The sequence below is a fragment of the Prunus avium genome, chromosome 3 (genome assembly GCF_965620075.1).
Source record: "Prunus avium chromosome 3, drPruAviu1.hap1.1, whole genome shotgun sequence".
Lineage (NCBI taxonomy): Eukaryota > Viridiplantae > Streptophyta > Magnoliopsida > Rosales > Rosaceae > Prunus > Prunus avium.
Window position 1 is genome coordinate 27,526,761 of NC_142286.1, and position 72,089 is coordinate 27,598,849.

At 37.0% G+C, this 72,089-nt stretch overlaps 5 protein-coding genes and 1 pseudogene across 7 annotated transcripts in view; 3 read left to right on the top strand and 3 right to left on the bottom strand.

Annotated features, from left to right (window-relative positions):
- Positions 1-3,713, bottom strand: part of LOC110768330 (Peptidyl-tRNA hydrolase family protein) — a 5,674-nt gene extending 1,961 nt beyond the window's left edge. The window contains exons 1-6 of the mRNA XM_021972050.2: positions 3,432-3,713; positions 2,045-2,261; positions 1,876-1,960; positions 1,709-1,776; positions 910-960; positions 731-804 (exon numbers count right to left, since the gene is read on the bottom strand). Of these exons, the coding sequence (XP_021827742.1) occupies positions 731-804; positions 910-960; positions 1,709-1,776; positions 1,876-1,960; positions 2,045-2,257 (491 nt within the window). The 5' untranslated portion in view covers positions 2,258-2,261; positions 3,432-3,713. The remainder of the gene's footprint in view (positions 1-730; positions 805-909; positions 961-1,708; positions 1,777-1,875; positions 1,961-2,044; positions 2,262-3,431) is intronic.
- Positions 3,714-14,393: 10,680 nt separating this feature from the next.
- ZFP6 (zinc finger protein 6) lies at positions 14,394-15,559 on the bottom strand. Its single transcript, XM_021972066.2, has one exon. The coding sequence runs from the start codon at positions 15,505-15,507 to the stop codon at positions 14,860-14,862; it is 648 nt and encodes a 215-aa protein (XP_021827758.1). The 5' UTR covers positions 15,508-15,559; the 3' UTR covers positions 14,394-14,859.
- Positions 15,560-18,443: 2,884 nt separating this feature from the next.
- LOC110768318 (thaumatin-like protein 1) lies at positions 18,444-19,551 on the top strand. The gene is made up of 2 exons (XM_088249742.1): positions 18,444-18,580; positions 18,698-19,551. Exons 1-2 carry the CDS (start codon positions 18,514-18,516, stop codon positions 19,375-19,377), a joined length of 747 nt encoding a protein of 248 aa, XP_088105868.1. The 5' UTR covers positions 18,444-18,513; the 3' UTR covers positions 19,378-19,551.
- Positions 19,552-30,817: 11,266 nt separating this feature from the next.
- LOC110770639 (thaumatin-like protein 1) lies at positions 30,818-31,921 on the top strand. The gene is made up of 2 exons (XM_021974830.2): positions 30,818-30,975; positions 31,081-31,921. The coding sequence occupies exons 1-2, from the start codon at positions 30,909-30,911 to the stop codon at positions 31,758-31,760; spliced, it is 747 nt and encodes a 248-aa protein (XP_021830522.2). The 5' UTR covers positions 30,818-30,908; the 3' UTR covers positions 31,761-31,921.
- An 11,869-nt stretch (positions 31,922-43,790) lies between these two features.
- On the bottom strand, positions 43,791-44,960 carry LOC110745637 (tryptophan synthase alpha chain pseudogene; annotated as a pseudogene).
- Positions 44,961-58,404: 13,444 nt separating this feature from the next.
- PGLCT (plastidic GLC translocator) lies at positions 58,405-65,157 on the top strand. Of its 3 annotated transcripts, none has more exons than XM_021945759.2 (14): positions 58,405-58,747; positions 59,048-59,318; positions 59,945-60,059; positions 60,285-60,352; positions 60,705-60,837; positions 60,913-61,012; positions 61,104-61,216; positions 62,236-62,329; positions 62,472-62,625; positions 62,706-62,852; positions 62,948-63,021; positions 63,888-63,976; positions 64,088-64,202; positions 64,718-65,157. In XM_021945759.2, the coding sequence occupies exons 2-14, from the start codon at positions 59,054-59,056 to the stop codon at positions 64,898-64,900; spliced, it is 1,650 nt and encodes a 549-aa protein (XP_021801451.1). In that variant the 5' UTR covers positions 58,405-58,747; positions 59,048-59,053; the 3' UTR covers positions 64,901-65,157. The 3 variants fall into 3 exon arrangements, with proteins under 3 accessions (XP_021801451.1, XP_021801450.1, XP_021801452.1); XM_021945758.2 differs by having other exon boundaries at positions 58,405-58,699; XM_021945760.2 differs by lacking the exon at positions 58,405-58,747 and adding an exon at positions 58,774-58,918.
- Positions 65,158-72,089: the final 6,932 nt, after the last annotated feature.

The window sequence follows — 72,089 nt, forward strand, 5'->3', positions numbered from 1 at the left end:
ATTTTCAAACCTCACCTATTTGGTAGACAAATTTTAAGAGAAACAGATCTTTTATCTTATTTTCTTCTCTTTTCCACTCTTATTGTTAAACCATGTACTGGAAAGTAATAGAATTCAACCATTTTCTTTTCTTTTCCTTTCTTCCTGGGTAAACCAAACACTGAGAATCAGGGAAAGAAAACATAATTCAAATTTTCCATTCAAGAATCAGTTGTTTCTTTAATTTCTAGTTCACAATCTTTAGATAAGAAAATAAATATATGAAAAGTAGTTTCTTCTCTGATTCATTCTCTACTCAGCCAACAGTAAGAAGAACCCCAAACCCCTTGATTTACTTCTACTCATGACATCACCACTTATACAACTCTAATTGAAAGCATAGAACCAGAGGGCTACACAGAAAGGATCACACATGTAAATGTGTCTTCAAGGGTGCAGATTGCAAAAAATAAAAAAAGAGAAACAATATGCCTTTTAAGACTTTAGGAAGGAAAACATGCAGTTAATTTAGCAGCCCTTGACATACATCAATTAGAACATACTGTGGAAAATAAACTTGCTAAAGAAGCCACCTCATTTGGTATATTGTTAGGTTTAGAATGCTCAAATCTAAGTCAGAGATTAGTCAGATAAAGAAGATTAGTATTAAAACATATTTCTTCAAGAACATAGGAAAGTGATTAATAAATGTTCACATGAATTCTGTTCAATAGTAATATTCAAAACATACCCATTGTGATATCCATGTCCTCCTTTTGGCTGAATCCTCAGAACACCATTTGGTAAGCTCATCTCATCATAAACCTACAAAAAAGTTCATGTCTCTGATAAATGTAATGTGACATAGAACTTGATGGTTATTTTGAAGAAAGGTTTGTAAAGCCTACATCAAGAAACAAAAATACATACCAGTAAAATATGACGTAGGGGTACTTGATAATATGCTGCAAGTGGTCCAACCTTAAGAATAACAAAAGGAGAATAAGTGACAGAAAATTCCGTCTCAAGGTAGCAAAATCACATTCACACCCTTTATTCAACTAAAGGAAAGGAGAGGCATACGATAATGCTCATGGATTATGTAAGAGCATCCATTAACAAAAAAATAAAGCAGAGTATTGATGGAAATTGGCAAATCACGTTGTCCCATTATTCCACTTTGCCAACTATCAATTAATCAAAATGTTCACTCATACGTAAGGTTTATTCAGCCAAAAAATTCAATCAATCATCTGACTATGCACCACAAGTTGTCCAGAACTAAAGATATGATTTGAAAATTTCAAACATGGAAAGATTTGTAATTGTTGCCATAAAATGGGCACTGCTTAGTTCTAGCCAGGTTAAACTCTGTGAGCAGATGCTAACAATTGTAATAATTTTCAGAATAGAACACTATGGAGCTAATTAGACATTATTACTTTTACACATCCCTGGGAATTAAATGGTATTTCTTGAGTATACGGCTCTTCCATTAAAGACCTATTATGGCTTTGAGGAAAATAGGAATAATAATACTAATTGAGGGATCATTTTCAAGTTTGCTTGAACGCTTTCATCAAGTGTAACAGAAATTCAAATAATAGATTCTCACTCTAATGGTATGCCACGTAATCACTAACAGAAAATTATAATAGTTATTATGTAGAGAACATTTATGCGAGCCTAAATTGACACAAAAAAGCAAACAGATATAATGAGAACAAACCGATTCCCCACTGTAATTCATGTAGGCTTGAGGCTTCGCCAACAAAATCGGTACCTCTCCAATGGAACCTGTACTGATCACACAAGTCTGAATGAACACCAAAACTCATGAGAATATGGAAATAGAAAACAAGGATGCATGCAATTAAAATACAACTGAAGACCCACCTATTCCAACCAAGGCCTTTGACTGAATGGTATTCATCACAATGCCTTGCGTTTTAGCAATACTGTCAATCATCTCAAAACCAATCTGGTATGAAAAGAAAACTCACATGAAAAATAGGCATTGAAAAAAAATTCAACCGAAAGAATTAACTTAGTGCAATAATATTACATTGTGCCTAGTGCCATGGTACTTATTGCCAGGGTTACCCAATCCAACAATCAGCCAAGGAGTGTACTCCACTTTAGCACCATTGCCATTCTCCGGCAAGGAAGCTTGCACACGAAAACTAGTTGGAACTGAACACTTTCTCAGAAAACGAGGGCTACAAGGTCTTCTTGGATATGATATGCAACAGTTTGGGGCAGAGACAGCATACCACATTGACCTACATGAACAAAACACAAATTGATATATCAGATAAGAATGAACAACCATTTGGGTCTTCATTAACTGGCCAAGTTTCCACCTTTCTAGTATTTCAGTTGTCTAAATTCTGAGTTCATCTGTTTTTGTTCCCTCTAATTAATTGTTGTATCTTTCATGACAAACTGATATAATTTTAAGGGAAAAAGAAGGACCCAAAAAACAAAAGATAAGCTGGGCTAGAATAAACTGACATATCTCTGTGTATCATGATAAACTATAATTGACAACTTAAAAAGAATATCTTGAAATTCTTGGCGGAGCCAGGAATCGTACCACAAGGGGTCTTAGTGTAAAAGCCCCAATAAAAATTTAGGATGGAAAAAAATATTGAAAATGAAATCATAGTACTTTCATTCATAATTCATAACGGAAACAACTTGTTCAAAATTGGTTTTAAAGCTTCACTACCCACTTGTTCAAAATTGGTTTTAAAGAGATAGCAATAGAGACAAAATGCCGCATCTTTAGATATACAATACTCCAACCAATCAAACTCATCAAACCATTGGGGAATGAAGCGTCGATTTATTCATGACATATTAGTTATTGGAAAATTATGACCTCTAGGTTGACAAGGTCCTTTTTGTAGATATGATCTTCGGACCTCATCTCTCATATTAGCATCATAATCTATCATTCAAGTTCTTAATCCAGGGTCCGCTTGAAGATTACCCAAAACACCATCTAACTGACTTTGTCTTGAACTTGGAGTTCTTGAACTACCAACATTATTTGAACTATCAACATTATCCGAACTACCCGAACCCGATGATGACTTTCTCTTAAAAACCCGTTCCATAATAATTCTACATATACAAAATAATCAAAATAAATACTCACAATATAAACAAACCATCAACATAACCATCAACATAATCAAAATAATTACGAATTGGATTTCAATTAAATTAAATTAAATATATTCTACATATACAAAATAATGAAAATAAAAACTCACAATATAAACAAAATAGCAATATAATCAGAATTGGATTTCAATTAAATTAAATATATTCTACATATACAAAATAATGAAAATAAAAACTCACAATATAATCAAAATAAATATGAATTTGGTTTCAATTAAATTAAATATATCAAACATAATAACATAGGGTTGAGAACTTACTTGAATTGTGAAATTTCCCAATAACAATGAGCAAAAACAAAGAGAGTAGCTGACGGCACCACCACACGGCGACGACGACGGCAGCACAGAGGCACCCCACTGGCGGCAGCAAGGGAGGAGATGGAGTTGAGGGTTTGAGGGAGGGGGGGATTGAGTTGGGAACTTAGGGTTGGAGGAGAAAACAAAAAAATTTGGAGGTTTTAGAATGGAGGAATCGGGTCTGTGAAGCAGTGGCTAGCTAGAGAAGGATACGCTGGCCCTTGTTTAATTTTTTATTTATTTCAGACCTGGACCAAAACGACGTAGTTTTGCCCAGGTCATTTAAAAAAAATCCCTGGGCCAAAACGACGTCGTTTTGCCCAGGTAGTTTTAAAAAATAAAAAGAGTCCCGCGTGCAGCCTTCTTCTTCAGGTTGCAAGCCCTCGTTCTTTCAGTCATTTCGTCGACCACTTGGTGTGCAGCTCCAAGAGGTCGCACCAGCAGCTCCAATGGACCTCTAGGCTTATTTCCATGGCTTCCAAGAGGTCGTGCGACCTCACTGACCCCACTGTGGCTCCGCCAGCCACCAAACAGCCTTTAATGGGGGAAACAAACTTCAACAGATAGAAGAAGGAACGAGAAAATAATAAATGCAACAAAAAAGAAAAAAACAATAATGAAATTACGAAAAGATAGATAACGAAGAGCTAAGCGAACCTGGCTGCAAATTTTTGAGCTAGAATTTGAATATGAGAAAGTTGCAGGCTGAGAGAGCTTGGAAGTTGCTTATGTTTTCCCTTGCACACAGCAAGAGCTTCAAAAAGACAAGTCTAAAATCTTGGGATTTATCCGATTTTAGCAGCATAAAAGCTAATAAATGTACAGTCCCCAAAGACCTTCCTTTATATAACCTGTATCTCTTCATATTGACATCAAATCCGCTGTAGCAATACTCACAAATGGATAATTGTAATCCGGGTTCGAATCCCGGCAGTGGAATGCTGTTTTATATTTCATTTTTTGAGTTGGGTTGTTTACTTGGGCCATAATATAAATGGGCTTGATAACTCACACTAAAAACTAAAAAGAATTCCAAATTTTCTATTATAAAAATAAAATAAAAAAGTGAAATGATTTTTGGTTCATGTGTTTTGCCTTAATTTCAATTTTGATCACTCTCTTTTTGTTGTTTTATTTATTTATTATTTTGCCAAAGTTAGGAAGGACACACACACTGTCAATGTGTCATGAGGGTTTGAACCTGAAATTACTCGTCTACAAGCAGTGGCGGATCCATGATTGTCGCCTCATGGGGTTCAAATTTTCTTTTCACCATATATAGAGATTGTGTTGTGTATAAATTTGAGCTCTGAAAGTTTACATACCAGATGGGTAATTTCCTTTAAAATCTCCTTTGGGAGAAGAGCTATAGTTTAAGTACGGAAAAATGGTGTTGTCAAATAGTAATAAAACAGGATGACATTGAGATTTTAATTTAACAATTAATAACAAGAATAAGAGGTATACAATTAATAACAAGAATAGGGTTTTTTAGTTGTTCTTAGTTAAAACTGATAGTCTTATGTTACCTTACATTTGGATATGGGTTAAAAGTGTTTTATTATTACACTTGAAACCAAAAATAGTCTGCCCATCTTGAAACCAAACCTTAATAAATAAATAAAGTCTGTTATAAAAACCAAACCAATCTTGAAACCAAACCAATCATTATAGAAAAAAGTGGATATTATCTTCTTCGCTAGTGATTGGTTTTCCACCTGGTGTTGCTGTCGAAAGCTCTTCAAATAGAAGCAGCCAAGAACAAAATGGAGTAACTTACGGCGTGGAGGTGCTGTAGGTGCTACGGCATGGAGGTGCTGTGGCATGGAGGTGCTGCAAGGCTGCGATAGCGTGGAGTGGAGTGGAGTGGATGAAGGTGGTGGAGGAGGCAGGTTGGAGATTAGTTACGGTTTGAGAGAGGAGAGGGAAATTGGGTTTTGTTTTGTCTTTGGAGGTTGCTATTGTAGGAGGAATAGGGTAAGCTGCTAGGTTCTTTTTTCTTTTTTTTTCTTTTTTTAATTTTTAAAACTTGGCTCAAAACGACGCCGTTTTGAAGCCATGTTTAAAATATAAAAAAATGTAAAGCGCTTGGACCAAAATTGTGTCATTTTGAAAAAAAATTGAAGCCTCGCATATGTGCAGTGAAAGGGAGCTATAGTGCAAGGCTTCTGCGGCATTTCATCGAACAGGTGGTGTGCGCCATAGGGTCGCACACCAGTAATCCATGAGGTCGCCTTAGACCTCCACAACCATTTTTTCTAGCTTCCATGGGGTCACCTGACCCCATTTGTCCCACTGTGCGTCCGCCTCTGCAAGTCAAGGCCCTTTTTCACTAAGTTAGACCTCATTGACATCTTTTTGTTTTGCTATATTTGATAAAAAAAATTTATCACTGTTCTTTATTATTAAAGTTTTTATTGAGCTAAAAAACAAGACTCAAAATAAAATCCCTTGAACACATTTAAGTATACAATTACATATATATATATATATATATAATACAATTTTAACTATAGAATTTCAAGTATGTCAAAAATTAATGGAGTAGTCACCCCAAGGAAAGGGAGTCCAATATATAATACAATTTTAGTTTAACTATAGAATTTTAAACATGTCAAAAATTAATGGAGTAGTCACCCCAAGGAAAGGGAGCCCAATTTTGTCGAAGTAGTTAAATGCGGGGTAAGTTATGCGGGTTGTGTGTGTGTGTGTGGGGGGGGGGGGGGGGGGGGGGGGGCTTTCTAAGAGCCATCCAATTAAATCAGATGGTTAGTTTTCAAAACATGGTGCATTATTAGAACCGGATTGAAATTACTCGTTGGATGCGTTAGAACCTAACTTCAGTTCAGGATATTTCCCTCTCTCTAAAAAACTCAAAACCTCACTCCTCTCTCTTCCAACCTAACATAAACCCACAATTACAAAGATCCAAAAACCCTAGACTCGCTCCATTCTCATCAGCCCCTCACTGTGTTCCTCGATTGTGGTGGAGATTGAGTCCCCGCAATCAAAGAGTCTTCGTTTTCAAAACAGGGTGCATTGTTGAAACCAGGTTGAAATTACTCGTTGGATGCATTAGAACCCGACTTCATTTGTGTAATCGGAATTCAACAAGTTGGGCTTTGCATCTTTTCTGTCAATTTGGCTAAAGTTTTGTGTAATTGGAATGCACTGATATGCACTAATGTTTGCAATGCAGTAATGTTTGATTAATGAACTAATGTTTGCTATGCAATAATATAGAAGCAGTTCAATAATATATATATATATATATATGGGTCAAATGTCTGGGGGCTCAGAGGAGAGTGATGGTTTTGTAATAGCTAATGTGACGATTTAAATACTTGAAGTAATAAATGAGGATATAGTAGCAGTTGGGATGGAGTTCAACTCGCTTGACCTCGTTTATGATTTCTACAATAGATATACATTTTTTGCTGGCTTTGGTGTTCGACATCATTCCATCTTTAGGGAAAAAGCAATAAAGAGATTATGAGGAAAGAATTTGTATGTTGCAAACAAGGTGAACATAGGAAAGATAAAACTTGGCTGAGAAAAAGAAAACGAGGGATAAGTAGATATGATTGCAAGGCTAAGGTTGTGGTTGTGAAGACAAATGGGCGCAAGAAGTATATCATCTCTCTTGTTGTAAAGGGACACATTCATACGATGACACCCTCAGAAAGAGTGCATTTTTTGAGATCACACCATCGTATTTCAAATGCTACAAAAGTACTCACAAAATAATTCGGTTCAGTTAATATCCCCACTCATAAGAAGGTAAGTTTTCGAAGTGCAATCCGGAGGAATGGATAAAATCAGTTTTACCAAAAAGCATATTTATAATCTTGAATATAGTGTGAGTGGGAAGTTGAGGAACCATGATGTCGAACTAGTGACTGAGTATTTTATAGCTGAACAAAAAAAGAGTTACTTGCTGATCACATCAATGCATTTGAAATGCCTCAATGTACTCTACCGATACTAATGAACAAACAAATGGCTACCTTATACACAAGGGCAATGTTCCAAAAGTTTGAGTAAAAATTAATACAAAGTACAACATGTTTCCTAGAGCTCAAAACAGAGGATGCTTCCAAGGTATTTGCACAATCATATTAGTATTTGCACTTACTACCAGGTATTTGCACAATCATATTACGACTAGGTATTTTACATATACTCAAACAAAAACTAAAATGCAAGTGAACCGCAAACACAAAATGCCAAATCCAACACCATTGACTGTAAAAATAGGGGAAAACTGTTACCCTAACCCTAAACTGAAATCCCACTAAATTACTTAACAAATGATGGTTCTACTTGAACAATCACGGCTTTGCTCTAGAAATGGAACCTATCACTTCCAAAATGGAAGAATTGCAGCTTTGCTCCAAGGAATACGGCTCCGCTCCTTCCACGACTTCAACCCTTCCACTTAAAGTAACTAATTTTTCAGGGTTTAAAGAACGGAGTTGCCTTCAACCATCGTTAAGCCTTCTTCCGAACCAGTTTAGCAATGGGTTTCTTAGAGCTATGGGTTTTTGTGTTTAAACTTCAACCTTTGGGTGTCCAACATCTTCAAACTTTGCTAGGTATTAATTTCAGGTTTGAGTTCTTCACCTACCTGGTGGTAAAATTTGATCTCAACTATCCATAGCCCCTTGATTGATCTGATGGCTATAAAGTGAACCCCGCAAAACTTACCCCCCATAACTTTCCCCGCATTATAGCCTCGTTGAAGCTTCACACCTCAGACTTGGTTGATAATGATGGTCCTATTATTTTCCTTTTTTTGGTTTCACATGGTTTATAAAATAATAATAATAATAATTACTGACATGCCAAAACGACGTCGTTTGGCTTGGTGACTTTTAAAACAAAGAAAGCAACGTGCACCCCTGCTTCTGCAGCTATTCTTTCTTCCTCTTTGGAGCGATATATCAAACTCATTGTGGGCATCAACCAAGAATTTGCAGGGGTAAAGTATTTTTCCTCTGGGTTGTGGTTTCTTGCTTGCGACACTCACTTGACTGCGTCGCCCCCCTTAAAATCGGCACTTGCACCTTCGCTCCTATCACAACTACAGCTCGTCCTAGGAATTTGGAGTCTTGGATTGATTTGTTTAATGGAAAACTCTTTTGGATTAAAAATGACTGCCTTTAATTGCTATGGTGATTGAATTGAGACAAGTGTCTGTTGACTCTGTTAATTGCAAAATGTTTCGTTTTAGGTTTGGCTTGACAGATTTTCACACACTCTCAATCTGTTAATTGCAAAATCTTTCGTTTAAATTATGCTCTATTAAACTACTAGGCTTATATATCAAATGATTCTTTTTAGTTTTATTGGCTTTAACACAGATCATTATAAATTTATATAGATCATCTTTGTTTCAATAGTTGATATATTTTTATTGGCTTGTTCAGTTTCAAGTGTTATTGGTTTGTTTGGTGTTGTTTTCCATTCTGAGGACTCAGTTTAGTGTTTGGTGTATGTTATTTGATTGTTTATTTCATGTTCTCATGATTGTAAGTTTCACATCATAGTTGGTTGTCTCCTCTAATTTGCTTTTGTTGGTACTCTGTGAGTGTGTGTTTGAATCCATACTTCAAATTATAAACCTTTGTTGACCCATAGTTAACAAATTGGATTGGCAGCTCCCTTTGCATATCTCATACTAATGGCGGTGACAGGAAGAACCATAGAAATTTTACAGTACAACAAGCATCGAAGGGCTACTGAGCTTGAAGTACTATTCGATTTCTATGGCAAGATCAGTGTGTGCACCATGACACCAAATAACACTACCTACATCACTTACGCCAAAGCTAAAAGTGCACTTCTTTCACTTGCAATGAATGACAGGGAGTTCGAAAACAAACATTTGAAAGGTATGACGGTTGTCACATCACGGGATCAGCTCCGCCGTAGCACGATATTGTCCGCTTTGGGCCCCCCCTCTCTGGCTCTCACGGTTTTGTTTCTGGGAGCTCACGACCAACTTCCCAGTGGGTCACCCATCCTGGGATTGCTCTAGCCCCCAACTCGCTTAACTTCGGAGTTCCTAAGAATCCGAAGCCAGTGAGCTCCCAAAAGGCCTCATGCTAGATTGATGCGGGCATGTACATATAAGGCACATCAACCCCCTCTCCTTTGGTCAAAGTGGGATCTTACAATCCACCCCCCTTAAGGGCCCGACGTCCTCGTCGACACACTTGCACCACACGGCAGAGTGGCTCTGATACCAAATTCTCACATCCCGGGATCAGCTCCGCCGTAGCACGATATTGTCCGCTTTGGGCCCCCCATCTCTGGCCCTCACGGTTTTGTTTCTGGGAGCTCACGACCAACTTCCCAGTGGGTCACCCATCCTGGGATTGCTCTAGCCCCCAACTCGCTTAACTTCGGAGTTCCTAAGAATCCGAAGCCAGTGAGCTCCCAAAAGGCCTCGTGCTAGATTGATGCGGGCATGTACATATAAGGCACATCAACCCCCTCTCCGTTGGTCAAAGTGGGATCTTACAACGGTAGTGATACTTCATAACTAGTAAGTTGCAAATGTTTACCATCTTTGCTTGATTTTTTGCAAATATGTTTGAGGGAATTCTAAAAATTAGACAATTCGGATCATTGAAAAACAATATGTGGTGGCCCTACAAGGAATATATATTTATAATTTTGAAAAACTAAACACAATTTAAAACCATGCTTAATACAATAAGTTTTTTTTTTTAAATGAAAAGAACTAAGCACAATTGAAATCGTGCTCAATACAATAAGTTCTTTTAAAAAAAATAATAAAAAGAGAAAACATATTAACCTGTTTCCAACCAATTTACTTTTCCCAATTTTAGTTTTTTTTAAAAAAAAATAAGCTTTTCCTAATTTCAGTTCTTGTACATGTGTGCTTACTGTGCAACATTAGAACCATTGTAACTACTATTTTATTGGATTTTAATAAAAATCAATAATTTTGGCAAAAATAAAAATAAAAATAAATAATTTTTTTTTATTAAAAACAAATAATTTAATTAGAAGGAAAAAATATGTCATATTTTGAACATTTCCAAATCCTATACACTTAGTGTTTTACCCAACCATCGCACATATTAGCCCTTAAGCACTTTATAAATGTAGCAATATAAAGTCTTTGGATACCATAAAACCATATGAACTTGGGTTTGTACATAAAAGACAATAAACTATTATCACTTTAACAATGTCCAATTGCAGCGAAATGAAAATTATAAACATCCCAACACAGATTAACATTATAGTTTGCAAGGGCATAAGTATAACGTAAAAATTCATTAGTTTGCAGCATTATAGTTGGATACATCTACATAATGAGGATCCTACACATGCTACCAAAAACATCTGCTTCAATGTACATCTTCATCTTCTAAACCTGGTCTAAAATCTAAACGCAATTCACAACACTTGCCTAATATCATGTACATCTTGGTCATCAAAAGGCTTCAACTAGTGGTCAAAATAGCAACCCAAAAATTGAAGACATAGTCTCCAACCAAGTAAGAAAAACAATCATCTAACTTATGCTTCAAGTTCCACAAAATTTTATCCAACCCCCAGCACAAAACAACCATCGAACTTATGCTTCAAAATATTATCCAACCCCCAACAGTCATCTAACTTATCCAACCCCCAACACATAATACTATCACAACCAAATAGAAAATATACATCAAGTCTGAAACTAACTAGAATTTGCACTATGACAATCTGTAGCATCATGAGTTGCATCTGATCATGGAGAATTTGTTACACACTGCATTCCAAGACGTGCCTTATACCCTTGTGTTATCATCTGAGCTTGAGAACTTCCACACTATTGCTGCGCCATTGAAGTAAATTATCCACTTACCATGGCATTAACATCTACTGATATTCCCACATTCGCCAACATTGATTTAAACTGTTCAGCCATTTGAATCTTCATGAGCCACATGTTGATAAAACCAACTAGGCAACACCCACCTATGAGTCTTAGGTGCCACATCTTGAACTGGTGGAGAGTATTTGTGCGATGACTATCATTACCGGCTATTAGCTATTCATGTGTACGTATGTTTCCACCAGGTGACCGCGAAGCATTAATACGAGGGCTCATAGGTAGAGCATAATGGTTTGTTGAAGAAATTTGTGTTGAAACAGTTGAGGTGGTTGAGTTATGTGATGACTCACTAGGAGCTGGAGATTGAGTTCCTATTCTTACAGGACGGGTACGACGATCTCCCATTTTGTGTGAAGGATAGAAACACTATGTCAGAACATAAACAAATTTATTTGAAATTGAAATGGTGTACGTGTGAACATTTTATATATAAAAGACATAAATTTGGATTCATGCATGTAATACAAATTGTATAGGCACGAATGATACAAACGTGACCTATATATATTCAACTTTTTCAACGGATGGGACGTGCTATACCAGGCATATGAGGGATGATTTATGGAAACGTGAGTCAGAGAGACACAACGTTTCCTATTCGTGCTCTATAGGCAACCTAAACACACGATTTCAGTATGTGTGCTCTATTAGGCAAGCTAAACAGACACATTTTCAGTACATTTGTTCTTTATAGGTTAACATACTTTGGAAATTGTGTAGTACAAAGGCACGAAAAATCAATATTTGTGCTCTATATATATAAGTCACAAGACTTTGAAATGCGTGTCTAATATTGAGCCACAAAAATCCAATATTCGTGTTCTCTATAGGCCACAAACATCTAGTATCCGTGCTCTCTATAGGCCACAAAAATCTAATATTTGTGTTTTCTCTAGGCCACAAAAATTCAATTTTCGTGCTCTCTATAGGCCACAAAAATGTCAAATGTATCCAATACAGTGATTGTTTCATGATGAAGCACATATTTTTTTTATGGATAATGGTAAAGAACATTGTGGTTTTCAAAAACAAAATGGTGAACAATGGTTTGAAGTAGAATTTTATATAATGAAAAAAACTCATTGCTTATATAATTTTTTTTAATAAAGTAATTTGTCATACATAATTTATTTAAAACCAAATACTAAGTATATGAAAATATCATTACATGAAGAATTAAAGATAATCTGACGAAAAACAAGAGTTAAACATTACATAAATACAAGTCCATGTTAGCTAGAGGGGACTTGGTGGTTATACATGGTTTTATCCGGGTTTGTAATATCCGGAAGATTGTTCCAGCTGAAGTTGGCTTTTGTACTCCTCATACCAATTATTCCATGCACCAACTTTGTTGGAACTGTGCTAATATCTGACTCTGTTGCATCTAAGATTGTCAAAAGAACTTCAATATCACTTGACAAGCATATGATATTTGCCCTGCATATTTGTCTTGCTTCCCCTGCAAAGTTGGTGGCACCGGCCTTGAAGATAGGTGTTTGGCTTTTCTAGGTGGTGAGTTTTCAATGATGATAACTTCAGTTTTTTGTGGAGAATAATTAACTGGACTTGTACCAACAGAAGAACTTTGCTTGGGACCCTTGCTTCCAAACAAATTTTTCGAAACTTTTTTTCTAGAATCCATTGCTATGTTCAGTTTTTTGTGGAGAATAATTAACTGGACTTGTACCAACAGAAGAACTTTGCTTGGGACCCTTGTTTCCAAACAAATTTTATTGATAACTAAAAGGCACAAATAAGGTTTTGTGGTTATAATTTTTTATTAATATTTAAGCAAAAGGACACAAAAATATCTATATGACGGCTCACAAGACTTTTTTCAGAAATGTCAGCTAGTTGGGCACAAATATCTATGCCTTATTAAATCACATGATAAAAGTGTACTGACAACGAAGTGACAAGTATGTGAATTTGGCACAAAAGTTGTGCCTAAATTCACTTAAGCACAATTATTTCCTTCTTCTATTCAATTTGGACACAAAACTATTGTGCCTTTTCTACATATGACACAAATATTATATATCTATGTCCAATGTGATTCAAAAGGGCACAACCCTCTTTTTTGTGGCCTTTAGATCGTGCTTTCTGCCCAGTTTTTTAGTAGTGGAATGAGAGAGAGAGAGAGAAAGAGAGAGAGTAACAAAAGTGAAAACAACTTCAAATATATTTCAATTTTTAGTTTTTGTTTTTACTTTTGTTACTCCTCCCTCGCATGCTCCCCTCTCATCTTCTCTCTCATTCTCACTTCCATTATTCTCCATCTTTTTCCTCTATACTCTAGCAAAAAAAATGAAAACTAAAAACTAAAATTGAAATTAATGGTTATCAAACGGGCCCTTAATTTGGCCATTTGAGTCTATAATGATAAAACCAGCATCAACTGTCCCATCTTAATGAACTGAAATTTTCGCTTCATCTTATATTGTCTTCCAAGACCTATTGATTTGCCAAGAGTCATAAAGAAAATGCTTAACAATATAAATGGTAGATTCCTTGCCAGTGCGAGGGGCTTGTAGCTCAAGTGGTTAAGAGCATTACCCCTGCACTCGAGGTCCAAGGTTCGATTCCCCCTCTCCCCTAGTCTCGCTTGTATTTAAAAAAAAAGAAAAAAAAGAATCCTTGCGAGAGCAGAAGCATCCTTTTTTTTTTTGGCAACAATTATTGGATTAGAACAATAAATTTTTTGTAATTTAGTGTCACCAGCTCAATTATTAGAAAGGCATTTTATGTAATGTCAACGCCTTTTCCAGTTTATAAATATGTTGGAGCACACAATTTGTAAGCAAGTTGAGAAGAATATCAGTGCATCAAACGCAAGTAAAATATCCTTCAGTTTATTTAAGCACACAACTTGTCTTTCTTTTGAATTTTTATTTGTTAATTTATATAATTTGTCAAGCTGCGGTAGGCAAAAATGGTGGTCCAAAGTCGTGTCGTGTTATTGATCAACATAGGATTTGAAAGTTATATTAACGGATGTATGAAAGTGGTTTGTAAAAGCTGAAACTAATAGGTCAAACACTTGAAGAAGTCTAATAGATTGAGACATTGAATAATCAATTGGAAATCATACCAAGGCACGCATGTGATAGAACAATCTTCGAATTGACTGCTTCTTTTTAAGTTTGTTTCTATAGCAGCTAGCTTCTTCTTTAACTTGAGTAGAATCCAACTTGCGGCTATTGTCATTGGAAGATGCAAGACAGTGTTGCACATTGGAAGATGGAAACTTTGGTGCTTAAAACATATTTTGGACTTCTCCACCTATTGTGAATTGGTTTTACATTGGATGCTAACGTTCTAATAGTCGCTGAGATTCCTATTTGATTTGATCATGAAATATTTTTTTTCATGGACCGTGAAATTTAGAAAACAATTTAAAAAGTCTAAAAAGAAAAAGAAAAATAGGAAATTTACCCAAAGCAAGCTGGTCCTAGAATGAAGCCCAAATCATTGCGAAGCAGGCCCAAGGCTGAGATGCAAATTCAATCCCAAACCTTTATCAAGCTTAATCCCACCCTCATCTTCCTGCGAAAAACTAGCATGATTTCCAACCCCTTCTTGAGACGAAGCCCTCATCATCAAACATTCCCCTATCCCGGCCTTGCGGTAGACATGCCTCCCTAATGGCGAGAGGCCAGTCCCGGAGAGATATGCGTCGCGGTCCGATATGTTTACAGGTGCATGTGCCATGTAAAGACATGACGGGGATTGTGGGGGCGCCGCTGTCGGAACCATCATAGAGGCGAAGAGGTGTGACGGTGAAATGAATGCCGATATGACCGGGTTTTGGACGTGTGAAGTAGCCAAGTTTCGGCTGCTAGCATGCACTTGTGCACGCTTTAGGATTTGCCTTTCTTTCTTGTGAGCATTCTGGTGGCCTCCCAAGGCCTGGGAATTGCTGAACTCACGGCAGCAGTACAGACACTCATATTTACGGAGGCCGGATTCTTGCGACGCAGATGAAGATTTGGTTATATCTGAGTTGTAGTGATCTTCTGATATGTTGAAGCCAAAGAGCTTAAGAGGTGTGGAAGCGGAAGTTACTGTGGAAATTGTATTTAGCTTTGTATCATAATCAATAATATCATCAGCCATCAAAGGTTGGTTTTGGAGATGAGATGAGAGAGATTAGGAGGATACAAATGGAATTAATGGGTGACCTTATAATTAGTGGCAATAACTTGCATGTGTGAGCTATTTAAAAGCTGCGGATCGATGAAGTAATAGATAGGTAATGACTTGAGAGTCAAAAGAAGTAGAGCAACAAAGGAAAGAGAGAGGTAGTAGTTATGAAAATTCCCATGACAAAGATAGAGTTAGAAGCAACAACATGGAGCAAGAAAACCAGAACTTTAGATTATACTTGTACCATTTTCTTGTGGTGGTGGTTTTTTTTCCTTTCTTTTTTGGATACAATTCTCAAACTGCAAAGTTATCTGCATGTAGATTATTTAGGTGCTAACTGAGGCATTTGTTCTTGGTACACTTAAAATCTAGCAGAGTGTTTTAGTTAGCCTACAATTGACCATGACCACACGGGTCGAAGCTGAGGGTGGTTCAGAATAATTGCACCTAACTTGGCTTATTTACATGAAGAAGAAAATAACTTTTTTATCTGAAGCTGAGGAGGGTCCAGACGTGAGACCATGAGGTATATTTGGAAATCATTTGAAGCTCTTCTTTCTTAGAATCTTGCAATCATTTCAAGCACGATTTGGGAAACAGCATACATTAAATCAAAATGTGGCTGTACTATTATACATACATCCAGTTTTGTAACACAAATGCTTTTGTTTGAAGTGTGTGTAGTCCAAATTAAAAACTTGGCGTATAAAGAGACACTATAGGGACAACAAAGAGGCACTGTATCTAGCAAAGGCTATTATAGAATAAAAGTTGTGAAAAATGGCTATTTTAGCACAAACCCACTTACAAGAGACGGGCCATATGTAACATATTGACAATACAAGTAAATTTAGTGAAAAAGTGGTGAACATGAATAACTTCCTTAATGATGCAACTAAAGCCAATTGTAGTCGATGTGCTAAACTATAAACATAATGAGTACATGAACAATCATTCAGAATCAAAACTTGTAAATAAATAAATAAATAACAATAACCCGTTATTTTTTTATTTCCTATTTTCTTAAAGATATTTGTGAAAAAAAAGATTTGATTAGCTGTTTCTTTTAATTTTTATTAATTATGTTGGTGGGATGCAGGAGTAACTTAGCCATTGGAGGGATAAAATCCCTTATTCTCTTTATTGTTGGGGGCCACAAGCATTATTTTAATATATATAGTATTTTAAAGCCCCCGGGAGATTTCTGTCCATTCTAGGAGAAACTAAGGCACGTAGAGAGATGTTCAAAAGATGTGGTGAATAAAAACCGAACGACTGCATGCACAAAGTACAATCAGGGCCACCACTTGATTTTTTCATTTCTGCAATTTCCCCTGCTGCTGATAGGGCCACCACTTGAAGACCCACCTCCAATTCTAACTCCACCATTCCCAGTAGCTTTGATCTGGTGCTGCTTAAAAGTTGGTCTGATCAGAAGTGCTTGGGTTCCAAAAGTCCCTGTAGTAAAATGGGGGTGTCCTTTGGTAACTATTGGCAGTAGCTGGTTTGGACTCCCCTGCTGTTAAGCCTGTACTTCTGGAAAACACATAGACTAAATATTTCCCATCAGCACCATATCACCATCAAGTCTAGCATATTACTCATATAATTAGTCCTTAAATGATCAGTATGAGAACACAAATTAGATGTGACCATTTTTATATAAGGGTAATGTATTTTAACCAATTTTTCAGTCTTTTTTATTTTATTTTGTTCAATACGCGCACCCTGATTCAGGAATATTCTTTATTTCCGGATATGGGCGTGACAGTAAGTTTAGGGCATATGATCCAGTTAACATCATGAACATATATATATTAGAGAAGTGTGACATATTCTTGGTTCAAAAATATCCATCCCAAACAAGGAAAATTTAAAACTAAACTTATAAGAAATTATACCTCTATTCGGGTCAGCAGATATGTCCAAACAAATTTTAATCCAAACTGATAGTAAGAACCAAGCTCAGACAATGTACAGTGAAGCTCAGCACACTAAAGCACAAACTCAAGTCAGCAATTCTAGAAGCACAGCTAATACGTCCAAATGATCTTGTGAAAAAGGTTGATGAGCTCCTAAATTATCTCAGATTGTTACACCTCACCATGATCATAACAGAATTGTATTCTAGAATAACCTATTCAGATTGTACAAATGTGTACAGTATTGATTCCTTCATTCAATGAGAAGCAGAAAAAATTACCTCTTTCATTCATTTCTTCATGGTATCCAGAGCCACCCTTGCCTAACCATAATAACCAAGTAAACGAATTAAACAAATATAACTCTGGTAGTCATCGATGCGATGTTTTCGAACCCTAGATTCTACTCCACCGTCATGATCCTCTTCATCTTGGGCTTTAGAAGCCTCAGAAATCCTCACCGTTCGTTCTGTGGGATCTAGGCAAAACCCTAACGAATGATTAGATGATGAGATGACCAAGTACCCCTTCAGTTCTCTTATAGATGTGGTGTGGACGAGGGTTCTAGAATAGTGGTTTGGCGATTCAATATGACTGGATGGGATGAGGAAAATTGAAGCTGACAATAAAAGGTTACTTGGGATGTATCCAAAGAAAAAAATGAAGGGAAATACCACTTTTCCTTCCTTGTTTTACTTTTCTCTCCGTGCATCTCCTTCATGGCAGCCTGGTGGTCCATCAATCACGCTATGAACATGGTTACGTGGCTGTTTCTCAAAATCACACTGTTTTTAACCAACGTTTTAATTTGATAAGGTTGGCATTTCTCCAATTCTCTCCCTCCTAGTCTTTGTTAGTTTCCTTAGTGTCCTGCTTACGTGTTACCATGGCAGCTTAGAACCGTAATCAAAGTAGCAAGAAAAAGATCAAAAGTTAGGCACGCTACAAGCCCTATATAAAGCACCCCTTGGCACCCAAGTTTATCATCATCCTCCTCACCAAATTACAAGTTAATTAAGTTTATCAGCAACAGCAAGCCAATTAAGACATTTCCATGATGATGATGAAGAGCCAAGCAGCTCTCCTCGGCCTCACCACCTTGGCCATCCTCTTCTTCTCAGGTATAATATTATACAAACTTTGTTAGGTGATCAGATATCGATCAAAAGTTTATTTTTACAGTTGTCTCTGTAATCTTTATTCTTATGATCATGGTTTTATGTACATTGAATATGCAGGTGCACATGCCGCTAAAATCACTTTCACAAACAAATGTTCCTACACTGTCTGGCCAGGAACCCTAACCGGTGACCAAAAACCTCAATTATCACTTACCGGGTTCAAGTTAGCAACCGGAATTAGCCGGTCTGTGGATGCTCCGTCCCCATGGTCCGGTCGCTTCTTTGGCCGAACCAGGTGCTCCACGGACGCCTCAGGAAAGTTCACTTGTGCCACCGCAGATTGTGGCTCTGGCCAAGTCTCATGCAACGGTAACGGCGCAGCTCCGCCCGCTACATTAGTAGAAATCACTATTGCTGCGAACGGGGGTCAAGATTTCTACGACGTTAGTCTTGTTGATGGCTTCAACTTGCCCATGGCCGTGGCTCCACAAGGCGGCACCGGCGAGTGTAAGGCCTCAACTTGCCCTGCCGATGTTAACAAGGTGTGCCCGGCTGAGTTACAAGTGAAGGGATCTGATGGAAGCGTAATTGCATGCAAGAGCGCTTGCTTAGCGTTCAACAAGCCAAAATACTGTTGCACTCCACCTAACGACAAGCCGGAGACATGCCCTCCCACTGACTACTCTCGGCTCTTTAAGACCCAGTGCCCTCAAGCTTATAGCTATGCTTATGATGACAAGAGCAGCACCTTTACATGCAGTGCTAGACCTGACTACCTCATCACATTCTGCCCATAAGAATATATATATATATATATATATAATGGGATCTTATATGTTATGATATTATACATATAGTTCCCAATAATAGAGAAGAATAAATAAATTTCCTGGATCTTGACACATTGTTGATGTCAAGAATTTGTAATGCAGACGATCAAATAAAGGAATAAATGTTTGGATTTTATTTTCGTTCATGGCTTTCAAATTTTTGTTCCCTTCATTTCTTTATATGATGCATTATTTCCACCAAAAAAGCATGAGCATAATATAAAGAGAGTTAGCTGCAATTGAAATGGTTATCAAACGGGAGTTTAAATACGGATTGTATTTTTCTGTCATAGCTGGTAAGGAATAAGCATGGCCATTTACGAAACTACAGTATGAACAACACTGAGAAACACAAGTATGGCCATTTCAAACAGACTACATATAACTTCATATTCCAACAATGAATCAACAGCACCCATGGCCATTTACATTTGCAGCATCTGAAGGTAGATCATCTAATTAATGTTAGAAGGATAATAATTTCTAAAGTTCTTTATTTAAAAAATCAATAGACAACCACCAGAGACTGTTTTGGTGAATTAGAGACAAATTTTGTTTTGGAGAAGATGATTACTTCTCAATGCTTGACGGCTGCATATTGTTAAAAGATGAATATGGTTTGAATACTTTAAGTTAGTTGTATTCTTCTCCATAAAGAAATATATAGGAGTTTATAAGGGTGCTTTACAAGGAAATAGATACAGTAAATCACCATGGTATACAAGGTGGCTTAGAGACAAAAATTACAGGTACCATTGCAAGAATGGTTCCATAGTCAATAATGCCAAGACTTGCAAGGTTGTAAAAGTCTCCTCTTCAAAATAGGAAAGCATGGTTTTCCAAAGTGAACATTGTAGAAAATTGATATGAAAATTGCGACATGCCATATGTCGATTGATATCTCTTAAGTGGGTTTCGTCAGCCTTTTCCACTGAAAATGGAAACACCATATATATGCATGTTTTTCTTCTACTACAATAATTAGGATTTGTGTACAACTATGACTTTTCCCAGCCCAGAGCAATTGAGGGACCGACTTGACTTTCACCATGCGGCTTCAGGAAGTGAAAATGAACCCTGCACAAGACTTTTGGACTTGTTAAAACATGAAAGGTTTTGTGTTGATTTTTCTCAATCATACAATCCGTTAATATACAAATTTATATACACGGAGACTACTAAAGAATGTAAGACTTTAAGATCATACAAACTACAAGCACTTGTCGAGAGTATTTAGTCCATGTGTTTTTTTTATCCAGACATTCATTTTGTATTTTATTTTCACTTCATGTTTTTTTATCGTTTATCGAACTCATATAAATATGATATATAAAGCAAAAGATAGAGAGAGAATAGTAAAACATTCAAAAAACCAAAAATTATCCTTACTTCGTGTTTTTTTTTCTTGTTGAAATGAATTTATTACGCACATTGAAACTTTAAATAAGCGTACTTCTCTCTTCTTCTTTTTTTGGTTGGATTCTCTTTCGTAATTCTTAAATTCAAAAAATGAAAATAAAAAACCAATTGGCACCAAGGTAGTATATATGAAACATCGTCGGAAATTTAATTGTTTTTTGTTGAAATGTTGATAAAAATAAACTAACAAAATATATACATACATTAACAAAAAAAAAGTAAGTTTCAAAATAAATGCACAGTGCCCAAGGAAACTCCTCATATAACTTATGTCTCTTCAAAATTGTCAATAAGTCTGTTGTAGCAATACTCACAAATGGATAATTGTAATTCGAGTTCGAATCCCGGCAGTGGAATGCTTTTTTATTTTTTATTTTTTTTCTGTTGGGTTGTTTACGTGGGCCTTAATATAATAAATGAGCTTGATAGCTCACACAAAAACTAAAAAGAATTCTGAATTTTCTGTTAACACCCTAAAATTTACCAATCAAAAGTAAAAAACCAGCCATTGCAGGAATAAGGTCATAGTAAAACCTACAAAGAGTTTTGAATTTTCTATTAACACCCTTAAATTTACCAATCAAAGAAATAGAAAATGATAGAAAGAAAAAAGAACCAGCCATTGCAGGAATATTTTCTTTTAAGTTAGTATATCCTAGAGAAGTGAAAAGTTGACATTCTTTTAGGTGTTGCGGGTACTAATCAAATTGAGATTTTCTATTTAAACCCCATACTTCTCTTAGTTCACTCCATGTTCTAAGTTCACCCCAACTTTTAATTTAAATTTTCACAATTTCTAAGAAAACCCCACTATCTTCCCAAACTACCCTTAAATACACCCCAAGCTGAAAAAATAAGAAATAAAAGAGATTTTCAATTTAAATCCCACAATTTTCTTTGTTCACCTCAATACTTAAATCATTAAACAATATTTGTAGTATACATGAGATTTTGTTTGAGGTGAAAGTTTGAAGCAAAAGTACGTGCTAGGCATCAGTTTAAGAATAGAAGGGGACAAGTGACGACTGATCTTTCTCTTCAAGCCTTGGAAAGAATCTTCTACAGTTGTGGAGCCTAATTGTCTAGCAGCACACGGTGCTTCAATGCATCGGATCTCAAGGATATCAAGTGTATACTTTCTACTGTGAGTTTCTGATGATAACAGTTTTCTATAATTGTTTGTTTCTGGTGTATGAAATTGCTCCTTATTTCCCCTTTGCTTCTATTACACAACATCTTCTATTATTTTTTACCCAACGGAAAAGTAACATTTAGCCTACTGAGAAGCGTAATTTGGCAATACGATGTAGAGGAGTTTGTATTTTTCTAAAACTTAATATGAATAGTGGTGGGGGTGTGTGTATAGATGTACTAGGGTTAAGTATTAAGTTGGATAACCTTTTTTGTCTTTTTACACAATAATAAAATTTACAGCTTAATAATTTAAGTATTGGGGTGAACAAAGAGAAGTGCGGGGTTTAAATAGAAAATCTCATCAAATTATATGGGGGCATTTAGAAACTCTATTATAAAAATAAAAAATAAAAAAGATGAAATGATTTTTGGTTCATGTGTTTTCCCTCGATTTCAATTTGTATCACTTTTTTTTTTTTTTGCCAAGGTTTTCTCACACACATTATCAAGGTGTCATGGGGTTCGAAACTGAAACAACTGATCTGCAAGTCAATGTTTTTTTTCCACTACGCTAGACCTCCTTGACATCTTTTTGTTTTTTTTTTTTTTTTCGCGATTTGATCATTTTGATCACTCTTCTTTATTATTAAAGTTTTTATTGAGCTAAAACAAAAAGGTCCCAAAATAAAATCCCTTGAACGCGCATATAAGTATATAATAGAGAGGGTAATGACTTGAGAGTCAAAAGAAGTAGAGCAACAAAGGAAAGAGAGAGGTAGTATTTGTGAAAATTCCCATGACGAAGATAGAGTTAGAAGCAAGCAACAATAAGTTAGATGTAAATGTGATCCATTTGATATCAGTTATAATAGTTGTCGTGATGAGCTTCTTTTTAAGTCTCTGTTTATATAGCAATTGTTGACGTAAGTCTCCTAATTAATCAAGGAGATTTATTTCCTTGATTAATTAAGAGATTTACTTTCCTATTCTATATAGTTAACAAATCATTGTATAATTAGGAGATACTATCCTAATTGATTACTGTATCTATTTCCTTGTAAAGCATTCATGTAAACTCCTATATATACCTCCTTATGGAGAAGAATAAAATATCAACCCAAATGACAGGACCCGCCCCGGATTTCCTCGGAACCCGGGACGGATCCCGTCTATGATCCAACATCCTACAGATGCCGGGCCCACTTACTAAAAACCGAGACTTTCTACCAAAATTTTGGCAGAGTCTCCCCGGTAAACAGGACAAATCCCAAATTTACAAACCTGTCAAAACACAGTTAAATACAACCCAACAGCCAGCATGCATTACACAAAGCATAGTGTTTACAAACCATGGCCTCCGGCCTCAAAATACCAAATCCTAACAGGGCAATAACAGAGCATCTAACAGAATTCAAAAATTTACAAGTAGGAAGGAAGTTTAACGAATTTACATAGCACAGAGGCTCTGAGAAGGCTCAAGTACTGAAGCTCGTGAAAACAGGAGCACAAAACACGGCACTGCGGCTCGTTCCAGTCAACTACTGGCTGTGGGGCGCAAAACAGAAAATTGTGAGTGGACAAAACAAAGTTTAGTTCAATTTAAACCAAAGTAGTATAACCCCACCGTTAGAAAACCATGCATAAAACCAATGCATTAAATCCATCATATTCATATATATATAATGTTTGCTCAAACCCGAGCTAAATCCGAAATCCAGTGAAACTTATAAATCAACCCATCCAAACCTTTCTTTATAAATCTCAAATCAAACTCTCGAAACACGTGCCCACTGGCACGATGAGCGGGGAAGTATCCTCGCTCAAAAACCAGAACAAATGCATAGCTATATAAATACATAGATATAGACATAAAGTATAAGAGATATAATATAATTATACAACACACCTAATCGTACCGGGGAAACAATCCAACAGGGGATTGTTGACTAGCTCACAAGTATCCGGCCTCAAGCGCCCATGTGGCTAGGGATGAGTCGTCCAACTGGGGGACTAACACTCTAACCCAGCACATACGGATGAAGAATCAAGACCTGTACGCCTGGAACCGTCCTACGTGCGCAGACTACCCAATTAAGGGTCTACAGCGACACCCTGTTAAGGTATGCCCCGGGTTCCGATATTTCCAAGTATCTCACATTTCCATAATCCATGTACAAATCCAGGGGGAGGTACACGGGGTAGTGCTTATAGCACTTCAAACCGACAATCTATGCTCACATCTTTCCACATCTCATAACAACAACCCCGTACTTCCCACTCACAACCCAAAAAGATAGGTAGTAATTTCTCAAATATCATTTGTATATACTCAAGATACTTAAAATGTCAAAACCCAAAAATATCTCAAATACTTTACGAAAATAATAGTTTCACTATAAAGTACAAGTGACTTTCAATAAATCCTTAAATTTTTATGCATGCAAATTCCAAGATAAAACCATGCTATTTATTTGAAAACAAAGTCCACTCACAAGTAGTCCCAAGCTGCGTGACCCTGAGAAGGTCCTGCCTGCTGTGAAGGTGGAGTCGGATTACCTATTTCAGAATACGAACACGATATCAAAATCCAACGCTTCAAAAGAAGACTTTAAAGTAAAATCCTAATTTCCCGGGTTTCCCTTAAATACGATTAACGAGACGTCCCTAATGCCCAACTAAAGGTTTCAAGCCCTGGAAAAGTCATCGGAAGACACTCGGTCAACCGGACGGTGAAACTTTAAGTTGATGAATCGGAACATCCGGGGCTCCGATTCACGATCCGCGAGTTTCTATACAATCCTAGGAATACAGGGAACAACATACGTGAAATTGGGTTTGATCCAACTGTCCAAACACATCAAACCTGAAAATCACACAATATGTCAAATTCGTTCAAGGCCAAAACGATATCCAAATTGAGATCCGTAAACTCCTACGCGCTCGTGACAACACAAGGATCATTTTAGGATAAAATGTGACCCCTAATGGACTGCCCACGCGCCGCCCCACGCTCCGGCAGCGCGTGGGTGGCTTGATCACTGTTCAGGTGACCGGAAAAACTTAGAATCTTGGCTCCAAACTCCCACCCTAGGTAAAACACCTAATTTGGAGTCACTTTTGTTCTTGGACATACCCCAAATTCTCGACGAAAATGGTCGGAATTTCAAATTGAAAACCGGCAGATTTTAGGGTTCGAAATCAATCTACAAACTCTCAAAATTCCTGGAAACCTATCCAACAGCGAGCTAGAACACGTAAAGTAGATGAAATTCCATACCTCACTTACCGGAAACGATGGCCGGACGGCGGAGATCGACGGACTGAAAAATCGCGACAGTTCCGGCGAGCACAGTGGACGGGGATGGCTGAGGCTGGTCGGGAACTGACGGGGGAGGGAAGACGCGTCGAACCGGTCCGGTCTCGTGGCCGGTGGTGCAGCGTGGCGGCTGAAGAAAAAGTCGGGGGAGGGGGTGTCGCACGAGAGAGAGAGAGAGAGAGAGAGAGAGAGAGAGAGAGAGAGAGAGAGAGAGAAATAGAAAATGAAAAAGGAATTTCTGATTTTAATCAAATTAAATTTTGAAATAATTTCAATTATGCCCTCGATGAATTTTCCATTCGTAACTTTTTCGTTTCAAGTCCGAATCGAGCCTACCGCGTGTCTACTTACTTGGCTCAGTACAACCTTCCTAAAAATATCACCCGTTGCTCCAAACTCTTCTCGGATAAAATGACCCCTTTTTGCCCCCACTTCAAGGGCAAAATTGGAAATTCCGTTTTTAATTTAATTAATTAGTGAATAGTCTAAAATTTTGGGTCGGGATGTTACACCAAAGTAGTCAAACCATATTCATATTTTAGCATGGTATCAGAGCAATCGATCCTAGGTTGTCTCTAAATCCTTATCTCAAATTTCTCATATTCAAATCCAAAACCCTAAATCAAATTCCTCATATTTTTCCCCAAATTCAAATCTCTCAAATCTAAAGTCTTCAAATCCTCTTATCAAAATCCCTAAACACATATCCTCAAATCTTATACACATACCTCTCAAATCCAATTCCTACATCAAATTCCACAAATCAAATTCCTACAATCAAAATTCCTCACATTCTTATATCACATTTTACTTCCGCTACGATGTCAGGAACCCCTACGATTTTCCCCCTTATTGCAGACTCACAGAAGCATGCAGTCAATGCTGCTAACTCAGCTACCCGGACTCGTGCTTCTATCACCACCACCAAAGATTCTACTTTTCATACTTCCTCTCAATAATCTGCATGAATTATCGACTCGGGTACTACGGATCACATGACATTTGATCTTGGCCAACTTATTAGTCGCAAATCATCCACTCAATCAGTGGTGTCTAATGCTACTGGTACCCCTCCCCCGTGGTTGGGGAGGGCTCTCTATCCCTCTCTACTTCCTTACATCTGGATTCTATATTACTTGTTTCATCTTTGAACCATAACTTGTTATCTGTTGCACAACTTACTACTACTTTGGGGTGTATTGTAACATTTTGGCCGACTCATTGTGTTTTTCAGGATATCCTCACAGGAAAGACGATTGGTTATGGTACTCGGCGGGGCAAACTCTACTACTTGGACTGGGCACCGGATTGTGAGATCAAAGTTGGTCAAGTTTTCACAACTAGTGAAACTTGTTCTGAGGGGGAGAGAGACAAAACTTGGTTATGGCATAAACGTCTTGGGCATGCCTCGTTCGGTTATCTTAAGAAGTTGTTACCATCATTATTTTCCAGTCTTGATGTTTCCAGCTTCCAGTGTGATACGTGTGAATTAGCTAAGAGCCATCGTGTCCCGTTCCCATTAAATTCAAATAAGAGTTTGGTTCCATTTTCTCTTGTTCATTCTGATGTTTGGGGACCTGCTAAAATTGTCACTCTGGCAGGGGTTTGATGGTTTGTCACGTTTATAGATGATTGCATTAATACACTTCTGTGATAAATTCATATATTTACAAACTTTAAAGTAAATATAATTTATCATTATAATAATAAAATAAATAAAATTAACAATCGATTTCTCATCTCAAAATAAGGATAATATTTTGGGTTATTCAAAATTTCAGAAGGTATTTCCCCTCGACTTTGTGACCTTATAATGCGTGGTGCTAATGCACATAAAGCTCCCAAAACACACTTAAATTGTCTATGAATTGTGTCTTTAGATTGTTGGAAACACTCAATAGCCACTCACATGCAGATATTATGAGACATTATAAATAAGAAAATTGGCATTGCCTTCTGAGTATCCACATGTCTATTATTATGTGGCAAATTTAAACTCTCAAGTGCTTAACGCAACCTTTGGAATACATGTTTGTCCATGAGAAACGAGTCATAAATCCTATATGGATGCCCATTCAATGACTCTTGAATATGCCCGAATAAAACAGAATTATGACATGTAATGATTGCCAATATTCATAAATATGCATACAAATTATCATATGATGCGCCATTTCTTCAAGATCTGAATCATTATCGGAGTGATTGTCTTCATTCTTTGTAGACATGTCTAGTACCTTCAAATATTCAAATTCAATAAAGTAATATGCATACAAATTAAAGTCACAAAAATCTAAAATATGCATACAAATTGCTCAGTCAATTTTTTTTTTGTAAATATGCATACAAATTAAAGTCACAAACATCAAACAGAATAAGAAGAACAATATTCATAAATATTCTCTCAACAATAAACATAAGTAGCAATCCCAAAGACTAGCCAACCAAGCTCTCTTCCTTGCTTCTGGCATTGTAACAAAGATTTTCCTCCATTCAACAAGCACTATTTTTTCTAGCATCTTGTTGAATGTATTGTTATCAATGTCTCAACAATTCCAATGCATTCTTCAATCGAATACATCTCCTTAGAGGTGCTAGATGCCTCAAGCAACGACCACCGCCACAAGCAACGGCAGCAGCAGCCGCGTTGCCATCATCTGCCGCTCCCATCCGTCCAGCTGTCATTTCGTGACGACAACCCGCATCCTGCGCCAGTTGGTCCTTGCCGCAAGCAAAAAAAAAAACGAAGAAGGTCCCGGCAGTTGTTGCCACCATCGATGCCAATCATGACAACAACCAATCGGGCCCACCCAGTTGGTCCTCGCAGTGAAGAAGAAAAGAAGAAGAAAAAAAAAATCAAATTTGGGAGAACACATAAAAAAAGAATTTCCATATGTTTCTTGGTATGAATTGTTTCCTATTGGTTTATTGAAATATATATTCTATATTCTATATTCATTAATTAAAATTTTTTGGCTAGATAAAAACTCCTTCCCAGCCCCGTTTCTTTCTTTCTTCCCCTCCTTTCTCTTTTCTTCTTCCTTCCCTTTTTTTTCACTATCTCTTCATGCCGCAGCACCCACTCCTTCCTTCCATGGCATGAATCCCATCAACCCACCTCTCTGTCTCTCTATCTCTGTCTCTGTCTCTGTCTATCTGTCTGTCTGTCTCTCTCTCTCTCTCTCTCTCTCTCTCTCTCTCTCTCTCTCTCTCCCCCTCCTGATCAGGTGGTGACAGCGGTAATGGTGCTTTGATTGGGCATAGGTGGTGGAGGTGCTGGGGTCGATTGCTTTTTACTAGGTGGCGATGATGTGTATTGGGTTCGAGTGGGTGTTTGGTGGTGATTCCATTGGGATGGTGGTGGTGTTGGTGTCGACTGGGTTTGATGGTGGTGGTGATGTGGGGACTGGGTCTGTGAGGTTTGGTAGTAGTGGCCGTGGTGGGTTTGATTATCGTTTCTGTTTTGCTGGGTAGAAAATGAAAACATAAATTGAAAACGATAATTTGGCATGAGTTTGAATCTGTTTTCTGAAAGTTGTTTTTCATGTTTTCAAACTCTTGCCACCGAACGCATATTTCGACTGTTTTCGGAGAATGAAAACATAGAATATGCTGAAAACACTCTACCGAACAGGCCCTTAGTGATTTAATCCCAATCAAATTCTTAATTGACTCAATCTCTCCATTTAGGGGGAAAAATATTTTCCTTCCAAATAAGAAGATATTCTTTGAAAAACTCTACATGGCTAGAGTCCTATAAATACATAGCCACATTCAACACATGAGGTAATTATGAAACCTAGTAAGAATTCCCCAAAACCTCTCTCTCTCTCTCTCTCTCTCTCTCTCTCTCCCACACGACCAAGTGCCACCACACACGGCTCCGGCCACCCAACTGTTCCCGTGAGAGAAAGCTTCGTACTCTTTTTAGCTATTGCCGCATTTTTTCTCAAAAATCCAATCAAACTAACTTAGGCATCATAGAGCTTTTGGCTAACACCCCCTAGGTGTGGTCTTTTACTCCTGTTTGTTTCTCAGGAACTGAGGAAGAGAGAGAAAGGTGCTCAAAAGGTGAAGGATCTACACGCGAATATTCTTCCATGATAAATTTGCATAAACAGAAGAAGTGTGACATATTCTTGGTTCAAAAATATCCATCCGAAACAAGGAAAAAATTGTAAAACTAAACTTAAAAAATTATACCTCTATTCTGGTCAGCATGAATGGATATGTCCAAACAAATTTTAATCCAAACAAGAAAAATCAGAGGAGAAGGTTTAGGGTTTCACAAACAGATCTACCAAGTACAATGAATTAACATATGATATGGGCAAAATAAAGAAATGAAGCTGACAATAAAGGTTACTTGGGATGTATCCTATGAATGGATGGGACGAGGAAAATTGAAGCTGACAATAAAGGTTACTTGGGATGTGCCAGTGGGTTCTACCACAGTGGTGGTGACTTCCCCCTCCCCCCCACGGCATCCCAGTTCGAAACCCCATGTGTGCACATTGGTGCTTGAGCCCCCTCCCCTTAGAGTAGCCTATCGTTGCGTTTCAAAAAAAAAGGTTACTTGGGATGTATCCAAAGAAAAAAAAAATGAAGGGAAATACTACGTTTCCTTCCTTGTTTTACTTTTCTCCCTCATTAATTGTACTTAGCTTTAGCTTCATGCATCTCCTCCTCCTTCACGGCAGCCTGGCCCATCAATCACGCTATGAAAATGGTTACGTGGCGCTCGCCTAGTTGTGCATAGACTGTTTCTCAAAATCACCAGTGTTCTTAATCAACGTTTTAATTTGATAGGTTGGCATTTTTCCAATTCTCCTTCACGGCTACTTTGACATTTCTTGGCCTTCATTATCTAAATTAATATCTACTTTTTTTTGTGTGGCAAGTAATATATACTCGTGCTAATATTCAAAGTACCTATGTAAAAAGGGACTAAGCGTTGATGGCCCGTTTCCTAGTATCGATGACCTATCATCTAATGTTTGGTTGTAATCCAAATCTCTCTAGAAGTTTTTGTTTTTTTCTCTATGAGTGTTCAAATGTGACACCACTCATCTACAAGTAAATGTCATTTTCTACTGAGCTAGAGACCCTATTGGCCTCTAAAAGATCTTTTAATTACTTCTTTATTAATATGCATACGTGACAACTAGAAACCATCTAATAATTATCACGCTTCCCGTTTACATATGAGTCTATGACTAAGTTAACAATTGTAACTATATATATTTATCCAATTCACTTTTTCTACACTTATCTACTAGCCTATATGATGACTTTAATTTTTCTGGATTGAATTTGAATTTTCTGTAATATATATATTTTGGGATAATGTAAACAGGGGACTTCATTGCAGGTCAATGACGATATCTAGGAGCAATCCAACAGTAGGACCAAATATTATGAGTCACTTGTTAGTTTCCTTTGGGTCCTGTTTACGTGTTACCATGGCAGCTTAGACCCGTAATCAAAGTAGCAAGAAAAGATCAAAAGTTAGGCACGCTACAAGCCCTATATAAAGCACCCCTTGGCACCCAAGTTTATCATCATCCTCCTCACCAAATTACAAGTTAATTAAGTTTATCAGCAACAGCTAGCCAATTAAGACATTTCCATGATGATGATGAAGAGCCAAGCAGCTCTCCTCGGCCTCACCACCTTGGCCATCCTCTTCTTCTCAGGTATAATATTATACAAACTTTGTTAGTCGATCAGATATCGATCAAAAGTTTATTTTCACAATTGTCTTTGTAATCTGTATTCTTATGATCACGTTGAATATGCAGGTGCACATGCGGCTAAAATCACTTTCACAAACAAATGTTCCTACACTGTCTGGCCAGGAACTCTAACCGGTGACCAAAAACCTCAATTATCACTCACCGGGTTCGAGTTAGCAACCGGAATTAGCCGGTCTGTGGACGCTCCGTCCCCATGGTCCGGTCGCTTCTTCGGCCGAACCAGGTGCTCCACAGACGCGTCAGGAAAGTTCACTTGTGCCACCGCAGATTGTGGCTCTGGCCAAGTCTCATGCAACGGTAACGGCGCAGCTCCACCCGCTACATTAGTAGAAATCACTATTGCTGCGAACGGGGGTCAAGATTTCTACGACGTTAGTCTTGTTGACGGCTTCAACTTGCCAATGTCCGTGGCTCCACAAGGCGGCACCGGCGAGTGTAAGGCCTCAACTTGCCCTGCCGATGTTAACAAGGTGTGCCCAGCTGAGTTACAAGTGAAAGGATCTGATGGAAGCGTAATTGCATGCAAGAGTGCTTGCTTAGCGTTCAACGAGCCAAAATACTGTTGCACTCCACCTAACGACAAGCCGGAGACATGCCCTCCCACTGACTACTCTAAGCTCTTTAAGGACCAGTGCCCTCTAGCTTATAGCTATGCTTATGATGACAAGAGCAGCACCTTTACATGCAATGCTAGCCCTGACTACCTCATCACATTCTGCCCATAAGCATATATATATGGGATCTTATATGTTATGATATTATACATATAGTTCCCAAATAATAGAAAAGAACAAATAAATTTCCTGGATCTTGACACATTGTTGATGTCAAGAATTTGTAATGCAGACGATCAAATAAAGGAATAAATGTTTGGATTTTATTTTCATTCATGGCTTTCAAATTTTTGTTTCGTTCATTTATTTATATGATGCATTATTTCCACCGACAAAGCATAAGCATAATATAAAGAGAGTTAGCTGCAATTGAAATGGTTATCAAACGGGAGTTTAGATACAGATTGTATTTCTCTATCATAGCTAGTGAGGAATAAGCATGGCCATTTACGAAACTATAGTATGAACATTAACACTGAGAAACACAAGTATGGCCATTTCATCATGGTTTATTTTTTTTTTTTGGTCGAAATGCAAATTCATTGAAAACCCACAAAAGGGCAAGGAACACAACAAAAGGGCCAAGTAGGAGCACCCGCAAAGGACTAACGCAACAGCACCCAAACAGGACCAGATCTAACTAAAACCCCGGTATAGGCATAGCATGAAGATCATGATCCCGTCCGAAAGAAAATTAAACAGGCATAAAGCCAGCAGTAAAACAAAATCCACACCTAACATGTGGTAGTAACACCAAATTGAAACAATAAAAATTACAGATAATACAGACCCACATCACAGATCTAACCCAAAATCCAGTAACTCTCAGAGCAGTCCAAAGGCACAAGAGTAGTAACCAAGTAACAGGAAGGAGGTGGTGCAGGCACCAGAGTCGGAACGTTGTCGCGGCTCGACACACCTTCCGAGGGGTACGCGAAAGCTCGCGGTTTGGGTTGACCGTAGTCTCCAAGTGATGAAGTCGGTTAGAAAGGGAAGTGGGGGGATCTGGGTTTTGACCAGCAACAACCCAAGAAATCGCATCTTCACCGGAATCGTAGACACCGACGCACCAAGGGGAAACCAGCAACCGAAGAGACGACGGCCACAGGACAGCTCTGAGGAGGATGGAACGGTGGATATATGAGGGATCTAAATAGATAAGAGGCATGAAGCCTACGATACAAGCAGGGTATGCTCGAACGACGTCACCCGCTCTCATCCAAGGAGAGAGCGAAGGGACCAGCAAAATGGGGACACCAGATGCTAAGAGAAGAACTCGGTAGACCAGCAAAACACAACAGGGGGGTGTAGGGGGAGGGGAAAGACCCGAAACTGCAAATAGCACTAAAATCAACACCGAAACTGCAAACAAAAACACGAAATCAAGCAGCAACCAAAGTCGGCGATCTGCAAAGTAACCAACAAAGGCAGCAAAGTGGTCCCAAAGCAACTCAAAAATTGACAACTCCGGATCTGCAAAAAAGAAAACCGAAAAACCAAAAGAGCCAGTCACACAATCCCAGCCCAAAACTGCGAGGAAGGGAAGGAGCAAAAGGAAAGGAGGGACAAGGAGGAAGGGCGGGTGAGAAGCAGAGGGGACGGGTATAAGGGAGGGAGGAGAGGGGAGAAAGATGGGGAGAAGAAGAGAGGAAAGGAAAAGGGAAGAGCTGGGAAAGGAGTAGGGGAGGGGATGAGGGGACGGTGGTAGAGGAGAAGGGATCGGGGGAGGAGGGGGAGCCAGCCACCTACCCCCAAAGGGGGCGGCGGCTGCTGTAGGTTCCTAGGGTTTTTCTCTCTTCAAACTAGAGGATGAACAAATTGAGATATTGTCCATGCCTCCTTGTGTTTGAATCTCTATATTAGATTACTCTAAAGTTGTTCAGGCTACATAAAGAAGAGAGAGAGAGAGAGAGAGAGAGAGAGAGAAGAAGTGTCTCTTTAGCCGGATCAGACAGGCTCAGAGTCATCATGGTTTATTTTTATTAGAAGAATTTTCAAAGAAAACACGGTCATGCTTGTGGGCATCTCACCTATTCTAGTCATAATTATAAGAAAGTTGTACTTTCCGCTGTGTTGCAAAGAGGAAAACAAATACACGTGTTTAATTTCATGGGCCTGTTTTTCTTCTACTACAATAATAAGGATTTGTTTACAACTATGACTTTTCCCAGAGCAATTGAGGGACCGACTTGACTTTCACCATGCGGCTTCAGGAAGTGAAAATGAACCCTGCACAAGACTTTTAAAACATGAAAGGTTTTGTGTTGATTTTTCTCAATCATACAATCCGTTAATATACAAATTTGTATACTCTCTCAAAGAAAAACTCCACAAAATGCAGGGCGGAGCCACATATAAAAAAAATATAGAGTCTAGCTTCTCCATTGACAAAGGAAGAAGCTGCTCCTTCTCTCCTTCCACTCCCTCTCATATTTGAATTTTAAAATAATTCAATTAATTAATTAATTAACTTGGAATTAATTAATGAACTAAGTTTAATTTAAATGAGAGAGCCCAATCCCATCTTTTGATTAATTAAATATTTTTTTATTATTATATATAAGCCATTAATTAATCATTGACCGGACTAATTACGAATTGATCCAAAAGGCCAAACCCATTTACCACTCATTTGGGCCACTAGCATAGCCCAACCCAAACTAATCTACTTGTAAGAGTACGTCTTAGAGCACTTCCACTCATTGTTATGGCAACCCAAGGGCATCCACTATTCACATGAGATATGAGGAGAGGAATTTGTATAGATTTTAGGATGGGAAGTGAAGAAGATGGCTAGGTATTTATAGAAAAAAAATTTCTGAATTTTTTGGCATTGAAATTGGCTGCAACATGACGTCAGATTGCTCAGGCAAGTCTTGCCTTTGGACTTACCCAGTTTCATAGGGCCCACTTCTTGCCATGTCAATTTTTCTTTAGTGGGAGTTGTTTTTGAAGCCTAGACCCCCTTTTGCCATGGCAAAGGGCAAGGGTAAGTACGGGCGGTTACTATTCGTGTGAATAGTATATGCCCTAGCAATATTTTTGTTGCTTTTCCACCCATTGCCATGGCAACTTAAGGGCAATTATTATGTACATGGGATTAATTTTATTTATATGTATGAGATTAATAATAAATAAAAAATTGCTAGGTATGTATAAAAAAATATTATGTATTTTTGGTAATTTTTCAACAACAAAAAATTGATTTTTTTGAAATTATTTTCATCGTTGACGTCATTGCCCTCAGACAACAGCTTGGGTTGTTCTTGCCTTCAGGCCTGCCATATCTTGATGAAGCCCACCATCTGCCCGCGCTGGATGTGATCGATGGAGTGGGTTACTTTGGCCTGGAGGTCGTTTTGCCCTGGTGGACTTGCTCTAAAGAGCGCCAAGGAGCTCTAGCTGGATTAGAGGAGGGGAACCTGGAGAAGTAGATAACAGAAGGATGTTATGAAATGTCACATCTTGATGAGCAATCTTTTCACCACATATTATGTTTCAACATCATTTTTTAAAGATCCTTTTCTGATTTTAATTCGCCACTAACTGAACAAAATATTTGGAGTATGCACTATGGTAAAGAATTTCAGTCTTGGTTCATATTTTAAATCAATGTGTTGCTACCATATATATCTTTCTTTTCAATAGTTGTCTCAGACATCCTAAAAATTGCAACAAGAACTTAGAGAAGACTCTTGGATATAGTAAAGAGAGATACATATAGGAAACCACATGTTGTGCATGCTAACTCAAAATATATCTTAATTTTTGGGGAATCCCCATCCCCGTCCCTGTCGGGAGACTATCTCTCAAAACCAGCCTCAAATTCCCGAATATTATTATTCTTTTCAGATTTTGCTTTCAGAACTAAATTATTTTTGTTGATGTTCCTTGCAAATTTTAAGCTTGAGGTCAACTGAAACCATTTTCCACAAAATCAAATCAAACCCACCCAACGTTCATAGCTACACGCAACCAAGAAATACACAAACAAAGGAAAACCCATTTAGCAAAACCATTATAAAAAATATAAATAAAAAAAGAAGCAAGAAAGTGACAAATTTCCCAAGCATGCGAAGCAGATTGAGCTTTTGAGTTTGGTTCTGAAACAAAGCATGTGAAGAAGATTGAGAGACCAGAGAGCAGAAGGGGGTGAGTTTGTTGTGTTAGAGCGCGCTAGGATAACAGCGTATGAGATTATACGTTTATTATAATTATATATTATATATTTATTAATTTAAACCTAAGTATATAATATTTTCGGGTTGGGTTCGGAGGACGGGGACGCCATTACCATCTCTGGTACGAGTACCCGATTTCTCAATTAAGCTTGTTTTTAATTGCAAAAAAAAACCTTAAATAGGTCTATTAGTACACATGCAAAAAATAAATAAAACGTGTGTACGGGATTTAGAGAGTAAGGATGAACTTGACGAAGTGAAGTGGATAGAGATTGTTGAGAAAAGTGGGTTAAGTGGGAATGAGCGGCTAAACTTTGGTTCAACATGGGGGCCCGTTCCTGGGCTATATGTGAATCATGTTTTCTTAACGAACGGCATGCGTATTATGACAGTTCTATCTCTCACTCTCAGAATTCCCAAATCATGTGGTCGTTCAAGCCAAGATGCCCACAAAATTTAGAGACCCAATCCAATTGAAGCAGCAACGAAATCATAGAAGACAAAACAATATCTCAAGTAGGTAGCACGCTCAATCACAATAATGCTAAGAAGATCAAATTTGTGGAGTTTCGGATAACTTAATACGTAAGGTCATAAATATTTAGTTAATCAATGCTCACAAAATCATGTGGTCATCCAAGATGCCCACAAAATTTAGAGACACCAATCCAATTGAAGCAACAACAAAAAATCATAGAAGACAAAAAAATATCTCAAGTAGGTAGAATGGCCAATCACAATAATGCTAAGTGACACCAAACTTGTGCACTAAATTTACATTAATTTAGAAGGTTCCTAATTAATTTACATTAATATGATGTTGTAGCTTAGTAATTATATTAATTTAATAATATTAATATTCACTTTTCATTTGTCTTTCAATACAAAATAAGGAAAATTGGGCCTCATAATAAATATTAATTTGTTAATGTGAGGATTGGTATCCAATTACTTTGGCTTCTCCTATATTAATAGGACAACATTAAGAGACCTCCAACATACAACTTTGTATGCAAATTTTTTTCCAGCCGCATGTATCTTATTATTTTTAATTTTTGCAATCTTCAGCCTTCAACCACTCAACTCTCTCTCTCTCTCTCTCAAATTCTCAGATTTTGTTTTTCCTATATTTTGTATTTTTTTTTTCTTGATTATTGATAATTAGTAATTTGATGATAACAAGATTTTGATTATATAGTTTGATTATTTTTTTTATAATTTTTTGTTGAAGATTTTATTTTAGGAGGCTTTCTTCTTGTTTTAGCACAAGACCCCTAAAATCTCAGAGCCGGCTTTAGCCTAGTGCAGAGTTTCACTTTAGGCTTAAATGTATAAAGAAATGCAGTATAATTAAATATTAGCCTACTACCTCATAGCAACACATAGTACATTTTTTTTCCTCAGCCAACGGAAATGTACAAGATCAGACAAACATAACTTACAAAAAGATTGAAAAAAGGAAAAGTAAAACCTTAGAACATTAAAATAACACAACTTACACTTTTTTTTTCCTGCCCCCTTATTGTTTGTTGTTGGTCAAACTTAAATACAACATTAATATATTAGAACATCATTAAATCAATGGTTGATCTTTATTCCCCAATCTGCATGCAATCTAAGATAGTACATCACCATTATTTCTCAAGTTTTTGATCTTTATTCATTGGTTGTTTGTTTGCTAATTAATTGGCTCCAATTTTTTTTTTTTTTTTGGTCTGAACCATGAGGTGGTCCTGGATATGCCCCAACTATGGGTGGCACCTTTAAGCCTTAACCACAACCCAGACTAATCCCCACTCACACCGGGTCGGCCCGTAAGGGGTAAAGTGTTGGCCAAAGTGGTGACTCCGTACGAGAGCAAGGATCGAACCCCTGACCTCTCTTAAGGAATGAGAGTGCCGAACCACTCACACCAACCACCTTGGTTAATTGGCTCCAATTTTTAGTTTTACTGATTAGCGGTTTTTTTTTTTTGGGTTTGGTTGTACTTATTTGTGTTAGTGTTTGGAAAATGAATTTCTAAATTTAACTAGACTATAGGCCTCGTTTGAGTTTAGTTATGCTGTTTTCGGGCTTTAGCCTCCCTACCAAAAAAATTTGAATCATTATATATTATATTATAGAAGAAGCCAAGAAAAAAAAAATTTAGCTAGACCCTAAATAAATTCCTAGTTCTGCCATTGGCCCCTGTTTGTATCTGTAATAATTTTTACAATATAGAAAAGTGAAAGCCAGGGATTTGATGGAGTTTCTGATCATGGTGAAGGATCATTGACTGGCGGAGAAACACCATTATTGATTATTGAAAGGAAGGGAAAAGAAGGAAAGGGGATTTATAGGGTATCTGATTCTCTTTCTAATTGTTCTTGCTGCCCTGAGGAGAATATCTGTGGTTGTTATAGTGTTGTCTTGTTTTCCTTCAAATATAGGGTTCTTGAAGTCTAGCTAGTCTCAATTCAAATTGTAGTTTGAATTTGAAAGCTCAGTATATATCTAGAAATTCCAACCTTTTGGTTGGCAACCCAGCTGAGGTGTTGTACTCTAAACTGTAAAATTGTTACAAATACAAATGAATAGTACAAAGTTTTTGTTTGTATTTATTTCGGTTATTTGCGATAGTGGGAACGATAGTACGAATACAAGTTGGGTTTTGATTAATTAAAGGGAGCTGATTTTTCCACTCCCCCTTTCTCCACTTACACTTTCTTTTGCTTTTTAATACTTTTTAATCAATTTTGTTATTTTTTGTTCTTTCTTTTTCCTATTCTACCATTATCCTAAACTCTCAGGAAATCTCTCATGCCCCATATCTCTCTTCGAATTACCCAAAGAAACAAATTAATAACCATGCACAACAAGAGCAATCATTCAATGATGTTGATACAAGTGATCACATAGCCAAGGCAGAAGAAGTTGAAAGCCTAAGCAAGCCCAGTGATATTGAAAATTCAATTAAGTTAAAATCATCAACCTCAAATGTTGAGAATTTCCCCCTTCTCCCCCTATTTTCTTCTCTCCCACTAATGTATTCATGAAGGTTATATAATAACCCAGAAAACCAGAAAACATATTATTCAATCTTGTGGACTCCGACGATATTAGAACCTAGAAAACCCACAACCCCATGGACTATCAGAAGGCGAGATTGGATGCTGGGTGATTAGGTTTTTGATCTCGTGGATGTATTTGTAGGAGAAGGGGTGGAGTGAAACAATGTCGCATTCGAAGTGCGACATTTTCTTGTTTTGTCGTCGGATTTGGGAAATCGACAAAACAACCCACCAGTCGTGGAGGAGAGCCTAGGGTTCGGGAAATCGAAGCCGCCTTTGGCCCATGGTGCTGGCGGCACCAAAGGTGGTAATTTCGAGAACTATGAGGGTTGGGACAATGGTTTGAAATTGTCGAACGATTTGAGGAGGAACCGGTGACTTTAGAGGCGGAGGTGGGTGGTGCTGGATGGAGGAGGCATGTCGGCCAAGCTCCACATATTCAATTATGACGGAGAATGGGGCTCTTGGCTCACTATCGAAATAGAGAGAGTGGGGAAGAGAGAGAAATAGAGAATAGGGTAAGGGTAGAATAGGAAAAAGGAAGAACAAAAAAGAACAAAATTGATTAAAAATTATTTAAAAGCAAAAAGGGGAGTGGGAAAATCAGCTCCCTAATTAAAATTTAAGTTTTATCATAATCCAAGTTGAAATTGATTAATTAAATGTTTATGTCATGACATGTGCACTCATATCAATTGAGACTATAAAATTGTTGAAGAATACACAGAGTCCCACATCAGAAACTTAACAAAATAGAAAGTCTTATATAATAAATGGTTCTACTCCTAATAACATCGAGGCCTTTTGTATAAAACCTCATATGGTTAAGTGGGGGATAATATCGATGTTACTAGTGGTGGGCCAAGAGTCCGTTACTCTGAAATCTTAACATGGTATCAGAGCCAAATTTGGTGCATCAATTTGGCGTGGCTAGCATTACTAGAATTCAATAACACAAATTTCTTTTCTTATGAAATTAACACAAAATAATATCACAACTAAATCCAAACATATTTGGTACGTAGTACAGTCGAATGCTCTAATTAAGCACGCATGTTACGGCATAACACAAATTTAGTTACTACACTATACCCTAATTTGTTTTTGGCACTGAGACTAATGGTGATGGTGCGGCACCACATGCTGTAATATCTCCATCAAGAGGTTGGGAGACAATAACAAGCCCTGGATGATCCGAGGATTGCAAGAAGTAAGGATCAGTATGATCCATGGTTTCTGTTGGAGGAATTTTGGCTTCTGTTTGGGAGGTGTTGCTAGCGTCACCCATGAAGAGTTAGACGCAGTGGCGGATCTACAGAGGCGCAAGGAGGTGCAGCTGCATCTCCCCTCGCCGGAAAATCACTTTGAGAAGCTGGAAATGCCCCTCTGCTACTGCCCACCAGCTGTTCCATTATTTGCTCCAAAGAAGCTCCAGGCAGCAGCTCCTTTGCGCAGGCTGCAGCGCCCAGGGCTGCTTGGCTTCTTTTTTTTAAGTGATATGTCCAAAACGCATAGTTTTGGTCCAAGTGAAAAAAATAAAAATAAAAAAATAAAAAGAAAGGGCCACCACTACCCACACCGGCCAACTCCCCAACCACATTCCTTTTTTCTCAATCCTCCTCTGCCTCCATCATCCATTAGCTTCTCTTTGTGCTTTTTTCATTATCATTGACTATCTCTCACTCTCTCAAATTGGTACAACTAAATTCCATTACATTCATTCAGCAACGAAACCCTGAAAGGATCTCTCTCCCTCTCTGTATTAATTCTTTGATTCATTTGGTAGAAACCCATTTGTTTTAGAGGCAAAAGAAGGGTTGTGAAGTGGGCATAAGCCATGGCAACTCCAAAACCAGAAGAGATAAGCCATCCACCAATGGACCAACCCTCCACAATTTGTTTGGAAAATTAATTTCTCTCCCAAATTTCAAAGTTATTTCTCTTTATGCTTTAATTAATTAAGATGAATTGTTGGGTTTTGGTTAATTGATTGAGTTTTTGTTTTGGTTATTTTGCATAGATTTTTTTGAATTTATTTATTTGCATATATTTTTAATTTTTAATTAATTAATAAAGATTGTTGTGGTTTGATATGATTAATATGGTGAATTGGTTAATATTTCAATGTGGTGTTTATTTGTATATAATTAACATGGTGAATTGGTTAATGTGATAAATATAGTGTTTTTAGCCTTTTTAAATATCGTTTAAATTATCAAGGTATTTGGTTGTTTTTTTCATTAAGCTTTTAGGCTTTGAAATATTGCCCCTTCCTTGAAAATTTTCTGGGTCCGCCGCTGGTTAGACGCCTAGGGTTTGTAAACAAAGAGACACCTAGAATTGGCACTTTGATAACATGTCAAATTGGAGACTGTGTTGAGAAGAATATTTCTCTATGTATTGATAAAGCCAAAAGGCTAAGTATTTATAGAAAGATTTACAAATCCTACAAGGAATCCTAGGTTTACTTGGAGACTACTCCTAAATCAATTACAATCAATTACAGAAAAGGAAATAAAGAAACTTCCTAATTTCCAACACATATGGTTGTCTTAGGCATCCTAAAAATCCCATTTATTGGCTTTAACAGTTACCAACTCTATATTAGTTGTAGGTTAAATATGATTTTTTTTATATATAGTACAAGCGATAGTCTAAACTATAGGGGAGGTGCTTTCTCATACGCACACTGCTATATGATGCCACTTGGGGACCCATAGAGGCGCAAGGAGGTGCAATTGCTCCTCCTCTTGCCAGAAAAAGCCTTAGAAGTCGCCTCTTTGCTCTACCTTGAAGGTGCCCACCAATTCGAGTAAATGCCTCATTGACGTTTTCTCTTCTTTGCTATGAGCAGTAGTGCGTTTCTTTTTTTAAAAAACAGAAGTTAGGAAGATTGTGTTCCTTGGTTCCGAGCTTTTGCTTCTAAACTATGTAGGTTCTATATTGGCAGCGAGTTTCATGCCTCAAGTGAGCGCATATTCCTTTGAAATTTGAAGTGTATCTCTAGATGCTCGCATGGTTTATGCATTTAGACAAAAGCTAATGACTTTGACTTATTGTGTTTGTGAAATTCTTTTTTACTCAAAAAATTTAATTCATAGGTTGAGTGATAGCTTGGTTGTTTACATTGAGAAATATATTTTTGCTTGTATTAGTAATGAAAATATAATTGAACGTTTCATGATATGAAACCTCGTCAACAATTGTAGCTTAATTTTAACTGAGCATACTTGTTGTCTCTACCCGACTGCATCAATTGCAACCAAGCAGGAGTCATATTATGTGAAGGAAAAATCAGAATAGAAAAGGTTGTCTTTCATGACTTTTGCAACAAGTTAGGAGAAGACTCTTGGATATAGTAAAGAGAGATGTGTTATATGTAGAAAGCCAAGTACATGTTGTGCATGCTAACTCATATCTTAATTTTTTTTAACAATATTTTGACATGATTCGATTTAATTTTGGTAATCAAATTGGAGAAGACTCTTGGAATGAAAATGTTTGTTCCAGCCTGACTTCTTAGCTCAATATCATCCATACAATAAAGTTGAAGTGGATGACTTTAAAATCCCAGGGTTTAAACTTTTCTTTTGACTTGGAAGCATCCAAAATTTTCAAGGATTTCGGAGTGGTGATGATGCATTTCACTAGTAATTTGACAGAGATGTCTGAGTCCCCCCCCCCCCCCCCCACCCCCACATATTTCGAAGAAAATCACAACGATTTACAAGAACCAAGCTTTGAATTGAAGGAGTTAGCAAATCTACTCCCACAACAGCTTACGAAATTAAAGATTTTGATGCGAACCCAAAATCTAAAAAGAGGGCACGAATTCATGTAAAAAGAGAAACTTGATTTAGGATTGGTATTAGGGTGTTGTGTGATAGAGTGTATTAGTGTGTACTAGGAGTATTTTTGGTAGTTAAATATGGTGTACATAGTTAATTTTACATTTTGATTAAAATATTAAGGTGTACTTAGATCATAGGATATACTCAATTAATTTTAGAGTAGTAAGGATATGAATGTGATGTAAAGCGCAGTGGAAAGAGATTGTTGAGAATAGTGGTTGAAGTGGAAATGAGTGGCTAGAATCCTTATATGAGCTTCGTTCAACATGGGGGTTAGTTCCCATCCATATTATTGAGCAGTACCTCATTCCGAATTCCCAAATCATGACCACAAAAATTAGATACCCAATCTAATTGAAGCAACAACGACAACACAGAAGAAAAAAAAAAATCTTCAGTGAGTAGGCCAACCATTGTGGAAATCAATAATGTGGAATACACCAAATTTGAGTTCTAGATGACATAGAAAGTGGCACGTCATAAGTATTTTGTTAACTAATTTCAAATTAAATTATGATTTAGTTAATATATTTTAGGAAGAAAATTAAAAACCTTTAAACTTAATTAATCAAAAGTCCTGCAGCCGGTCCTAAGTCAAGCTTCTTGTTGTACCATCGTTCCAAGAACAATCAGAAATAAATGAAACCCTTGACCCACTAAAGAAACGGAATCAAAACTATGTACTACTACTGATTTGCAAATGTAACAATTTTACGGTTAGAAAAGTGAAACCCAAGGATTTGATGGAGTTTCTGATCATGGTGATCAAGGATCATTGACTGGCGGAGAAACACCATTGATTTGTTGAAGGGAAGAGAAGAGAAGGAGAAGGGGATTTAGGATCGGATTATCTTTTTAATTGCTGGGACTTCTTGGAGTTGAGTCGAATGTGCAAGCTCAGTGTATATATAGAAATTCCGACTTTTTTATTTTCAATTTGGAGATTATAGAATAGTACGATAGTATGATCCCGTTGAACTCTCTTTTTACTATTATATAGGTGACTTAAAAATCAAGCAGATAACTCAATCCAAACATACGGTAGCTAGTAGAGTAGAATGCTGCTGAATAAAAAATGCATGCTACGTTATAAATTATAATGCAGGTAATAATTAGTTACTACATTTTAGCGCACTTTTCATTTTTATTTTTTGTCCTTGGAACATACTCCATAGTCTAGCTTCAATAAAAATTTCATAATTACATGTTATCCAAGGAGTGCAGATGTGAAAGACTTGGTGAAAGTTTCAAGTGCTTTCAACCCTTCTTCTGGAGACTTGGCTTCCCCCAACACCTTCACAATGGCACTACCAACAATAACACCATCAGCTCCCCACTCTGCTACTTGTTTCACATGTTCAGGCTTTGATAGCCCAAAACCAACTGCCACAGGCTTGGTTGTTGCCTCTCTAATTTCCCTTAAAAGCCTCGGAACTTGTTCGTTCACCGATTCACGGGCACCGGTAACTCCCACAGTGCTCACAAGGTATACAAATCCTTCTGAAGCTTCAACTATCTTCTTCATTCGATCTATTGGCGTAGTGGGAGTAGTTAGTAATGCCAACTCAACATTATTCTTCACAGCCTCCTTTCTCAAGCTTTTCGTCTCTTCAAATGGAGCATCTGGAACCACAAGACCATGTACCCCAACGTCGCTAATTGTGGACATGAAGTTTTCAATACCATGCTTTATGATTGGGTTATGGTACGAAAATAGAACGATTGGACAAGACAATTGTGGGACCACGTCCTTTAACATTGACATAATAGAATTGAAATTGGTCCCTCTAGCTAAGGAACGAGTGGCTGAAGCCTGAATAACTGGACCGTCTAGTATTGGATCAGAGTGTGGCACACCTAACTCGATCGCGTCCGCCCCACTAGAATCGAGCACCTTCAGCGCTTGCGCCGTGGTTGAAAGGTCGGGATCACCGGCAGTGATGTAAGGGATAAATGCTACTTTGCGTTGGTTCTTCAATTTTGTGAAAGTTTGAGAGAGATTGATGGTAGGTGTCAAGGTGAGAGCAGCCATTGGTGTTATAAGACGTCTCTTGACTGAAACGGTAGATGCTTGGGATGGAGAGTGAAGAAGAAATGGGTTTTGAGGTTTCTTAAGTTGAAGAAAGCCAGTAGCAGTGAATTTCATAGAAGTAGCCATTAATGTTGTAGTAAAGGATGAAGACTTTTGGAGGGATGCTTGCTAATGTTTGATACAAATACAAGCCAATACTTATAAGAGTTCCCAGGAAGTTTGGGACATAGAAAAGTAGAACCGACATTGGACGTATGAAATTTAAACGTGGAACAGGTTTCTTTTCCTACAAAAGTAACGTGTAATATTTGGACAATAGTGTTTCTGAGACCACCGAGTCATGTCACCACGTGAGAAAATAGAGTCAAAAGTACAAGGTATATATGCGGCCAAGTTCGAATTGTCTTCCAAAACAAAAAAAACCATTAAACAACAATGGACCATGGACAAGGAAAGAAAGAAAACTACCTACATTTTGACGTATCAGTATGTCATCTTGTACTATTTGTACAAAACGAAATTAAGTTTGGTAACATGGGCAGGTTGGTCAATGAACTCCTCACCATTATTGGTGGACATTCAAATTAAATATAATAAATATAAAATTAAATTATTTGGCTGATATCTGAAAAGTAATATAATATAGGGGTTATTCGCAGCAATGGTCCCTCAACTATACCCGTAGTTACACTTTGGTCCGTCAATTCAATTATTAGTTGCAGGGGTCACTCAACTAGGTGCTATGTTGCACCAGTAGTCCCTCCGTCAAACTCTGTTAATTTTTCTGTCAAAAACTGCATATCACCTTTTTCCCACAAAAACTGCATATCACCTTTTCTTTTTAGCACAGAAACTAATGAATTCTGCAAGAACAGCTTTTTCATCAAAAACCCACTCGATTGTGAGTCCATTCCCATCCCCCAACTCCATCAATTGTTGGGTTGTAACTTCAGCCAACGTATCCAAGGAAGAAGAAGAAGATGATGATGGTGATGAAAAAACCCTTTTGTTTTGCTTGACCATGGCCTTCTAAGGAATCAAACACCCATCAAATCCATATCCACGAAGTGGGTTGCAGCAGCAATTTCTCATAGCCATGGCCATGGCCTTCTTAACATCATCTTTCTTCCAATTTTTGACGATAACAAAAACCTCAGAGAGAAGATTCAACGAATCTGGTTGGGCCGAAGAGAGAGATGGGTTGTTCTGAGGATGAATTTGTTTGTTCTGGGAAGAGGTTTTTGGATTGATAGAGATAGAGAGAGAAGGTGGATTTGGGCAGTGGCTATGGCGGATCTGGGCTGGGTGGATGAGAGTGAGAAGGGTGGTGGCTGAGTGGTGGTTCGCGGGAGACGTGGCAAACGTGGTTGTTTTGGTGGTGGCTATGGCGGATTTGTGTTGTCGATGAAGTTTCTGATTTGGGTTTACTCCAATTAGGGTTTTTTTTTTCCCGTATTGGTTTCTTCAATTTTGTGATTGCTTTTGGGTTTTTTATGTGGTTTCGTTTATATTTGTAATCACGAATAAGGTTTTTCAGCTTTGATTTGGGGTTCTCCAGTGAGCCTGTAAATCTGGATGCTTGGGCCCGACATTGGAGATGGCCGCACCTTGAAGGGCAGAACAATTCCATGGAGTAGAATCAATTGATGGTCTGTTCAGAGCTCGAAAATGGAGGGTTGTGGATAAATTTCCGAATTTACCCTCACTTTTGACAGAAAATTTAACAGAGTTTGACGGAGGGACTACTGGTGCAATATAGCACCTAGTTGAGTGACCCCTGCAACTAATAATTGAATTGAAGGACCAAAGTGTAAATACGGGTATAGTTGAGGGACCATTGCTACGAATAACCCTATAATATAGTGTGCCCTACACAAAGTGTACCCAACTAAAGCCAAGTAGTATTGTTATGTGTCGGCAAGATAATAACCATCCATCAGTGCAGAGAGCTTTTGGAAAGGAAATAGCAGTGATGAGGCTGTCAAGATAAACAGATGATCACTTGAATACTCAAAAAAAACAGAGCGCTTTTGAATTGGAAAAGATGCTTCGAAATAATATGTGGGATTGCTACTTGATAAAAACAAAACGCTTTTTGAAGTTAGTTATCAAATTGTTCAATTTTTAATATTAAAATCCTCAAGGTTATGTAAATGTCTTGAAAGGTTAATCGTTTTATTAGTCTTTGAATTTAGACCCGATTTGCATTTGAGTACTTCAATTTCCAAAATGGTTCCCGTGGTCCTTTAACTTCACTTTCGTTAGGACAAATGTTCTTGCCGTCAATTTTGTTAACTTTTTCTGTTAAATGCAGGGGCAAAATGGTATTTTTATGTTAAAACAAAAAAAATAAATAAAAAATCATATCTTTAAAATAACAATAAAAGAAAACCAAATAAAAAACCAACCAAAAAAAAAAGAAAAAGCAAGTTTGGGGGAGTAGAAATCCAGATAGAAGTGGAGAGAGAGAGAGAGAGAGAGTTTGATTTTAATTTTTAAATTTTTAAATTTTTTATTCATATTTTAATCAATTTTGATGCAAAAATACTAATTTGCCCCTGCATTTAACAGAAAAATTAACAAAATTGACAACAGGACCATTTGTCCTAACGAAACTAAAGTTGACAAACCACGGGAACCATTTTGGAAATTGAGGTACTCAAATGCAAATCGGGTCTCAGTTCAGGGACTAAAAAAACGATTAACCCTTGTCTTGAATGAAATAGTCCAATATTTCATAACTTTTTACTTGTTTTTTTATTTAGAGAAAAGTGATAATTGTATTCATAAATTAGGCCCTAAGATCATCAGCCAGAAGGGAAAATACAAATACCCATAAAGGGGTAATACGAATACAGAAGCATAGTAACCACATCGGGTTAATCCAAATACCTGCCATATAAGACCAGAGATATTTTGGCGTAAAAGCCGCATGCCTGAACAAACAAGACGTGAAGCGCAACGCCCAAATATACCAATACAACTATAACTTTTAAACTCTCACAAGTACAAAAAAACAAGTAGAGACTAGAACAATTAAACACCCAACTCACAAGGAGTTGATGTAATTATTACCAAACAACAAAACAACAAGCACACAACAATCAAAAGCGAACAAATCCACTATCACCGCTTTTGCCTCCTCCACTACAACCGACATCGCCACCTTTGAGACAAAGAACACCATTGAGATTACAACCAAGAGCCAAACAAATTTAACCACCCAAACCACATATCCAAGCATATATGAGTAAAAAACCAAAATCCAAAACACATCTAGGCACAAATAACCTCCCCCAACTAAAATCCCAAATCCAGAAGATGACGCGAAGGAGGGGGGGGGGGGAGAGGAGATTTTTAGGGTTTTAAGCCCCTTCTTCTTCTTCTTTTTTCATTGCAAATGTTATAATAATGTGATAGATGCAGTATTTCATAACCCTTTACTGCAATTATTTCATAACCTTCCAATATTTCTTAACTACTCTCCAAAAAAACCTTTTACTGCAAATGCATGTTTCATACTATCATTGTTTTACACACTAGGCCAACATTTACATATACTTGGCCGCTGCTACTTATGTTCAAAAGGTGGTTCTAACTATTCACCATGAAGCAGCCTAACTTCCAAAACACTTCACATGGATTTCCCACATTTTCCCAATTTCTAACCCACAAAACAACAACATTTTAGAATGCAGCAGTATTCCAACACCCATTAAATTTCCAGGTGAGGCAAAACATTAACAGATCCATTTAGATTTCTCACGTTGCGAAGGGCTTCTAATGCTACTACCAAATCTCAGAAACCAGCAGCCTACATCATGGAGTTAATCTCTAGGATCAAAGTTACTTGCACCTTATCCATGAAAGATGCATCTAGTTCAACTTTGTGTCGCACAAAACTTGTTTCATGTTACTCCCTGTGCTTAAGTTGCTCCTCACCAAGCCTCTGCATCTCCATTTCGAATTGCAAAACATTAACGGATCCATTTAGATGTCACATGTTGTGAAGGGCTTCTAATGCTACTACCAAATCTCAGAAACTAGCAACCTGCATTGCGGAGTTAATCTCCATGACCAGAGTTGCTTGCACCTTATCCGTGAAAGATGCATCTAGTTCAACTTTGTGTTGCGCCAAACTTGTTTCATGTTACTCCATGCGCTTAAGTTGCTCCTCACCAAGCCTCTACATCTCCATTTTGAATTGCTCATTTCTTCCTTTGCTCCTCAAGTGCTTCTCCCAGGGTATGAACCTCTCTTGAAATCCCTCTTTGCTCAATTATTATCCCATGCACATATGCCCATGACACCCTAGCTCCAAATCCTCTAGCTCAATTTCGTTTCTTTGGGCCCAACACCTCACAATACACCTCATTCATTACTATATAACTCATGTCTATTCATTCATTAGTTCTTTTTTTAATTCGTCTATTGAAATCATCTTGAAAACAAATTTAAAAAATGCTTATATCAGTAGCATAAGCAGTTTTTCAAAAATAGTACATCATTGGCTGCACGTAACTTATAATGTCAAGCCTCGTCCACTGGTATTTCATTCTCTCCACAAGTGTGGGTTAGTTTGAAGAATGTGAACTTGTCTAGTTCCTTCCCAAGCTTCTTCCTGTTCAATATTTTACAGATTATGGGAGTCACTCATCATTAACCATCATGTTATAAACTCCTCCCCCACATGCATAAGTTATGAATTAAACTTCTATCTTCTATCATATATTGCAATCTTGTGAAGAGAACTACTATCATTACCAACCACCATACAAATTTATATCAATGTATATCTAAATATTATATTTTTGGTTAGCCTAGAATATAGTTGGATCGAAAAAAAATTAAAAACAAGCCCACAACATAGTTGGTTCATTACCTATCAAATAACTGAGATGCTTGGTATATGTTGTTAATTACTAGTCCACTCGGAGTAATTATATGAGACAATAAAATGAGTGTAAACATGGCATCACTGTCACGCCCCGATTCGAGAATAAAGACTATTCCTGAATTAGGGTGTGAATCATACCATAGTTATAAGAATAAAATTTGACAACCATGATATGATGAGAAATGAAGCCACAAATAATACAATTTTACTTAATAATACAGAATCAGAGTCACAGTAGCTCGTAGTTAAATACACATTAAGATCCTTATCAAACAGTTTACTACTTACAAATACTAATTATACAATTCAACAACAAAACCCTAGTAGCTTGATTGAAACTCGCTTCCTCAAACTTTGCATTGAATCCTGCACAATCTATTAAGGTATGAGCATTCTAATGCAAGTAGAATACCGTCAAACCCCCAAGGTCAGCTATCACAGTTAATCAAAGTGTCATGCATCAAACAACACAAGATACATAAATTATGCAACCATACCAGATAAATAAATTTGCATATGTGGTGATGCCATGAACTCACTCCCTTCTAATCCCACTAATACATACCTTAAGGCAACAAACTTACATGTCCCATACCCTGTGTTTTACCGCTGTGGCTTCGAATACCCTAAAATATGAACTAGCGCCCATCCGTTCCTTAACCCCATTTTTTATTTACACATTTCTCAACTTTCACTTTTCATTAAAACCTCGTCGAATATACACTTTTGTTCCAATTCCTGAACAAATTTAAATCCAAATTATTATTGAGCAGTCTTCGCTCTATTTCACCTAACACCAGTAAACCTCAACTTAACACTTCAACCTTACGCATTTCAAAGATTCTACGTGAAAATGACGAAAATGCCCTTAGGACAAATAATTTTATACCTAATTATTTGTTAAATGTTGCATCATGACTCTAAATTGTACCAAATCATGGTTCAAGTCTCGCTTTGAGTTTGCACCGACCCACCTCAAAACTCGTGGCCATGTGTTCAAGGTGCCGGTGAGGCTTGCTAAAGCAAAAGGCTTCAGGTATTCGCATGCCCATACCTATAAAAAAAAAGTATATGAATGACCAATTTAAACAAACTAGTACATTGTAAAGTGGGGGAGGTCCAATTCAATTAAACTAACCTCCTAGCCCATAGTCGTCGATGCTTGAGCAGATACCCATGGAACAACAATCTATTTACCTGTACAAACACGACAATGTCGCACTGCCCCAACTGTATTTATTCATTTTCGACACTATTTCAAGACTGGGTGTCTACTGCAGGCACATGTATTGACTCTTATCATTTAAGAAGAATGATCCAATCTAGCAAACTATGAATGCCCTTGCAATTTGGTTGACTTCTTTATAATCTTTGGGTTTCTTTTTCCAGTACAAGGTTGAAATGCTTTCATAAAGCACCTTCCTTGCGCATGCCACTAGGTTAACAATTGGTTTCCTACACAACTCAACCAGCTTTTCTTTTTTTGGGCACCCATGTCGACCTTTAATCACTTGCCACCTACACGCAATGTTGTGATTACAGCGAAGTTTGTGAGTCATTGCCATCTCCTCAACCTCATCAAAGTGGAATGTGTGGATAGTATCTCACCATTTCTCTACCAAGGCCACAAGTAACGGCCTATCCCTTTTCTTTCCCTCGCCCAAAATTGAGACGAAGGGCAAAAACCCAACTTCTTTTATCTTGTCTTAGATACTCTTGTGCATTGCTCTGTGAACCCATTCAACGCAGCGGTTCTGGTTTCCACAACCTCTGATCTTTTTAAATTATGCTACGCAAAACACAATACATCAAAGTCAATTAAGCACGGTTAGGTTTACACAACCTCTGATCTTGTCCCAACTAATTAACAAACGTTAACAGGATCCTATTATCTTGAACCAAGAGCACAATACCTTGAAGGAGATATGTTCCTCCAATTCGACGTGAAGCAAGGGTGATGAATGATTGAAGTTCTCTGGTATGAACACACATACACATGACAAGCGGGTTCGTTTTTGTGTCAATTGTTTCGTCGAGCTTGACGTCGTATGTTAAACCTTGCTTTTCTTGGACTTTGCAAGTGCTCACTTCACCGGCACAGAGGAACCATCATTGGCTGACTCATCGGATGGTTCAACCTGGGTCGCAATCGACTTTTTTTTCGCTACTCTCTTCACCCGCATCGTCGAATTTATGTTCTAGGGCTTCGAAGATGAATTGCAAGGTGTTGCGTAGATTCAGCTGCACCAAAATGGATTAAGCTGCATCCTCAACTTGTGATACTCGCAAGTGCACGAGCCGTTCGGTAGTATAGCGTATGTAAGTGCGAGGTCGATCCCACGAGGATTGGTGATTGAATGGTCCAATTCATTTTTCCTACACAAAACAGAAATGAAAAAGAAAGGAAATAAATAAAACAAGGAAGAAAGAAAATAACTAACTCAAGCAGATAAGTTCCCAAGTTCAATTAGATTAACGGATTGATTCTAGCTAATGTATGATTAAGCCATGGTGTGTGGTCATAACCTTGTGTTCCTAATTCCATAATTTGATCATTTGTTGTCTAACCTAAAATTAAGCATTAGGAACCCATTAAGCATAGAAGAACAATTTAAACAACCAAGCATGTATCTAATCCCTGTTGTCGAATGTCCATACATACTCTTCCTATTCATAGTTCAATTCGAATTAAAGCATGGTGTATACTCTTAATTCAAACCAAGATAGCTAACATGCAAGCCTTAATGGTGATCAATCATTCAAACTAGCATATTAACTTATAAGCATAATGAATAAGAACATGAACCATAATTGAAACTTGGAAACTAATCAAACTTGAGACTAAAGAAAAGAATTTACATAATGAAAAGTAAAGTGGAACTAAAAAAAACTTAAGGAAAATTTCAACACAAAAGATTTCATTACAACAATTGAAAACTAGAAAGAGAAACTAAGAGAATTTGAGGGAGAGAAGGGAAGGGAGCTCTAGAGAAGTGTTTGAGAGCTCCCCCCCTTGGGGTGTGTTTACAAGCTTAGAGAACTTCCCTATTTATAGGCCTAGGGGAAGTGAAAATCTGAATTCAATATGGCTAATGCATACAAAACTTGTTTTATAAAATCTGAAATGGTTGATGCACTTGTATTAGAAAATCTAAATTGGGTGATGCACTTGTATTAGAAAATCTTGAATTGGTTGATGCACTTCACCAATAGATCCCACCAGCAGCCCTAGCTCATCTTCATGTCACCATGACCAAGCTTCCAACCAGAAATGATAGCTCATACCTAGCTCACCATGACCAAGCATCCAACCAGCACATGCTGAGGTCAGCATGACCAGCAACTTCAAGGGCTTACAACTTGGGCTTCTCTTAATCAAATTAGGACTTTAAGCACTCGAAATTGAAGTTCAGAATGTCTTCTTTCCAGCCATATGTTATTTGGGCCAATCCAAGGTCGGAGGAAGAAGTTAAGGCCGAAACAAATTGCTAACTCATTTTCCGCGCTAATAAGATCCATCCTGAGCATGGTTCTGTGTTTGCTAGGTAACGGACTCCAGATTTATCCAATGGTGCTGAATTTTGGATATGTTATAGCACACACCAATTGGAACAACTTTCATGAAGAATGTGGCCTCATTCGAGCTATGTAGGTTGCTGAAACAAAGCTTGCAATATGACCTACGGAACTGGACTGGCAGGGGGCTGTAGCCAAAATGAGTTTGTCTTTTAAGCTCTTCATCCATTCATCCAAATTAGGCCTTAACATGCTTGAATTGCATGAATTATGCTCTCTTGCTCTATTTGCCTACAAAACACACAAAGGGAGGCAAATAACTTAGAAATCTAAGAAACTAAGCAAAAGAAGTAAGTAAATAGGGCATGTATATGTATGAAATTATGAGCTTAACACAAGGGTATTTGACGGAATTGGGGTAAGGGTTTTTGCAGATTGAGAAATTTTGAAGGATTTTGGGTGAGGGTTGAATAGGGTTTAGAGGTCGATTTGGGGCGTTCACTTTGGTTAAGGTGGGGGGAATGACAAGTGTTTTAGGAGAATTTTGGGATTTTGTGTGTATTTTGAAAAATTATCGGGCATTCTGATTTTTTTTGTTGGGTATTTGGTTTTATTGAACTGTTTTGGGCCTAATAATAGTATTGGGTTTGGTCCAATTAAAAGTGCTAACACATGTAGTAGGTTTAGTGAGCTTATGTGTATTGGAATTTGGGCCAATTATTAACTCTCTTTTTTCAGGAAAAAATATGTATTTCCTTCCCTCTTTCATGAAAAAATATGTTCAAAAAAATTATGTAATTGCTTTCCACTTTTTACAAAAAATTTGTATTTGAAAATAAGTCTTAACCAAAAATACATTTTTTCTCAAAATATATATATTGCTTCCTTCGCACAATTTAGAGTAAAAATGTATTTCAAAATAAGTTTTTTCAGATTTTATTAAGTTGACATAACCAATTTGGGAGGGAAACTCATTTTAGTTTTTTTTTTCTTAAAATATGCATTTCAAGTAGACAATAAATATATTTCTAAATAGATTATTTTGAGTTGACACAACAAATATATAATTTTTTTAATAAAGAAGACATTAACATGAACAACTACATTTTTAATGTTTCTATTAAACAACCCTCACCTCCACAATTCCATCATCCTATCATTCTCACTCCAATTCTCAATCTTCCACAAATTCATGAAGAAAAAAAAAAAGAATTGTGTTGTGAAGAAATGGTTCCTTAAGTGAAAATTGCATGCAGTCGGTTCTCGTGGTACATACAGATATGTACATGCAATTACACCTAATTCTTAAAATGTTTCTCTTTGAGCAAATGTTAAACCGTCTATCTTTTATGGGATCATGTAATTTGCTTGTCTGTGATGGGACAACGAGAGATGAAGGAACTATGCTAGGCCAACTTGTCAAGTTCTTCGTCAACAACTCAATCAAGCGGACTCGATTACTTCCTTTAGATGCAAGTTGTTTGGGTTCTTCACCAATGATAGTGCAAAACGAACCTGCTCACTTACGAATTGGAAATGCAAATACAAAACAACCTGTCAATCTCTATTATTATTGACAAAGAAGACAAAAATAAACTATATATAGGCCGACTCACCTTGTTTGGACCATGGCATGTGCATTCAATGTCTTCTAACCAATTCAAAATGAAGAACCTACAATCCTATCCATTTTCTCCTGTGCGGGCCTTATCACTTCTCACAATTATAAATTTTTCAAACTCCCATCCCTTTTCTAAATCGGTGACAATCTCATTGATGTAAGTGTTGTTAAGAGCTTTCACCTACAAAAAAAAAAAAAAAAGACTCAATTCACTTACAATTTGTTCCATTTGTTTATAACAACAGATGCATAGTATTTAGGATTTGGGAGAGTATCCATATTTCGACCTCTTGTTCACCAATGTGCACCACTACCAAATACCAATAACTCACGATTCGATTCAAAAATAGGGATGAACATCTAGGGGCACAATGAGTTACTTAGAAATTCATGCATATATTACATAGTGCAAAATGTTGCTAAACACAACATAATTGATTCCATATTGCACTTCTTAAGTCCTACAGTGAACCGGTTTGAGTGTTCACTTCTCACTTTGACACCCAAATAGTCGAACTTATTATCAATTGTTGCATTAACTTGATCCTACAATGAGGTATAATTTAAGCTTAAATCCATTAACTAAATGACAAACCACAACACTTTGAAATATTAACGTACCAATATATATGTGAGGAAGTACCAATTTCTTGATCCCTTTTCTTGTAGATAACACACTTTTGCATTAAGTACTTGGTCATTTATCCAATTTTCCATCGTTAAGCACATCAACTCACCCCGGGTCACATGGTTTCCTCATTCCATGTCAATTATAATTTCCTTACTACAATCGAAGATAAAGTCAATTGTATAATTAAATTCACGTAGACAACTACATAGAGGGAGTGTGTTGGATGTTAGTATTACTATTCACAAGTCATAATTATTTACCTTGAAGTGTCATTAGGGAAAAAAAAAATAACAAAACAAGTCGAAATCGGAATCTTATAAGTCACTGGGTTTCAACTTGAATGGCCCAATTTTTATTTTAGACCTCATCTTTTACATCGCCTGTTTCCAATTGTCGGGTCAACCCATGGTTCTTTACACTGATGCCTTGGACGCATTTTGCTTGTACGACGTTTTTTGATTCAACCTTGATCACCATGGGGCAACTTCGTGACATTTCTCTTTTCCGCGCCAATTTTCAACTGTGCGGAAAGGGAATTCAAATATTAAATATAGTAATAAAACACATTTAAGTAATTTACAACATAAAAATAAATTTATTTCATTGCCATTTTAATTAAAAACTATAGTTGTAATCAAAATAAATACATACTTAAAACATGTAAACGACAACAAGAAACCAATTTATTGTTGATTTTCAAACTCCTAATCGCTCATCATACCTCATCTTGAATGCAACTTTGTCCCTCTGGTAATGGTGTTGATGGATCGTTCATGTCAACTACACTTTTCTCATGTACTTTACTACATCATTCACCCTTATTGGTCACAACATTCTCATCACCTTGTTGGGACTTTTTCAATGCCTCGTCCCCTTCATTTGCATTCACAGCTCCATGTCCCACAAATAGATAATGTCTTGCGTCTTTCATGAAGGAACTCACTATATTCATTACTTTCTCATTAAAGGTAGTCGCTTCATTCATTAACTTCTCATGAAATGAAGTCACGTCACTCATTAACTTCCCACTAATTTTCAAGACTGAACGCTTCACCTCGGCTTGTATTATTGGAATCAAAGCGGATGGAACTTTTTCAAAAATTCTTTCAATGTTCACTTCAGACAATTCATCCAACTTAGTGTGTCTTGAAACAACCTCAACAGTAGGACTATCAAACCCACCTTGCTTTCTGACCCATTTAATTTATTTACATGCCAAATTATTATCCCATGACACAATGTGATGCAAAGATTTATCAACATATACTCCACTGTGGACAACTAAATTGAAGTAGAATAGCTGGAGGAAAAGCATTGACCCATTTAGATATGCACCTTTATTCTTTTTCGAACGACCTAACACTTTTACGTAAAAAGTTAAATGCATGGCCATCCCAATTCTTACCCTTTATCTCCCCCGGGATCCTCAAGGAAGTTAAATACTTCCAACTCACTAACAATGAAGATGTGGGGCAAAGCAGAGTGCCAAGTGCAAACATCACAAACTGGACTTTGAAGTCATTATTTGCATTTTCGCACTTTTCGAACTTCTCAACTAAATCACTTAGTAATGATTTTTTTATCATTTATGCAGTAAATATTCACTAACTCCCTCACCTCTTCATCTTGTACTGATCCGCCAAGTTCAACATTCTCACTGGTGTTCTAAAGACCCATAACACGTCCAAAGTCGGCGACACTTATTCCAAGGAAATTGTCATGCAGTTTGAACCTTTCAATCAAAAAATTGCAAAGTGGCTGGTGCAAGCGAGTGCATAATACATATGACCATGTACTGAACCCAATATCAGTAACTAATGCTCACTTCTCCTTCGACAATTTTTCCACAGTATGGTGGAATCTTTCTAGGTTGCATCTAATCATCAAACCTTTCGCTTGTTTTGACTCATTTACTTTCCCACTCTGACCTGAAACGGGGGAACCATATGCCGCCTTGTCTTTGAGGTTCAATTTCCTCCGCTTTGCAACAATCTCTTGTTCTCTTATTGTACCTGAAAATATAAACTATTATTAAAAAAATATATTTTAATAAACTGTGACCCAATATGTTGCCATCTCTCACCGCATTGTCGAACTATGCGCTGCCAACTTGACCCATTTCATCATGTTCCTTTTTCTTGTGAATCATTTATTTTTAATTAAAAAAAATCATCTTAATATTAAGCAACCACATTTTCATTTTTTAGATACATGTATGTGTAACTTACATGAAATGGAAAAATGCATTTGGACCAACTTTTTCATGTTCTGCATTACTCTCGGCCTTGCATTTCCCTTTCGCTTGAATACCTTTTATTTTATTTTAAATATGGACTTCCAAAGGGCAAAGTGAAACTTGACCATAATTTCATTAGACACTACCGTAAATCAACCTTCAATATACAACACTAGCTTGAAAAAAAAATATATTCAACACTAGCTCAACCGTAAGATTGTGAGTTTTATATCCCACCATAAATACACTTGTGAGGAAATGATTAGACTCTCAATAAATTGATGAAAAATAGCGATAATCTCAAAAAAACAACGAATGAACCAAGAATTCACTAATTAGAACTATTTAAAAGATTAGAGAGCTCAGAATCTGTTTAAAAGATTAGAGGATTCAGAATCAAATTAAAAGTAAAGGAGGTAAATCAGAAGAAAATCCTAAAATTCATGAAGCAATCCTAATTTTTTCCATTTTGAAAATTTTGACAAAACTCGAGGATGAAAGGGGGGCTTTTGTTTACCCCTCCTATTTTATTTTTTGACTACATAATTGAATGCTCAGGTGTTTTTTTTGCAGTACTTTCCACCACAGGAGTTTCAAATTGCAAGTTAGAGAGAGAGGCCAAGCCACACGATGAATGAATGACACAAGCCACGCCCCTGCTGTCCCCACGTGCAACCTGCGACATTTCCAACGCAACCAAATCTAATCCAAAATCCCGCGAAATTATCATCCACAAAGAAAAGGAAAACAAAAATGAAAATCGTAACTCACTTCAGCTAACAAATTCCCAATAATTAAATTTCTAATATTCATGGAATATATCTTGACAAATCCAAATGTGAGGAAAAAAAAAAATCGGAATTGGGAATATTGATAGAGTAACAGTGTTGAAATCTTCACCCACTTTGTTGTTTTTGGTGGCAACTGATCACTACGCAAATAGTGCCGCTCCCATTTTCAACTCATTTTCAGCGGACTTCCCAATACTGTCTCTCTCACTAAAAATCCAACTGCAAATCACAGCATCACAGACTGGTAGATCGCTTTCTGGGTTTTGTTTCTGATATTCTCGACTTCAATTTGGTGATTAATTTATGGGTTTCTAAATTTCCTTTCTGATAATCCATGTAATGGCATTGTTACAAATCATTACGAGCAAAATGGGTTTCTTTTGTTGATCTTCAATTATTGTTTTTTTCTTTTAATTTTGTCTGTGCTCTGTTCTTGTTCCTCAATGGAATCACCCTAATTTTGGTAATTTCTGCAATGAAATCAGTTTCATTCCATAGCTGGTTCTGGCTGGTTTAAGAGTATTGTAATCTTTAATTTTAAATGGGTTTTTATTATCTTTGACTTTTCGGCAATGGGGCAATTAATCACCAGGTAAAAATGCAAGCGTCAACTTATGGTGCACTAAAGGGGAGCGTAGGATTTGGGGTCCAAAACCAAAAAAGGGTCTCGGGTTTTGGTGAATTGAGAAATAGAATAAGTACAGTGTCCAGAAATCTGTGCGTGACTGATGGGAGCACTTGCTGCGCTGGATTGAGCCTCAGTTCTGCGGCTATGGGAGCCAAGCTTGCAGGTCTCAGAACGGGCTTTGATGGGATTTCCATGTCCAAATTGAAAGCCAGATCGGTCCAGGCCCGGGCTTCTGGTTTGTTAATTGCTCTCTTAATCAAGCTTTTTCATTTTTGCTTATTTGTTAGCTTAGAGAATAATATGGTGAGTTCTATTGGAAGATAGTATCTGTCTCTGTTTTTTACTTTCAATAAAGATCTTCTAGTTGTCTATTTGTTATCCAAATCTGGTTAGTGATGTATGTAACTTTCTTAGTTTACTCAAATTCTAGCCTCATTCTATTGTTCGACTGCGAGGACGAGGGTTTGTTTCATACTAATTGTCACCTCCTCTTAATGGGTGCTGTCACAGCTGTTTTGTGGCAATTTTGGCCAGTTGGGATTACATGAAATTCGTCGTCAAGAGTATGATTGGAAAACTATGTTCTAAATCTGTTGTTGCTCACTCCATGAAAAAGTCATTTCAATCTGTTGTATCTTCAAAAAAAAAATATAGATCAGTAAAATCTGTCTCTATGCAACTGTATATGCTGTAACCAATCTGGATGCTTCTTGGATGGTGTTGAATGACCTTACATGTCAGTTTAGGAGGATGCATAAGTTTGTTTCCTTGGGATTTAAAAACTGGATTCAATACTTTACTGGGCCATTATACATTGGGTTTTGATTTTATTATTGTTCTTACTAGTACTATATAATGCAGATGGGGATCTTGAGAATCTTGTTCCCTCCAAGCCTCAGGGGAAGTCTTCTGGAACAGTTTTGCCATTTGTTGGTGTTGCTTGTCTTGGAGCCATTTTATTTGGTTATCATCTGGGGTACGGTTTAATTTGATTACAAGAATACATTCTCAATTCAGTCTCAGTTTCCTTACCAAGTGATTTAGGTTGTGCATGTCAAGTAAGATATTATGTTTCAGCTGGTCACAGAATGTGTACGCAAGTCATGACATCTTGTTATTTTTCTTTCTACACAAGTCATGACATCTTGCATACTTAATCATGTGTGAGGCTCACTATGACATCTGCCTGTATTTTTTGCAGGGTGGTAAATGGTGCTCTTGAGTACCTATCCAAGGATCTTGGCATTGCTGAAAATGCCGTATTACAAGGCAAGTCCACTTTTTGGTCGGTTTAATCTGTGGAAAATAGCGTAACTCAAGTAACATTTCTGGTTTGTTTTCTTGTTTGTATTCTTCATATATTAGAGTCACATGAAGCAATTTTCACCATTTTCCTATTGCTTGAGGACTCACTTACAAAATTAAGGAAGGAATATATAGTCAAGTACTATCATTATTTTTCAACAAAAAAAAAGTATTGTAGGTTATTTCAAAGATTCAATGTATTTACTTAACTGCACTGCAACGCATATAATGTCGCCCAAAATTTAGGTTTTTGTTTTTGGCGTATACTGTTTTCTATTAATATTGCATAGTTCCAACACCATAAAATCTTTTGCAGGGTGGGTGGTTAGTGCGCTTCTAGCCGGTGCCACAGTTGGATCATTTACTGGTGGAGCGTTGGCTGATAAGTTTGGCAGGACTAGGACGTTTCAATTAGATGTCATTCCCCTAGCAATCGGAGCATTTTTATGGTCTGTCTTTTTCCATCAACTATATCATTAATATGAGTGTTATAAACTAATGAATGGTTTTCTTTAATATTTCAGTGCCACATCCCAGAGTGTGCAAACAATGATAGTTGGCCGCTTACTTGCTGGCATTGGAATTGGCATCACATCTGCTATTGTCCCACTTTATATATCTGAGGTACTAGTTATGTTTATACATTCCCATTCTCAATTGTTGGCTTTTGACATGTTAACTATACCACCTACCAACGCTATATACTTATGCGCAGATCTCTCCAACTGAAATTCGTGGTGCGCTTGGATCTGTAAACCAGCTTTTTATATGTATTGGGATTCTTGGAGCGCTGGTGGCTGGATTACCTTTAGCAGCAAATCCATTATGGTATTTCATTATTGCACCTTTTCTTTTCTTTATGAACCATTTTGTTTGTATGCGCATGTGTGTGTGTGTGTGTGTGTGTGTGTGTGTGTGTGTGTGAGAGAGAGAGAGAGAGAGAGAGAGAGAGAGAGAGAGAGGGAGAGAGTATGTGTTTATGATTTTTTGCGACAGTTTATATAACCCAACATCTGTTCAGAAAAGTTACTCATTGTTGATTGAAGTTTGACATATATAAAAGAAGGTGGAAGTAGAAATTAGGTGATAACTTGGCTAACTGGGCTGAGGTTTGGATGCTAATATTTTATGGAAAATGCTAGGCTTACCGCATTTTTACACCATATTGTGTACGACCTCTCTAATAGAGGTGGGCCCCATTGTATTGTTGGGCTCCACCTCTATTAGAGAGGTGGTACACAATGTGGTATAAAAATGTGGTCATCCTAGCATTACCCATATTTTATATATGAAGTATAGATACATTTTTGGCTTTGAGTTTGATATAGAATTTTTCTGGTAAAGAGCCTATTGACTAAAGTCTAAAAACAGTAGAGATATAGAAAATTCCTCGTATTCAAATGGGCAGAAAATGAAAATAGAATCTGGTGAAACTTTTACCTTTGTTGACAAGTTCGAACTTATGTCATTGGGGCTAGTTTAACGTCCTAGCTAGATTGATCTATCAATTTTCTAATAATTACAGTCTTAATTACTTTATTCCAGCGAGACAGAATGTTGCACTGTAAGATTTTCATTTCATCTCGTGTAATTATTCATCATTCTCAAGAGTATATTTTTCTGCAAGCGGATGAGTTTTTGAAATTATGGTAAACACTGAATGAATTCTTGATTATGCTTTCTATTGGTAAAAATTAATATATGAAACTCTGTTTATGGACTTTAGTAGTCTGGATAACAGTATTATAAATCTTTCCTATTTTTAAATATCAATTTTCCTGCTCTCTGTCTCTCTCTGTGTCTCTCCCTGTCTCTCTGTCTCTCTCTCTAATTATTTTTTCTATCAGGTGGAGGACAATGTTTGGTGTTGCAATAGTACCCTCTGTTCTACTGGCATTAGGAATGGCTGCTTCACCCGAAAGTCCAAGATGGCTTTTCCAGGTTGTCAAGAATGTTCGATCATATAGCAGAACAGATTTTATGAGTGCAATTTTTATTGTGTTCTTTTCAGCTTTTAATTGGATATGATTGTTTCCTTCAAAATTATTTTCAATGGAAGTGCTAAGCTAATCCCTTTCTGCAGCAAGGAAAAATTTCTGAAGCTGAAAAGGCTATAAAAACATTATATGGAAAAGAAAGAGTTAGTGAGGTTATGCATGACTTAACATCAGCAACTCAAGGTTCTGTAGAGCCTGAAGCTGGCTGGTTTGATCTGTTCAGTAGCCGCTATTGGAAAGGTTTGCCTAAATTTTATGGAATTCATGTTTGCGATGTTAAGCATTCTTCTTTTTCTCTGTTGACATATGCCTTTATGCAGTTGTTAGTGTTGGTGCGGCACTTTTCTTGTTCCAACAGTTGGCTGGGATAAACGCTGTGGTCTATTATTCTACTTCTGTCTTCCGCAGTGCTGGCGTTACATCTGATGTTGCAGCAAGTGCTCTTGTTGGAGCAGCAAATGTCTTCGGTTTGTGTCTCACTATCTTTCTTTTTGAAGATTGGAAAATTTGTTTCGTCTTTGTCATGAAATGTTTGCTAATGCCAAGAATGGTATCTTTTCAGGAACAGCTGTTGCATCCTCATTGATGGATAGACAAGGAAGGAAAAGTCTTCTACTCACAAGCTTCGGTGGAATGGTAGCGTTCTTTTTATTATAGATCTATTAATTTGTTTGAAGTAATTGAATACCTTATATATAGATGCACACATGGCAGACATTAATACAAAAAGGTAAAGTTTTTTTTATTTATTGGCATTGATCTAGGTTTAAATTTTAACTCTTGAATTTTAACCTAACGATTGGTGACTATGTGCTCATGGCTCTATATATATGTAAATATACAAATACTATGCTCCCACATGTATGGGTCAGTCTGGTAGAAACGCTAACTTGAGAGTAGTACAGTAGCTGCATTGGCTTGCCGCTCTTGTCCATGTACACTTGTTAACTAATCATTTGGATACGTAGTACATTGTGGCTTGGCCGTGCAGACCACTTATAGTAATGTGAGGCTGGTGGCTGCAGAAGTGGCCATGAATTCTATGGCGTGTCAGGGCTTGGAGGGTCCTTTTTCGGATAAGTAGAAATGTTGAGTCAATACATTGCTGATTCATTCCAACATGATTTAAAAGTGATCTGTACTTAATGATTATAGAAATTTCCTCTCCATTAACCCAAGTGCTCTACATGTGTGCCCCTTCAGTTTTAGATTCACTGTCTGCATAGGTAGCAGACAAAGGTCATGAGGCTTGGAAATTTCATTTAGTTGAAAAAATCATGGAAACGTAGCACGCTATTTCTCCTTTATGTCCTGTACATTGACATTAAATGGCTTCCTGAGTGGACGATTTTTCTGAAAAACAAAATTATCATCCCCCAATGCATTTAAAAAAGCTTTGGCAGTGCTGTTGCTTTAACTGAAATTGTGATAAAAATGGTTTCCTGTTTTTCCCTCTCTTTCTCATGTATTACTGATAATTTTTTCTTTCTTGATTCATTAAGGCTGCTTCAATGTTGCTGCTTTCTTTGTCCTTTACATGGAAAGTCCTGGCTCCATATTCTGGCCCCCTTGCTGTTGCTGGGACTGTTCTGTAAGTCAGAGGTTCCCTTTAAAATATAGATCCATACTCTTTGTGCATTCGAAAGCTTAATTTCCTATTTTAACATGGTTTTCTTTTTTTTTCTTTTTTTTTTCTTTACAGCTATGTATTGTCCTTTTCACTTGGCGCTGGCCCTGTGCCTGCTCTCCTTCTTCCAGAGATATTTGCTTCAAGAATCAGAGCAAAAGCAGTTTCTTTGTCATTGGGCATGCACTGGGTAAGTGATAATAGGAAAGGTTTTTTTTTTTCCAACAGCTATTAGTTATGATATCCTGCCCAACCAGTCAGTATGTTTGAAGGATTAAGACTTTCCAGTAAAGCATGGCTGTTATTTATATTTTAGATGCAGGAAGCAAGACAAATTTTTGGGCAATTAAATAATTCAAACCAAACGAACTTTTTTTTTTGGTCAAGTCAAACCAAACGAACTTGATTGCAGGAAGGATATTCATTTATCTTGCCAACGACTTTGTGTTATTGTCTAGACCTGCAGTTGGATCTTTATATATTCATGCCTAACTGTGTTTGCATATACATACACATCTGGTATGCCTGTTTAAGTATGTAAAAACTTTACTCTGTTTTCTGTGTGGAATGAAAACGAATGAAGATATGGATATTATGCTTACATTGATCCTGTTTGCGCAAGGTTATTTTGGCTGTGCTTTTATACTCCATTGGTTTACCTTTCTTATCTCATTTATTAACTGAATGTTTATGCTGTTTCACCAGATTTCAAACTTCGTCATAGGCCTCTATTTCTTGAGCTTTGTAACCAAGTTCGGGATCAGCTCAGTGTATCTCGGATTTGCTGGTGTCTGTCTTCTTGCTGTCTTGTACATAGCTGGTAATGTTGTTGAAACGAAAGGGCGGTCATTGGAGGAAATAGAGCGTGCTCTTAGCGTTGCAACTTGATTATGATATGATGCAAACTACATGTAAAAATCTCACAACAGCTTTGGATTTTGGCCGAAGCATAGGCACCATCACTCCTTTTCATGCTATGTGGACTAGTTCATTTCCACCTCTCGGGGTCCTGTATTTAGAGATTGAACTTTTGATTGTAACCAGATAAAATGGTGCCTATGGAATTCCGTAGCTGTGCACAATACTACTCGGTGATGAGTGCTATGTGAATAAAATATCTTAGTATCTACCGTGAATTTTCGTAATTTGTTGTCAGATTGAATGACTTGAGTACAGGACCTTAAGGGCTCGTTTGGTACACGGGACTGTCTTGGCATGGACTATACTTAGGGACTGTTTTGGCTTGGCTTGGCTTGGTCTAAGTTGAATAACACTTATCCTGCGTTTGGTGTACGCTTGGACTAGGACTAGATTTTTTATTTTTTATTTCAAAACTATCTATGTATATGTATATATGTATAAATACATATATTATGTATGTGTACATATGTACTTTATAATATGTGACATGTATCTGTATATACATGTATATATGTATATTATAAATAATATAAACATATGTATGTATATATATATATGTACACATACATGTATATACATGTATATATATATATATTATATTATAAAATACATATATATATGTATGTATTATACCCATGTATATATATATATATATATATATATATATACATTATACATATATAATATATGTGTATATAGGTGTATATATGTATATTATAATGTATACATGGGTATAATATATATATATATATATATATATATATATATATATATGTATTTTACAATATATTATATATATATATATATATTGTAATATACATATATACATGTATATGTATATACTAGTATATATATATAATATACATACATGGGTATATATACATGTATATGTATATAATATATATAATATACATATATATATGCTATATTATATATATAATATATGTATAATATATGTATATTATATTATAATATATATTACATATATACACGTATGCTATTATTATAGTATTAATATGTATATGTGTATATGGGTATATTATAATAATAATATACATGTATATATGTATATGTATATTATATATATTATATATGTATATATGTGTATGTATATATATACATATATACATATATGATATATTTATGTGTATATACATGTATATATGTACATTATAGTATATGTGTAAGTAAGTTTAATAATAATAATATATGTTATTAATTTTACAATATGATATATGCATTTTATACATTGGTCACCATTAGGACTAGCTAATCCTCCCTTTTGACATGGGATTAGTAGTCCCCTCCTAAGGAGGTGTTTTTGGTGGGCCCGGTATTAGCAATCCCATCTAAGACTAGGATTAGATAAAACAAACATGGTACTAAATTTAGTCCAAGCCAGTCCAAGCCAATCCTGTGTACCAAACGAGCCCTAAATGGTGAGAGAAGGCGTATATCCAACCTCATACAACAATGGTATGATTTGGAAGATTCCATAAAAAAAAGATTGTGTTGGGAGCAAGTGATTGGAAACTTTTATGCGTTTACCTTAAAAAAATGTTGGGCCTATTTGGTTTTGTTTTCAGATTAGTAGGCCTATTTAGTTACTGTTTTAGAGCTTGTTTGGTAACCAGTTGGGTTTTTCAATTCAGTTTTAAGTCTTTTTGTTTTCAAATACAACCAAAAAAAAAAAAACGAAAAATAGCTACCAAATATGTTTTGTTTTATTTTCTTTTTCATTATAAGAAAAATAATAAATTATCTTCTGTATATCCACATTAGAAACTAAGGTTTAACTGTTACAAAATTACCTTAAAAAAAACTATAGTACCTTGGGTTGTATTGAATCGGGAGAGATAACGAACAAAAAAAATAGCAACTTGTTCTTGTTTTATGACATATCTAGAGGCTCTCGTGTTAGTATTAGTTCATAACTCTTCGCAAAATGTTATGTATACATTAATGTTCCATTCTAAAAGACTCGTATAATCTAGGGAGAAAGGGAGAGGGTGGTCTCTTTTTTCTCTCTTTTTTTTTTCTTGAAAATGAAAAGACTAAAATACCCTTAAAATGGATAGAAAATTGGATGTTGTTAAAGTCAGATCACAAATAATGGATTTTGAAAACTCAAAGTGACATTTCTCTTAAATTTTTCTTTAAGATGACATTAAAATTGAGGTATAAGTTTAAGTGACATTTCTACAAACATTTCTATGATCTACTTTCATATTTTGGTGATTCTAAAACATAATCATGACTAGGTGACTCTTGGGTTGCATTCAAAGGTCATGGAGTCGGGTTTGAGGATCACTAGGTCAAGTTCGAGAATCACCGAGTTGGGTTTGGAGGTCACGGTCTTAGATCAACTGGTCTCCAATTCAAGTTCAATGGTGCCCAAATCTGGTTCGACAATCGCAGGAAAGGTGTGTGGGTCACTAATTTGGCTAGGAAATCACTCCTTTGGGTTTAAGTGTCATCGGGTCGGACCAATGGGTCACTAGGGGGGGCTAGGGTAGCCACTATTCACGTGAATAGTGGTTGCCCTTGCAAAAAGCAATGTGTGTTTCCACTCGTTGCCATGGCAAAGGGCAATTACTATTCATTTTTTTGTTTTTCTAACAAATTTTTTTACCTCAATAATTATTTTGGATAATATTTTTGGATAAGAAATAAAAATACAATTAATTTAGAAGAAGCCATAAAGATAAGAAATAAAAATACAATTTGAAAGAAAATAAAATGTTGAGTAAAGAGTGAATAATCGTAGAAGTAGAATAAAATGTATGAGGATTGGTGTTGAAAGTGAAGGGTATTGATAGGTATTTATAGCAAAAAAAATTCTGAATTTTTTGGTATTTTTTTTCATAATTTTATAGCCAAAAAAAGGCCAGCCGTTGGATTGGAGGAGGAGAAGCAGATCGGAGTGCCCAGGCGAAGACACGCGTCTTCTAGTCGTTGGAAGCGCGCAGGGATGACGTCAGCGCACGTGAGTTCAAATTTTTTTAATTGTTGGCGCGTGCATGCGCTGACGTCATCCTCCCCCTCGGGCTGTAGGTGGGGTGAGACTTGCCTTTGGGCCAGTCTGTCTTCGTGGGTCCCACATCTAGCTCGGGCAAAAGTGACCTGCTGGAACTGGATTTTTGGCGTGGCCTCCCCCCAGCCCCAGGCTTGGGCTCCTTGGTGGAGTTGCTCTAAGCGCATTTCCAGCAAGGGGACCTGGGGGAGTGCTAGGGGCAAGCCCAAAATGCTGTTTCCAGCAACAAAAAGTGGCTCGGGCAAGGAGTGGGACCCAGCGAACTGGGCTGGCCCGAGGGGAAGGTTGGCCCGAGCGCCAGCCCGCGTGTTGGAGATGATGTGCGCGCTGACGTCAGCCCTGGCGTTCAAATTTTTTTAACGTTGGCATGTGCAACATACTCGCCAACGTTAAAAAAAATTTGATGCGCCCGCTACAGTTCCCTAACGGCTAGCTTCCACGTGGCGTGAGCTGGGCTCTCCGATCTGATGTTTTCCATAAATCCAACGGCAGCCAATTTTTGTGCAATAAAAAATTGAAAAAAAATCGGAAATATTTTTAAAAAATACAAAAAAAATACTGAATTTGTTTTCTATAAATACCAACCAATACTCTTCACTTTTAACACCAAATCCTCATACATTTTCTTCTCCTTCTACTCAATATTTTTTTTCACTTTCAAGTTGTATTTTTCTCTATCATATTATGGGTTCTTCTAATGAAATCGGAGGGGCATGGAGCACGATGGAAGATGTTTTGTTGTGTGAGTGTTGGGTCCAAATTAGTCATTGTCCCGTAATGGGCAATGAGATGAAATTCTGTCATATGTGGAAAAAAAATTAATCAGGAATTTTGTGAAAGGGCAATTGGTTCGACCCGTACGGAAATGGCATTATCTAGTAGGTGGAAAATTCTTAATAAAGAGTTGGCGAAATGGAGAGATGCCTTGGCAAAAGGGATGGACAACCATAGAAGCGAGGAAAACCTTAGCAATGAGGTAAATTATTTGTAATTTTCGTTTTATTAATTTCTATGTCATATTAATTTTTATTTAAATGTTTCTTGCAATTTATATATTTTATTAATATTTCTTGTATTTCCAATATTTATTTAAATGTTTCTTGTAATATTTATATTTTGTTAATATTTATTGCATTTCTAATAAATTGTTAAAATTTCTTGCATTTCCATTATTATTATTTTATACATGTTTCATTGCCAATATTTTTTAAAGTTTGTTGCATTTCCATTATTTTTTTATATAGATTATGCAAGCACAAATATGGTTTGGTGCTACTGGGCAAGGCAAAAAAAGTTTCAATCATACCCAATGTTGGGAGGCAGTGAGGAATTGTAAGAGACTCCGAATTATTCCAACGGGTCCGACGGTGGTGTTGAACGAGACGCCATTCCATGAGACACCGGCATCGGATTCACCTATGGATTCCTCAATGAGTCAAGACTCACCTATCGAAAAGAAGCCTAGGCCTATTGGGAGGAAAGTGGTGAAGGCGAAGAGAGGGAGTAATTCTACCAAGAATGCATCTAAATTTTTGGAGGACATTTCAAAGCACCAAGCCATGAGAATTGAAATGGACATGAAACAACAAGAGCACGATAGGGCAATTCAACTAGAATATGCAAAAGAAAGGGAGTATATACGCAAAGAAAGGGAGTATGTACGCCAAGAAAACATTGAAAAAAAGGATCGGGAAACCATGGCCATGAATACAAGCCATATGTCCCCTGAAACAAAACAATTTTGGAAGCTAGAACGAAGGGATGTTATGAGACGAAAGCTTTTTCGTGACGATGGACCTAGCAACACGGATTGGTTAAATGATCAAAACCATTAAGTTAGTTTGCTTGCCTTTCATTTCATTGTATTTTTTTTTTGTTTAATAAATTAGTGGTAATTCATGTATTTTATTTTCTTAGTTGTATTGATTTTCTTTTAGTGAATAAAGAAAATATTCAACAAAATTCCTTTTTATTCAAAACATTCCATACATAAAAAACAAACCACAACCAAAGCATACAAAATAAAAAAACCACAACCAAAGCATTAAAAAAATAAAGCATAACTAAAAATACAACATCAACATAATAAATTAAAAAAACGTCTTCACTTCACTTCATTCAACTTCATTGCCTTTCACCGCCCATAAATGCTCCATCAAGTCAACTTGACGTCGTTCATGAATATACGACGATTGCATCTCTGTGTAGCGATCAATCATACGGGGCATGAAAATACCGTCCCGAACCAACGGTTCATGCTGCACTGGTTCTCCATTTGGCCCCATGGGTTTTTCATAAATTCGTGTCAAGGCCGTGTTCATGGGATCTTGTTCATACACTTCATCAGCTAGATAATCATATTCATCCTCCACAATCATGTTGTGGAGGATGATACAAGTCATCATTATGCTCCTAAGCACCTCTTCGTCAAATAGACGCGCCGCGCCCCTAATAATAGCCCACCACGCTTGGAGGATACCAAAGCACCTCTCCACATCTTTTCTGTAACCCTCTTGATAGGTAGCAAATAATTTTTGCTTATGGGATCGGGGATGTGGAATTGATTTCACAAATGTGGTCCACCTTGGGTAGATGCTGTCAGCTAGATAATACCCATTCTGGTAGACGGTATTGTTGATTTCATAGGTGACATTTGGGGCTTCACCTCTCAATACATCATTGAACACCGGGGATTGACCCAGGACGTTGATCGGTTCATAATTGTATATCATTTTGTACCCTTCTAGCTTATGATTTGGTTATGTTTTTGAGTTAAACTTGTGCTTTTAATCCTTTTTGTGTTTATCTTTCAGTTCATTGAGCTTTAGGTAATAATGATGGCTTTAGAGAGCATAATTCATGCAATTCAAGCATGTTAAGGCCTAATTTGGATGAATGGATGAAGAGCTTAAAGACAAACTCATTTTGGCTACAGCCCCCTGCCAGTCCAGTTCCGTAGGTCATATTGCAAGCTTTGTTTCAACAACCTACATAGCTCGAATGAGGCCACATTCTTCTTGAAAGTTGTTCCAATTGGTGTGTACTATAACATATCCAACATTCAGCCCCATTGGATAAATCTGGAGTCCGTTACCTAGCAAACACAGAACCATGCTCAAGATGGATCTTATCAGCGCGGAAAATGAGTTAGCAATTTGTTTCGGCCTTAACTTCTTCCTCCGACCTTGGATTGGCCCAAATAACATATGGTTGGAAAGAAGACATTCCGAACTTCAATTTCGAGTGCTTAAAGTCCTAATTTGATTAAGAGAAGCCCAAGTTGTAAGCCCTTGAAGTTGCTGGTCATGCTGACCTTAGCATGTGCTGGTTGGATGCTTGGTCATGGTGAGCTAGGTATGAGCTATCATTTCTGGTTGGAAGCTTGGTCATGGTGACATGAAGATGAGCTAGGGCTGCTGGTGGGATCTATTGGTGAAGTGCATCACCCAATTTAGATTTTCTAATACAAGTGCATCAACCATTTCAGATTTTATAAAACAAGTGTTGTATGCATTAGCCATATTGAATTCAGATTTTCACTTCCCCTAGGCCTATAAATAGGGAAGTTCTCTAAGCTTGTAAACACACCCCAAGGGGGGGAGCTCTCAAACACTTCTCTAGAGCTCCCTTCCCTTCTCTCCCTCAAATTCTCTTAGTTACATTTTCTAGTTTTCAATTGTTGTAATGAAATATTTGTGCTGAAATTCTCTTTAAGTCTTTCCAAGTTCTACTTTAATTTTCATTGTTATGTAAATTCTTTTCTTTAGTTTCAAGTTTGATTAGTTTCCAAGTTTCAATTATGGTTCATGTTCTTATTCATTATGCTTATAAGTTAATATGCTAGTTTGAATGATTGATCACCATTTAGGCTTGCACGTTAGCTATCTTGGTTTGAATTAAGAGTATACACCATGCTTTAATTCGAATTGAACTATGAATAGGAAGAGTATGTATGGACATTCGACAACAGGGATTAGATACATACTTGGTTGTTTAAAATGTTCTTCTATGCTTAATGGGTTCCTAATGCTTAATTTTAGGTTAGACAACAAATGATCAAATTAGGGAATTAGGAACACAAGGTTATGACCACACACCATGGCTTAATCATACTTTAGCTAG

Bases quoted from the DNA above. Each gene is read 5' to 3' on its own strand.
- ZFP6 (XM_021972066.2), bottom strand. From the start codon at position 15,507: ATGGCTGATGATATTATTGATTATGATACAAAGCTAAATACAATTTCC.
- LOC110768318 (XM_088249742.1), top strand. From the start codon at position 18,514: ATGATGATGATGAAGAGCCAAGCAGCTCTCCTCGGCCTCACCACCTTG. The intron at 18,581-18,697 runs GTATAATATTAT...TTGAATATGCAG, and splicing joins GGCCATCCTCTTCTTCTCAG to GTGCACATGCCGCTAAAATC.
- PGLCT (XM_021945759.2), top strand. From the start codon at position 59,054: ATGCAAGCGTCAACTTATGGTGCACTAAAGGGGAGCGTAGGATTTGGG. The intron at 61,217-62,235 runs GTATTTCATTAT...TTTTTCTATCAG, and splicing joins TTAGCAGCAAATCCATTATG to GTGGAGGACAATGTTTGGTG. The intron at 64,203-64,717 runs GTAAGTGATAAT...CTGTTTCACCAG, and splicing joins TGTCATTGGGCATGCACTGG to ATTTCAAACTTCGTCATAGG.
- LOC110770639 (XM_021974830.2), top strand. From the start codon at position 30,909: ATGATGATGATGAAGAGCCAAGCAGCTCTCCTCGGCCTCACCACCTTG. The intron at 30,976-31,080 runs GTATAATATTAT...TTGAATATGCAG, and splicing joins GGCCATCCTCTTCTTCTCAG to GTGCACATGCGGCTAAAATC.